Raw genomic sequence first — 67,266 nt, 5'->3', positions numbered from 1 at the left:
GCCCCATCTCTCTCTCTCTCCACCCCCCTCTAGCCAACATTGCCTGTTTCTCTCCCCCAACCCAGCCAGCACTGCCTGTTTGTCTCTTTCCTCCCATCCTTCACTATGAAGCATCAACCCATCTCTCATCCCCTCACCCCACAATCAATCCATCTCTCTCCCTCCACCCCCACCCCCACCCCCTTCACTCACTTGTTTGCTATACCCACTTATTTGGACTCTAGTCTTGCTTGTGCCCAAGAAGCATCCAGTTCAGTCAACTCATAGGTCTATCCTTACATCCAGCACCTGTAGGAAGGGAGCAATACAAGACAACTTGAATTTGTTCACTGACAATTCTGGTGGGCCCCTGTTTGCCTGAGTCTGTAGCAACAGCAACAACCAATAGGAACTGCCAGCTTAGCTTCCCTTCTCTGCCGCTGTCTTCCTCGACTCAGTGAGCAATGCACAGTGCCAGAATCCTATGTGGCAAGCAAGACAGGGAGGGGAAAGGTGCAGTTGGGGCTGGGGGAAGCCTGGCTTCCCGAAGCCTCTTATACAGAGTGCCTATGTAAGTAGCCATTATTTTATTTATTTATTTAGATTTTGCTCACACCTTTTTCAGTAGTAGCTCAAGGTGAGTTCCATTCAGGTACCCTGGATATTTCTCTGTCCCAGGAGGGCTCACAATCTAAGTTTGTACCTGAGGCAGTGGAGGGTTAAGTGACTTGCCCAAGATCACAAGGAGCAGCTGTGGGATTTGAACCAGCCATCTCTGGATTGCAAGATCAGTGCTCTAACCACTAGGCCACTCCTCCACTAGCAACATTCCGTGTAGAATCTCCAATAGTAGCAACATTCCATGTTCCACTGCACTAACCACTAGGCTACTCCTCCACTGCCAACATTCCATGTAGAAGCCTGCCCTTGCGGACGCGCAGGCTTCTGGTTCTGTGAGTCTGACGTCCTGCACGTACGTGCAGGACGTCAGACTCACAGAAACAGAAGCCTGCACGGGTTGCTGATCTGCAAGGGCAGGCTTCTACATGGAATGTTGCTAGTGGAATAGCAACATTAACATTCCATGCAGAATCTCAAATATTTATTTAGATTTTGCTCACACCTTTTTCAGTAGTAGCTCAAGGTGAGTTCCATTCAGGTACCCTGGATATTTCTCTGTCCCAGGAGGGCTCACAATCTAAGTTTGTACCTGAGGCAGTGGAGGGTTAAGTGACTTGCCCAAGATCACAAGGGGCAGTAGTGGGATTTAAACTAGCCACCTCTGGATTGCAAGACCAATGCTCTAACATCTAGGCTACTCCTCCAGTTAAGTAAACTGCTGAGGAAGGTCATTGTGAGGCATAAGATTACTTTAAAGGACCTACAGAGCTCTGGCTGTGACTAGGAAAAATGTTGACTATTCAACAATATCAAGATTACCTCATAAAAGTTTGCTGATATAGGAGGGTGGTCAGAAGGCACTGCTGAAGAAAAGCCACTCGGGGACACTGAATGTGTGTAGGAAGTGCTGTGGCCTAATGACACCAAAGTAGAGCTTTTTTTTTTTTCAGTCTTTTTATTTAACCTGACAGAACACCTAGCTTTCTACAATTTGCCATATACAGAGACAGGATTCTACTTTGTCCCAACAGAGCTAACTAAAATCCCAAGCATGGAACATACCCAAATCGTTACCCCAGCCCATAAAGTTTCTCTGCTCTGGTATTTGTCCCATACCTTGTTATAAATGTCAATATTCTTTCTGAAAGAATATGGAGAGGAGTGTGGTAGCCGTGTTAGTCCACTCTTAAGGTTATCAATAGAAATCAAACAAAATAAAACATGGAAAAGAAAATAAGATGATACCTTTTTTATTGGACATAACTTAATACATTTCTTGATTAGCTTTCGAAGGTTGCCCTTCTTCCTCAGATCGGAAAAAATAAGGGCAACCTTCGAAAGCTAATCAAGAAATGTATTAAGTTATGTCCAATAACAAAGGTATCATCTTATTTTCTTTTCCATGTTTTATTTTGTTTGATTTCTATTGCAAGAATATGGAATCTTCTCAATCAACACAATTTCATATGCCTGTTTTCTCCAGTGAGATCACTTGGGGACGCTTTCAGCAGCACGAAAAAAATGATTTTTGAACATTCATTCCTCTACATCTTCCAGAATCCCAACAACAGAGAAATAGAGTTTAAGGCAACTTCTTTTCTAACAGCCTTTGCAATCTCTATCAATTGCAGGCCCATTGTGTAAAAAATTGCACATTCAGGTTTACAGAATAGTGCCAGTTATGTGCCTAATTAAGGACTCCTTTTACTAAGCCGCAGTAAAAGGGGACCTGGGCTAGTGTCAGCACGTGTTTTTGATATGTGCTGAGTCCCCTTTTTACCGCTGTTTTTTTTTTTAAAGAAATGGCTGTGCGGCCATTTCATGGGGGGGGGGGGGGGGGGGGGGAGCACTTACTGCCACCCATTGAGGTGGTGGTAATGGTTCCTGTGCTAACCTGGCAGTAACTGGGCAACAGAGGAGTGGCCTAGTGGCTAGAGCACTGGTCTTGCAATCCAGGGGTGGCCAGTTCAAATCCCACTTCTGCTGTGTGTGATCTTGGGCAAGTTACTCAACCCTCCAATGCCTCAGGTACAAATTTAAGATTGTGATCCCTCCTGTGACAGATAAATATTCAAAGTACCTGAATGTAACTCATCTTGAGCTACTCCTGAAAAAGGTGTGAGCAAAATCCAAATAAATTATTTGAGATTCTGTTGCTACTGTCTGAGATTTTACATGGAATGTTGCTACTATTTGAGATTCTACATGGACTGCTCCTATAGTGGAGGAGTGGCCTAGTGGTTAGAGCACCAGTCTTGCCATACAGAGGTGGCTGGTTCAAATCCCACTTCTGCTGCTTGTGATCTTGGGCAAGTTACTCAACCCTCCAATGCCTCAGGTACAAATTTAAGATTGTGATCCCTCCTGTGACAGATAAATATTCAAAGTACCTGAATGTAACTCATCTTGAGCTACTCCTGAAAAAGGTGTGAGCAAAATCTAAATAAATAAACAAACATGTGGCACTGGCCAATTACTGCCAGATAAACACCAGCACTACAAAAATAGAAAATATTTTTATGCTGGGGGTGGGAAGTACCACTGGGCTGCTGCAGTAGCTCAGCAGCAGTTCCTGTTTGGTGCACGGTAAGCCCGTGATGGGCTTACCGCTACATGGTAAAAGGGCCCCCCAGAGAATTAGTGCATGCTAATTCCTTTAACGTGTGTTAATTCCATAATGTCGTTTGATGAATCCCACCACTGGTCTCTTATTTGTCATCTATCCTTCTTATCTAGCTAGTAAGCTCCATGAAGAAGGCACTATGTATCCATATAATGCCACAGAGGTCTTGCAGTGCTACATAAATATGTAACTGTCACAGATTAATGACAGATACAAAGTCACATAAGACCAGGACCACAAGGCAGTTTCATTGCTTGATGGCAGTACTCCACAGTCCATTGCACATGAGTACACCTGTGGAAAAAAAGAAAGACACATATGAATACAAGTGCAACAGGACAGGAATGAGGTACAATGACAAAGCCATATGCAATGCAGATCTCAGTGCTGGAATAACAGGGTAGTGCAGGTCAGGATTGAGGTGCATGAAGAGATCTGTATATGCGGGTCTCAGTACTGGAACACACAGAGTGGTTTAAGTCAGGACTGAGGTGCAGGAGCAGATCCATATATGTGAATCTCAGTACTGGAATACACAGGGTGGTTCAAGTCGGGACTGAGGTGCAGGAGCAGATCCATATATGTGAATCTCAGTACTGGAATACACAGGGTGGTTCAAGTCGGGACTGAGGTGCAGGAGCAGATCCATATATGTGAATCTCAGTACTGGAATACACAGGGTGGTTCAAGTCGGGACTGAGGTGCAGGAGCAGATCCATATATGTGAATCTCAGTACTGGAATACACAGGGTGGTTCAAGTCGGGACTGAGGTGCAGGAGCAGATCCATATATGTGAATCTCAGTACTGGAATACACAGGGTGGTTCAAGTCGGGACTGAGGTGCAGGAGCAGATCCATATATGTGAATCTCAGTACTGGAATACACAGGGTGGTTCAAGTCGGGACTGAGGTGCAGGAGCAGATCCATATATGTGAATCTCAGTACTGGAATACACAGGGTGGTTCAAGTCGGGACTGAGGTGCAGGAGCAGATCCATATATGTGAATCTCAGTACTGGAATACACAGGGTGGTTCAAGTCGGGACTGAGGTACATGAGGAGAACTGTGTATGCAAATCTCAGTATCAGAACACAGGGGAACATAGGACGTCTAGTTGATAAGAAGGTGCAGTGAAAGAATTATAGTGAGAGTCTCAGCAACACTGAAAAGTGCAGTGTGGCACCCTCCACCACGTAGTCACCAGGGCAGCCACCCTGTTTTCCCACCCTTTGTGATGGCCATGTGGTACCAGGAGACATAAGAATGAAAAAAAATGGAAAAATTAACTAAGTATGGAGATCTGACAATAGAAATGGCAAGACTCTGGAACAAGCCATGCTGAGGTTATCCCTGGACAAATTTCTACAAAACCTTGAAATTTCCAGATTTGACAACAGTGTACTTACAAAAAAACAGGTTAAGAACATAAGAACATAAGTGTTCCCATACTGGGACAGACTTAAGGTCCATTAAGCAGTGACATACCAAGGGGGGGGGGCGGTCCGCCCCGGGTGCACGCCGCTGGGGGGGTGCCGCGGCGCGCCTGTTGCCCTGTCTCAGTCTGAGTTCGCAATTCGCATGTGTTCACTGCTCCCTCTGAGTCTGCCCCGCAACAGGTCATTTCGCCGGGGGGGGGGGGGGGGGCGCATCGGCGATCCGCCCCAGGTGTCAGCTAGGGTCGGAACGCCACTGCCATTAAGTCCAGTATCCTGTTTCCAACAGTGGCCATTCCAGGTCACAAGTACCTGGCAAGATCCCAAAAACAATAACATAGATTTTATGTTGCTTATCCTAGAAATAAACAGTGGATTTTCCCCAAGTCCATCTTAATAATGGCTTATGGACTTTTAGGATGTTAGCCAAACCTTTTTTAAACCCTACTAAGCTAACTGCTTTTACCACATTCTCTGTCATTGAAATTGTGAGTTTAATTACATGTTAAGTGAAGAAATATCTTCTTCAATTTGTTTTAAATTTACTACTTAATAGCTTCATTACGTGCTCCCTAGTCCTAGTATTTTTGGAAAGACTAAACAAGCGATTCACGTCCACCCATTCCATTCAACTCATTATTTTATAGACCTCTATCATATCTCCCCTCAGCCATCTCTTCTCCAAGCTGAAAAGCCCTAGTCACTTATAGGGAAGTCGTCCTATCCCTTTTATCATTTTTGTCACCCTTCTCTGAACCTTTTCTAGTTCCACTATATCTTTTTTGAGATGCAGTGACCAGAATTGCATACAGTATTCGAGGTGCAGTCGCACCATGGAGCGATACAAAGGCATTATAATGTCCTCATTTTTGCTTTCCATTCCTTTCCTAATCTTAATATTCTATTTGCTTTCTTAGCTGCCACTGCACACTGAGCAGCGGGTTTCAAAGTATCATAAACGATGACACTTGGTTCTTTTCCTGGTTGGTGACTCCTAATGTGGAACCTTGCATCATGTAGTTATCGCTTGGGTTCCTCTTTCCCACGTGCATCGTTTTGCACTTACATTAAACGTCATCTGCCATTTGGATGCCCAGTCTCCCAGTCTCATAAGGTCCTCTTGCAATTTTTCACAATCCTCTTGCGATTTAACAACTTTGAATAACTTTGTGTCATCAGCAAATTTACCCCACTGTTTACTAAGCCAGGCAGCAATGCTGACAGCCCATTCAAAGTGAATGGGCTGTGTTGTCATTAGCGCATGGTTTAGTAAACGGGGGGGGGGGGGGGGTTAACTACCTCACTAGTTATTCCCATCTCTAGATCATGTATTTATTTTTATTTTATTTGTTTTATTTGTATCCCACAATTTCCCGCCTATTTGTAGGCTCAATGTGGCTTACATAGTACCGGAGAGGCCTTTGCAGGCTCCGGTGTGAACAAATACAGGGTGATGTTGTGGTAAGATCAAGTTCATGTGGCACAGCCACATTAGGGAATCGGAGAACAGAAGAGTTGTGTTATGTCCATTACATGCTTTAGTTTGGTTGTGTTGCAGAGATTAGGCATTTAAGTTGGATCGGTATGTTAAAAAGCAGCGGTCCCAGCACAGACCCCTGTGGAACCCTACAATCTACCCTTCTCCATTGAGAATACTGACCATTTAAGCTATATTTTGGGACAAAATCTGGATAATCTCTAAGCTTCTGTAGGTGAAGCTTAATTTCTCCAGTGATATCAGTTAAATCTCTGTGTTATGAACCATTTCTCTATATAAAACGCACCTCCAACGTTCTAATGAAGCCTCCACAACTCCCAACGTTCTAAATCTATGGTGGTGTAGATCGAAATTTGCCCATGAGGGTTTGCCCCGCCCTCGCGTCAAACGTGATGACGTCGAGGGCGGAGCGCTGATGAATCGCATCGCTACCAGCAAATTAAAATTAAGGGACCAATCTACACGACCCGTCCCTAAGCTACAAATGTGACGTCAATCGAATCGCGAATGCCCCACCCTCACGTCACAACGCGATGATGTCGAGGGCAGAGCCCCGAGACTCCAGACGAAGCGAGGGAGAGAAGCAGCCTGAATGTGGGAGCGAGGTAGCGAACAAGCCAGCCTAAACGTTGGAAGCAAGGACGGAAGGAAGGGAGGGAGGGAGGCAGAAAGGCAGGGAGGGAGGCAGGCAGCCTGAACGTCGGAGCCAGACAACCAGCCAGCCTGCCTGAACGTGGGGGGGAGCTTGAATGTGGCAGTGGGAGGGTGGGAGGGTCCCTGGACCCTGGAGGGAGGAGGGAAGACAAGGGGGAGGGGGAAGGGGGAGGGATGACAAGGGGGAGGGAGACGGAGAGGGGGCCCGTGCCGCACACTGTCATTCTTTCTCACACACACACACTCTCATTCTCACACACACACTCTCACACAGACAGCCTCACTCTGTGTCACACACTCGCACATTCACTCTGTCTCTCTAACACAATCACTCTCACACAACATTCTCTCAAACATACACACTAGGATGAAAACCATGCTAGTGCCCGTTTCATTGGTCTCAGAAACTGGCCTTTTTTTTTTTTACTAGTGTTTAATAATGGCAACAATAATCCCACAGGTACATCCAACCTGACTTCCATATAAATTCTTCCTGACAGGCTAGCGGAGCTGCCCTTTATCTGCATTTACCCAGTTCCCATCCAGAGCAAGTCTTTGGGAACCCTGCAGGGGTCACTGAGCAGAAGCACCTTCAAAGACAGTCAAATTCTGGCAACCGAAATAAAGTATAGAATCTAGAGCCTGGAGATGTGAGAGATGCTTACACCTTTCCTACCCTATTCTGCCATGAACCATCTCTCCATGTCGGGTCGCAGGCTTAAAAGCCCAAGCTGTCCCTTTAAAGGGCATAGGCTTGGCTCCCCTAGAGCATCATGACGCTTCTGGGCGTTGGGCTGGAGGCTGAATAAACAGAGAAAGCTGACGATCGATCGCTGCTTTCAGTAAGGAATTCCATCACACAGGAAGAAATCGCACTTTAGAGCGTTAAAAAGGGGGGGAGGAACAGAGCTTCAGACCTGCCAAAGGAGCACTTTAATCTCATCTTTCCAAGAAAGTTTACGCAAACTGTTTTACTTGGTAAGTCCAGTTTTAAGAATTCCAAATATCTGCATTTTTTAATCTGTTGTGCTTGAGTAGTGAGAGGCTGCCAAGGCAAAAAAAAAAACACAAAACAATCCACTAGGCTGAGGCCTGGGTACAAGTGCAATTAACTCCTGCTGTGCACTCCCTTTACTGAGAGGGATCCTGACCTGAATCATCTTGCAAATGACTCAATTCATTTGCTTCCCTAATTGGGTGAGTCAGAGTCATGGTCACACTTGGAGGGCGAGACTGTGAGGAAAGCCCAGAGCTGATGGGGCTAATGAAAGCCAAGAGGCAAAAGTCCTCTGCTCTGTCCTAAATTCTCCAGGGCAATGTCCAGCTATGTTATCATTTAAATGAAATCACTTAGATTTTTCTAATTTTATTTTACCATTTCTGTTTTGTATTTCCTTAATCACTATAAGGCATTACTTTGGAAACGCATGTAAAACTGTCATGTCAATCTAAATCATAGTTTTTACCAAGGGTAGCACAATGCCTACTTTTAGTCCGGCTGCTAAATAAATTTGTATTTGAAATGCCTGATGATTTTTGTCATAGTTGCCAGTGTATGTGGATGTTGTGGGTGGCTGAGCGTGACCAAACTCCCTTTATTGTGGCCAGAGAGCAATTCACTTGTGTTGAGTTTAGCACTCCCCCTTCCAGTTATTTTGAAAAGTCGGCTCCTATGCATTTTGTTATTTTCTGCTGGAATATGATGGTATTTTAGCTATTTTAACCTTCAACGCCTCTCTAGAGACAGTGCCCTTTGCAGAATCTTAATTCCTAAAGAGGTAGCTGAGGTCAAAAGACAGTTTTAAACTACAATTGGGCTATTCAGCATTTAGTGAATTGCTGTATCCCCCCTCCGCCCCCCCCCTCCCACCAAGCCCTTCAGTATAGCACTTGCACAAAAAGGGCTCAGTACACCACCTCTACAATGCATCCCACATAAACTGTCAGCTCAGTATTTCAGGGTTTTTACTGAAACTAGTAATTATATCATGAGCTACTGTATTATCTCAGTGGAGTGCTCCAGGGAATAGACTGGGATAGGAAGCCATGATAAAAAGTGCAGATGAGACAAAATTAAAACACAAGCCAGGCGGTGAGGAACTGCAGAAAGGCTTTGCCAGACTGGGGGACTGGGCATCCAGATGACGGATGACATTTAGGGGTCCGTTTACTAAGCCACTGTAGTGATTCCTGGCGCGGCAAATGCGGCAAAGCCAATTCAATTCCTCTGGCAAAATTTGCTGTGCAGGAATCACTACCATGGCTTAGTAAAAGGAGCCCTTAATGTGGGCAAGTTGAAATAATGCAGGTAGAGACAAGAATCCGGTGTGCAACGCTGTCTTTCACCCAGGAAAAGGAGTTGCTGTAGACAATTTATTTATTGCTATTTGATTATTCATACCATTGGTATGCCCTCAAAGTTAGTTACAAACAATAAGCTCTTTGAGCAGGGACTGTCTTTTCGTGTATGGTGTACAGCGCTGCGTATGCCTTGTAGCGCTATAGAAGTGATAAGTAGTAGTAGTAGTAATAATGTAGAAGCCTGCCCTTGCAGATGAGCAACGCGGCCGCGCAGGCTTCTGTTTCTGTGAGTCTGACGTCCTGCACGTACGTGCAGGACGTCAGACTCACAGAAACAGAAGCCTGCGCGGCAAGGGCAGGCTTCTACATGGAATGTTGCTAGTGGAGGAGTAGCCTAGTGGTTAATGCAGTGGAACGTGTGATGTTGTTACTATTTGAGATTCTGGAATGTTGCTATTACTTGAGATTCTACATGGAATGTTGCTACTATTGGAGATTCTGTTGCTACTATTTGAGATTTTACATGGAATGTTGCTATTCCACTAGCAACATTCCATATTTAGATTGTGAGCTCTTTGAGCAGAGACTGTCTTTTCGTGTATGGTGTACAGCGCTGCGTATGCCTTGTAGCGCTATAGAAGTGATAAGTAGTAGTAGTAGTAATGTAGAAGCCTGCCCTTGCAGATGAGCAACGCGGCCGCGCAGGCTTCTGTTTCTGTGAGTCTGACGTCCTGCACGTACGTGCAGGATGTCAGACTCACAGAAACAGAAGCCTGCGCGGCAAGGGCAGGCTTCTACATGGAATGTTGCTAGTGGAGGAGTAGCCTAGTGGTTAATGCAGTGGAACGTGTGATGATGTTACTATTTGAGATTCTGGAATGTTGCTATTACTTGAGATTCTACATGGAATGTTGCTACTATTGGAGATTCTGTTGCTACTATTTGAGATTTTACATGGAATGTTGCTATTCCACTAGCAACATTCCATATTTAGATTGTGAGCTCTTTGAGCAGAGACTGTCTTTTCGTGTATGGTGTACAGCACTGCGTATGCCTTGTAGCGCTATAGAAGTGATAAGTAGTAGTAAGCAAATAGATCTATCTATCTATAACTAGACAACATCGGTGAAACCCACCAAAACCTCTCTTCTTGAGCAATACTTGAAACAAAGAATTGTTGAGATCCTCAACGTAATTTGCGGCAGTGGTTAAAAAAAAAATAGAATGGTAGGAATTAAGAATGGCATGGAGAGAACAACAGAGAATATCATAATGCCTTTGTACTGTGTGCAGGTCTGGGTGCCACAAAAGTATAGTGGAATTAGAAATGGTACAGAGAAAGGTGACCAAAATATTAAAGGGGATGAAATGCCTCCATTATGAGGAAAGGCTAAAAAGGTCAAGGCAGTGGCGTAGCTAGGGGTGGGCCCAGGTGGGCCTAGGCCCACCCACTTTGGGCTCAGGCCCACCCAAACTTCTTGCACACTTGTTATCGGCTGGTGGGGATCCCCAACCCTCGCCAGCTGCAAGGGTCCTTCGATGGCAAGAACAGCTTCCTTTCCTGCTTGCTCCAGCCAACGGCTCTGTATACATGCTGCCATTGTGCTGGCCTCCCCTTGCCATACACACTCAGTTTTTACGCATGCGTGAAAACCAAGCATGCGCAAAGGGGTGGAGCAGCGGCAGCAGCGAACGGACAGTGTTGCCAGTTGAAGCAAGAAGGAAAGAGAGCTGTTCTTGCCACTGGAGGATCCCCACCAGTACAGGTATTTACTGTAAAATTGTGACTTGGCACCTGGGGGGGGGGGGGGGGGGATGTAGAGACTACAGTACATGTGCCCACCCAGGTCGCCCAGTCGCCCATCCAAAATTTAAGGTCTGGCTACGCCTCTGGGTCAAGGCTCTTCTGCTTGAATTAGAAGTGACTGAGAGGAAGATGAGTAGGTTGGAACCTGTGGAGGAGTAGCCTAATGGTTTAAAGCAGTAGGTCAGGCCAGTGTAATTTGGCTTAAGCAAAATCCTCTTCCTTCCTAACATGCAAATAAGGCGATCTTGTTTAACCGTTCAAATAGTACTAAGACTAGGGAACCTTCCAGGAAACTTAACAGCAGATTTACAAGCTATAGAATGAGTTGTGGTTAAGGCACTGAGCCCAGCTAGGTATAAAGGGCTTTGGACAAGTTCTTGGAGGAAAAGTCCATAAACAGTTAATCGGTAGATGTGGGACCCTTGGTCAGAACCAACATGGCATATCCTATGTTCATAGTTTTAAATTAAGACATCTGGGTTTTATTTCAAGGTAGAGACAGAGTGGAGGTGGTGTTCACAACACCCAGTGGAAGTCCCAGCCATGACTCGATGGTGATACTTACAGGTCAGACCAGCGTGTACCTGTGCTGGGTTCTTCAGAGAGCCAAATTCTGTGTGCACTAACTGAGAACTGTTCTAGTGAGTAGGTTAGAAGACTGGAGTGGAACCTTCCCCCCTTCCCCCCCCGAAGCTGCAAATGAAGGCTTCTTATGTTGTAGCCCCCATAGATGCTGGCACAGATTGAGCAGCCAGCTGAAAACAAAAACAAAAACACCCCCCCCCCCAAACAATAACAATAAAAAAAGCAGAGGCAACTCACAGGGTGCCAAGAGGGAAGACCAGAACATCATTCTGTGGTGACAGCTAGTGGCTGAATTTAGGCCCCATAATTGCAGGGTTCAGGACACCCTTTCCCAGGATTATGGCTGAAATGACTAGGCTGGTGGTGGTGGTGAGGAGGTATCAAATTTATTATTATTTTTTTAGATTTTGCTCACACCTTCTTCAGTAGTAGCTCAATGTGAGTTACACTCAGGTACAATGGATATTTCTCTGTCGCAGGAGGGCTCACAATCTAAGTTTGTACCTGAGGCAATGGAGGGTTAAGTGACTTGCCCAAGATCACAAGGAGCAGCAGTGGGGTTTGAACCGGCCACCTCTGGATTGCAAGACCAGTGTTCTAACCACTAGGCCACAAATAGGAGAAATAGCCTGCAGTCATTGCCAATGAATGACCAAGGCACTGTAAATCCCAAGAGAGTGGTTTTCGTTTGAACTGGAAGCCAAAAGGAGTTTGGGAAAACTTCAGGCCAAATTAAAAAATAAAACACATTTTACTGCTTATAGCATGTGAGTGAGTGTCAGGTGTTTATTGTGTTTCCACCTACTACATGGATGGGAGAGTTAGAGAAGTTATACAGTTCCAGGCAGTGGCGTAGCCAGGAGGCATTTTTTGGGTGTGCCAACAGGTTGGATGGATGGGCACTAGGGTTGTCAATTTTTTGAAAGAGAAAACCCGACCACCTGATGCACCCATGCCCTGCCTCATCCCATGCTCTATCCCTACACCGCTTCCAGTGCAGGCCACACTGAAGCTAAGGGAAGTCCAAGAGACTATACCCCTCAGTCCCTGTTGAGCCATGGTTCCCCAACACACATATGTTCCTCTGTATCAGTGCTTGTCAATTCTTTTGTGGCCACAACCCCATAACAGTGGCCAAATAAAACTGTGTAACTCCCTGGAGGTGCAGAATAATTATGTCCCTATGGAGAGCCTACTCAAGTCGTGACCCCATTTGGTGTCCCGACCCACAGTTTGGGAAACTCTGTCTTGTATGGTATTGAAGCCAAATACATTCTGCAACCACAGAACCCCCTGGCCCTCCCCCTCTCCCAGCAGTGGATGCAGAGCAGAGCTAGGACATTTCTCCATAAAACTAACAATACAAATAAATATTTGTCTCTAGTGTAATCTCAGTAACAGATATAGTGTAATGCAATACATGTTACTCAGAACCTAGATCAAATCTAACATGCCAGCACTAACTCCCAAAACAAGGATTCTACCTATGATATTTTAGGGCCCTAAATATTACAGTGAGGCCCTAAAATATCAATACACCTATTGGGAAAACTGAATAAATCAAAATGCCAAATTACTACAGAATGCTACATAGAAAATTTATACTAACAGAAAATCTTGGTCACACACACAGAGGAAAAATGCCAAATACAGAATAGGTGACCACAAAGATAAGCACAAATTACCATTTTTTCAGACTATAAGACGCACCGGACCATAAGACACACCTAGGTTTTAGAGGAGGAAAATAGGAAAAAAAATTTTGAAGCAAAAAGTGTGGCGGAGATCTGCCGGAGGACCTCAGGTTGTGCAACACTCTTGTATGGGGACAGCAGTTTTGCACAACCTGTGTGGCTCTGCAGTGGAATTTGTCCTTCCCTGCCATCCATGTCCAACGATTCTCCTCTTTCCCCTGCCCTCCCCTCCCCTCACGTCCAGCAATTCTCCTCCCCTCCCCATGTCCGGCGATTCGTTCAAACCCCCACCCACCTGCCTGTCTGCGCTCAGCTCCCCGACTTTCCGTTCGTGCAACCGTGCTCCCTGCCTTGAAATCTTTAATTTACATACCCGAAGTTGCGGCGAACCAGCAGTAAGTAAAAGCAGCAGGCAGGCAGGCTCGCCTCCTCGTCGCTTCCCATCCCTCTCGGCGCGTCCCGCCCTCGCAGAAAGGAAGTTACATCAGAGGAAGGCGGGACGCGCTAAGAGGGAAGGGAAGCAACGAGAAGGCGAGCCTGCCTGCTGCTTTTACTGCTAGTTCGCCACGACTTCGGGTAAATTAAAGATTTGAAATTTGCTCCCTGTTTTGAACACAGGTGCACGAACAGAAGGGAACAGGCAGGTGAGCCGGACCTCACAAAAAAAAGCACTGGGCGGAGTTGAGGCCCCTTTGAGTGCAAGGCCCTATGCGGTCGCAACGTTTGCCTCGGCCTAAGACCGGCCCTGGCCACCCCGCCCCCCCCCCGAAGGTGCGGTGAACCAGCAGTAAGTAAAAGCAGCAGGCAGGCAGGCTCGCCTCCTCGTCGCTTCCCATCCCTCTCAGCGCGTCCCGCCCTCGCAGAAAGGAAGTTACATCAGAGGAAGGCAGGACGCGCTAAGAGGGAAGGGAAGCAACGAGAAGGCGAGCCTGCCTGCTGCTTTTACTGCTAGTTCACCACGACTTCAGGTAAATTAAAGATTTGAAATTTGCTCCCTGTTTTGAACACAGGTGCACGAACAGAAGGGAACGGGCAGGTGAGCCGGACCTCACAAAAAAAAGCACTGGGCGGAGTTGAGGCCCCTTTGAGTGCGAGGCCCTATGCGGTCGCAACGCTCGCCTCGGCCTAAGACCGGCCCTGGCCGCCCCCCCCCCCCCCCCCCACAGCGAGCAGGTACCATACATTCGGACTATAAGACACACCCACATTTTCCTCTTAAACTTGGGGGGAAAAAAGTGCATCTTATAGTCTGAAGAATACGGTAAACTGAAATCCCAAGAAGTCAGACCCTTCATGTAGTACAACACCAGAGAAATAGAAAGATATGCATTTACTCCCATACTGTGCAAAAAAGAAAGCTGGCACATGCCAAGGATGGTGTTAGAGGTGTGCAATTAGGACAACTGCCCTTGGCCCCCTGGCCAGAGAAAGCCCCAAGCCTGCCGGAACATGAAGGAGGTGCGGCCTGGTAGTGGGCTTTGGGGTCCCTCCTAGATTTCTGCCCTGAGCCCCAGCCATATTTAACACCACATCTGGCAGGATGTACATTTCACATCTGGCGCATTCTAATCGCAAAATAGAAAATAATATTTTCTTTCTACTTTTTATTGTCTGGTCATTTTTTTTTTCAAATCATGTTCATTCCAGGCTCTGGTTTCTGCTTCCCTCTGTCTTCTCTTAACTCTCTCACTAGGGTCTCCTGTCCATTTGACATTTCTTCTCTCTCCATGCCCACCATCCATCTTCTATCTCTGTGTCCCTATCTTTCCCCATGTTCAGCATCTCCCTTCTCTGTGTCCCTATATTTCCTTGCTCACTGTCTCCCCTGTGTCCCATATCCCTACATCCATCATCACGACCCTATTCCTTTCCTCTCCCTCTATGCAGCATCATCCCTCTGTGTCCCTATGCCCCCCCATGTCTAGCATCTCCCCTCCATATAACCCTCTCCTATATCTGGCATTGACCCTCTGCGTCTATATACTATCCCAATGCAGCATCTCTGTGTCCCTGTCCTGTGCTCTCCCCCATGCCTATCATTTGTCCTCTGTTTTCTACATACATCTCTGTGTCCAGCTTCTCCCCTCTCTTCCTCCCCCACATCCAGAGGCAGCAAAACATCTTTTCAGTTGGAGGGGCCAAACAAACCAAACTCCTTAGTTGCTGATACTGTTTGGACAAAATATTGGTGGAACTATGGCCCACCCTATTCCATTGCATATGCCCACACCAATGTGTGTCTCTCCTTTCTGACCCACTCCGTGCAACTTCTCTCCCTTCCCTCCTTCCTCCGCCCATCCACCTGCCCTCCCTCCTTTTCTCACTTGTGCTGTAGGTTTAGTATTTGACTCCCTGTTCCTTTATCCCCTGGCTTTGGTATCTCTTTACTTTCCCTTCCCCTCACTCCTCCGTAACCTCTCCCACAGGTCCAGCACCTCTCTCCCTTCCAGCCAGTCAGCCGCCCCCTCCCATGAGTCCAACACCTCTCTCCCTTTTCTCCAGCCCTCCCCACAAGTCCAGCACTTCTTCTCGCTTCCCTCCAGCTCCCCCCATGGGTCCACCATCCAGTTAGCCAGCCAGCCCACCCTTCCCCCCTAAGAAGCAAGCACCTCTTTCCCTTCCAGCCAGCTCCCCTCCCCCAGGTCCAGCACCCCTCTCCCTTCCCTCCAACACTTTTCTCCCTACTTCTGCTGCAGTGCTTCTAACTTAGAGTATTGACGTGAAATATCTGGCAGCGATTCACACACATGGGCCAGCTCTGGGGTTCCCTCTGCTGTGTCCTGCCCTAAACAGGAAGTTGCATCAGAGAAGGTGGGGACATGGCAGAGGGAACCCCGGAGCCAGCCAGTGTGTGTGAATTGCTTCTGGGTAGCGCACGCCAATACTCTAAGTTGGAAGCACTGCGGCAGAAGCAGGGAGGAAAAAACAGAAGTGCGGGACAGGGGTGGGAGCAGAGGGAATGGAGCAAGGCAGCCAGGGATGCCATATCATTGTTTGATCGGGGACCTTGTGGTGCACCATTCTTGGGTGGGCCTTGGGTAAAAGTGGGTGGGCCTGGGCCTACTCATGTCCACCCATGTTTATGCTCCTGGTTCCAGGCTGGAGATTTTGGAACAGTCCTGAACTTCTGACTACCCCATCCTGGTGCATTAGGGGAGTCGCAGCACTAATTTTAATGGGCAGAATCAAGCACTTCAGATCCCACACTGCTTTGAGATGTAAGTTCAAAACCAGGGCTGGTCAAAAAGTCTCCAGTCTGCAATTGGGTAACTTGGCATCTCTGGAGAGTTTCCATTTAAAATGTTTTGTCTGTAAAGTTGGACTCCAGTTCCAAACTTTAAGTGCAAAAGGAACTCTTAAACATGGCGTTGAGAAATTGGGTTCACTTCAGACCAGTCTGAAATGCCTTGCAGTCAGAGCAAATAAAAAGCAGGACTTCCTTGCTTTTAATTAGGACAAGGCATCTCTGTAAAATGTTTTTGTCTGCTGCACCGAGGTCCTTAGTTCAACTTGAATACTCTGTTCAGGCACATAACCCCAGATCTAAAGACAAGATCAGCTGTTCTTTCCAGGTACACTTCTCCAGCCACCCAGCTCTCTGGTGAAAAATCTTGCAAGAAGTGTGGCCTCTTGGTGTTGTCCAGATTAAACTCTTATAATAAGGCGATATATTCAATAATTCATCCAGAATATCAAAGCCCACTTGGTCTATATTGTTTATCTCATGTTATTCAGCATAAGCAGTCGTTCCAATAATTTTATTTGGGGGGGGGGGGGGGTCCTTTTACGAGGCTGCAAAAAAAAGTGGCCTTAGCCTGCTCTTGTGTGGGTTTTTCCTACTCGCTAAAATAATTTTTACCACAGCAGTAAAATGGCCGATTTTCCATTTTTGTTATATTAATGGTCGTGCACTAATGTTGCCATTATGAAGCAGGCCATTAATAAGCACTTACTGACACCTACTTTGTAGGTGGTAAGGACTCGTGTGCTAATTCTGCACTTACCAGTTAGTTGGTAATGCAGCTGTGCTGATTAGCGCAGGAACATCCACTCTTTACCCGCAGACATACCCCCTCCAAGAAAATTTGTAAAATATTTTTAGTGCATGGTTAGTGTGTGCAGATTTGGAAATTACAGCAGGACCCCTGAGTGCGTCCCATGATATGCCATTTTAAGCTGCGGTATGCATGTGATAGTGCTTACCACCGTTTACTAATAGGGCCTTTTTAATTTTTTTTAAATTACAAATTAGTACATAAGTATTGCCATACTGGGACAGGCCAAGTACAAAACATTTTATGCTGCTTATCCCAGAAATAAGCAGTGGATTTTTCCCATCCATTTTAATCATGGTCTATGGACTTTTCCTTTAGGAAGCCACCCAAACCTTTTTTTTTAACCCCGCTAAGCTAACCGTCTTTATCACATTCTCTGGCAACGAATTCCAGACTTTAATTACACATTGAGTGAAGAAAAATTAAAAGAGAACTTAGATAAAATGTCAAAGAGATCTCTTTATACAGGAAGCAAATTATTCTAAAAAATAAGGAAAAACTGCCTGCAGGTGAACTAACAGAATTGCAGGTCTGCCTGGTTTAATGTAATGTGGACACTGAAGCACATGGCATCATTCTCTATTGAATGTTTGGAAAGTTAATTCCCCCTGTTTATTAAGGGCCAGATGCACTAAACTTAACGAGCCAGCAACGTGGTTTTTAAACTGCTTCTAGCCAGTCTAGCACGCAAGTAGTAAACCGGGACATGCACAAAAGGGTTCTTCGAGCCATTTTCCTGTTATGGTAGTAGCTAACGAAAACGGAATGCAAATGAGCTAATTACTATTATAATGTGAATGCGATGCAATGTACTACCGTTTCCAACCCCATGCACCGTGGAAAACTCTAACGGGAGGTCTGCACCTCTCATTGGGGCTGCTGTGAGCGCGACCCATGCAGAGGAGGATGCCCATCGCAAAAATCAGAAGAAAAAAAATGTCCAAAGTTCTCGTCAGCGACGTCCTTTCAAGTGCCTAACACTTGGACGTCCTTCACTCAAAAAAAAAAAAAAAGAACGTCCCTGACGAACACTTGGACGGTTTTTTTCTTCAGATTTTGCGATGGGCATCCTTCTCTTGAACGTGTTTTTCATACGTGCCCGAAAACCGTCAGAGAGAATCGGGGATCGGGATGTAAAAGGACGTCCAAATCAAAACTATTTGGACGTCCCTTTCAATTATGCCCCTCCAGGTTTCTCTTAGCCAATCACAGCGTATTTAGCTGACACCAGTAACAGCTAAACGCGCTATGACTGGCTGAGAGAGAGACCTGGAAAGGCATAATCGAAAGGGACGTCCAAATAGTTTTGATTTGGACGTCCTCGCACGTCCTGATCCCCGATTCCATCTGACGTGGTCATTTCGGGCACATAAGAAAAACACGTCCAAGAGAAGGGCACCCATCATAAAATCTGAATGGAAAAACGTCCAAAAGTGCTCGTCAGGGATGTCCTTCTTTTTTTTTTTTTAGTGATGGACATGTATGAAGCTGTCTTTGGCATGCGCAGAGTAGCCAGCATAACGCTTGACTGCCCTGCGCATGCTCAGCTGGCCGACTGGCTTCCCCTCCTTAGGAAGGAAATCGCATGCAAATGAGCTAACAGTGAGCAGTTCATTGGCATGCCATTTCCTTCATGCATGCCCGTTTTTTACCGATTCACTAAGGGATCGGTAAGGGAAGGGCTCTTTCCATAGAGTTAGTGCATCTGGCTGTAAGTCATGCTAGCGGCTGCTGTGTGCTAATGCAGACACAGCCCTTTCAGTTTAAATGGGCTATGTCGGCATTGCCGCACAGCTTAGTAAATGGGGGGAATGTTCAGATGCTCAAGCTTTAAACTGTTGTCACAGCCCCTGTTTACAAAGCCGTGCGGCAGTGTCGACACAGCCCATTCAAAGGGAATGGGCTGTGTCAGCATTACCACACCTACAGCCGCTAGCGTGGCTTTGTAAACAGGGGGGATGATGACAAATTAATTTTTTAAATATAAAATCATCTGTATTATAAATTAAATCAGTTGTCAAAATACAGCGTGAAACACAACATTTTATCCCCAATATACCCTCCCCCCTTGCCCACCCACCCCTGAAAGGGGACGTTTTTCTTAAAAAAATATTTTTCCTCAGAAAACTCTTTGGAAGTGTATCACTCTCCTTATTACATTTACGGCTGGTTTCAGTAAGTGGCACCCAAAATTCAGGGTTGGAAAGATCCATGCTAAACAAGTATTGTATAAAGGATGATCCATGCAGACTGGATTCATGTGCCTAACTTTAGGTGCCAGCATTTACGTCTGCTGAAACCTGGTGTAAATGCTGGTGCCTAACTTTTGGGATTTGGGGGTCCCCTTTTACTAAGCAGCGGTAAGCCCAATGAGGGGCTTACAGCTCACTAAACAGGATGTACCGCCGGGCTACTGCAGCAGCCCGGCAGTACTTCCCACCCCTAGTGTGCCTTCATACACAGTGATAACTCAGTTTTCATCGATAATCTGCCTGAAAACAATCAGCGAAAAATCCGAAACCGACGAAAACCGAGGCAATTATTTCCATATGAATCAACACTGGAAAGCAATGGAATTGTTTGGCTAGACGCACGGGCTGATGCTCACACGAGAAACGCCACACTGAGCAGGAGAACGCGTGGGTCACCCTTTGTTTTCGCAAAATTAGCAGCGAGGTCGCATGGGCACGCCGACGAAATCCGAGACAAATTTTTCGCGGAAAAAATCGACGAAAACCGAAACCGACGATAACCGGTCAACGAAAACCGAGGTATTACTGTATTAATTTTTGTAGCGCCAGAGTGTACCCGGTGGTAATTGGGCAGTTTTGTGTCTTGCCCGGTTACCGTCGGGTTAGAGCGGGAGGCCTTATCGCCACCTCAATGGGTGGCGTTAAGGGCTGCACTTGAAATGTCTGCATGGCAAGTGCTTTACTTGCTGCATGGCCATTTCCTAAAGGAAAGAGAGACTTCCCTTTTACCCGCTGCAGTAAAAGGGGGCCTCGGCGTGTGTGGAAAAACACGCACCAATACCAGCGCATGCCCCCTTTTGCCGCAGCTTGGTAAAGGGGGCCCTGGTTGCGGAAATGACAGTATTCTATAACAGCATGCTTAACTTGTAACATAGTAGATGACGACAGAAAAAGACCTGCACGGTCCACCCAGTCTGTCCAACAAGATAATCTCGCGTGCCATTTTTTGTGTATACCTTACCTTGATTTGTACCTGTCTTTTTCAGGGCACAGACTGTATAAGCCTGCCCAGCACTATCCCCACCTCCCAACCACCAGCCCTGCCTTCCACCACCGGCTAAGCTTCTGGGGATCCCTTCCTTCTGAGCAGGATTCCTTTATGTTTATCCCACGCATGTTTGAATTCCGTTACCATTTTCCTCTCCACCACCTCCCGCGGGAGGGCATTCCAAGCATCCACCACTCTCTCTGTGAAAAAATACTTTGTAAGAGCATCCCCTCTTTCTGTGGCCACACCTCTTTTGAGTTGCTCAGTAAAATTTAGGTGCTGATATTATGGAATATCTACTAGGGCTGATGCCAGGGCAAATGCAAATTAATTTGCAGGTGTGCACATCTGCCCTGCAGTGCTCAAATTTTGACCTGCAAATTTTGGCGACCTGTATAGAATCAGGGGGGAGGGGGGAGTTAATGATTTTCTAAAGTAAAAAAAAATTCTAAACATTTTGGAATAACAGTAACAACATTTTATGGATGTAAAAAATTTATTTTTGATTCCAAAAGAAATAAAGCTTACAAAACTAGGCTCCCTCCGTCATCGGATCTGAGGGGTTCAGGGTGCATACCCCAGCCCTAGCTTTTCACTTAATTTTTCGATTTTGCATCTCTGTACACACACGAATCCTGTGAGGTAATGCAAGGCCACACACGTGTGCAGCGAGTGACAAACTGACTTGTGGTGTTGAGTTCCCTCCCTGGCACTATTTGGTTTCCACACCAACAGCGCCGTAATCTAAAGGGGTCAAAGTCCAACGTCATCCAGAGGCAAGAGAATCCGAGTAAGGGGGGGGGGGGGGGGCCCGTGGCTTTCCTGTGCAATCGCCTTTTTCCTGAAGCTTATTTATAGAAGGTTAACTGTCTCTGTCCTTCACACCCACTCCACATACCCACACACACAGGGCACACCCAAGTGCTCAGACGTAATCAGGGCGTTGTTCCCCTTAAAGGCAAACTTTATAACTTCACGCTAGCCTATGATCTGGATTACTGGAGTTTGGACACACAGTCGGGCTGTTGGATCTGTACCCCTTTCTGGCTTTCCTTTTCGGGTTTGCTTACTCCATCTACATGATGATCCCCTAAAGGAGGAAGGTCTATTTGGACTGGACGAATTGCATTAAAGATAAGAAGAAAGTGAGACCCGGAGTCCTTCCTAAATTGCTGCTCGCGCGACACTTTTTCAGCAAGCGGAGCCTCGATTGTAACCGGTAAGGCTGCTTCCTTCGCAATTAAATTCTGCTGTGGGCAGAATCAGCCCTGATCTGTCTTCGGGGACACCAGAGAAGGAATCGAGGCGTTCATTGTGCGATCAAATCGAAATCATTGTTCTCCGTTTCACCCACTTGCTTTATAATATTGTGCACCCACTTGCTTTATAATATTGTGCACGTCAGTGAGCCCCCATACTTCATGCTGGCACACTCCCCAGATACTATCTCCTTGATACAGGATCTGATGCAGTCATGGATCATTTCTTATAATTAGATAGGCTAGTAGCTAGTTTATTCTGTAGTTAAGTATCCAAAGGCAGAGCCAGGGACACCCTTTTCTTGCAAGCATGTTGGAGTTTCCAGTTGCACTGCTCTTTGGGGCCTGCAAATTCCATCAAAACAGGGGTTGCCCCCATTTTGGGTACCTTCGGGGAATGCATAGGGCATTGTGGCTTTTTCTTAACAGAGGTTAAAAATCCGTCTCTAGATTACCTCTCTGGTTGGGCTGTGCTGCGTGCCCTGAGCTCTCTGAATGGTGATCGTTCTGCAGCTCGTATTTGCAGATAACGGTTTCTAGTTTTCCCCCGCCTTCTAGAGCAACAAGGCATGGAAACATTTTAACAGAACATATTTCCTAACGCTGGTTTTACGCTTTTCTTTTAATATAAGTCAGAATTCTGTCATGACAGCTGGCAAGCACGGGCTTTGCCCAAATTCATTTTTTGACAAACTATAAGAAATCCCTGAGAAAGCTGCGCATTATGAAACGGGATTCGCCACTTTCTGCCTCTAGCCAGTGTCACACCCTCAACATTTTCCAGATATAAAAAGTTGACTTAGAAGGACTAGTTTTCTTTCAGAATAGAATTTTCCCTAAATCCAGATAGAATAGATCTTAAGAGTTTCATGCTTCGAACTTTTTTCTTTCATTATTGCAAACACAGGCCCAAACACGATTCCACAATTGTTGAATAAATAAAATTTGCTGAGTAATTGTAATATCCTCCAGCGAAGACCAACGGGGTGTGACCAGTCAGCCACAGTACTACAACATATGTATGTATAATTGCCTTATTTCAAACTTGCAAACATGAACGTTACTGCTTGTATATACGTAAACATATAAAGCCACCTTATTTTTTTTAGATGTCTATATAGCAAACATCCGATGAAGATACAAAACGGTCTTTCTTGTGAAGTTAGGGAATGACTGATGACAAAATATAGTATTTAAGCTGATGAAAACGTATCTGGGTTTTTTTGGGGGGTACGACAGCGCCCTCTGCTGATAGAACAGCTGCCCCGTTACATATTTTCAGACACACCCACGTTCATAACATACGATCTAACTGAACCCAGGAACACGCCCGATACAGGCTGCAGGGAGAAGGACGAAAAAGTTACGTTCTCTCAGTTTTGCTGTTTTTCTCTTCTCTCCTAGATCTTTTGCAAACTGCATCGAAAATGCTTGTCTTGTTGCTGGGAATCGTTATCCTTCACGTTGCAGTGTTGGTGCTGCTCTTCGTCTCCACTATTGTTAGCGTAAGTAAAACAAAACATGTGAAAAAAAATATGCATGAAACTTTGGGGTTTACTTTTTTGATTTTTTTTTTTTTTTTTTTTGGAATGCAAGTCTCTGCCACTGATAGACTTAGCCGCAAGCACTCCGGTGTTAATAGTTTTACCATGTTTTTCTCTGTTGATTTTGACCGGATCTGAACAAAACAGGACAAATGCTATCGTTTTATTTATTAAAACCTTTCTCCGCCCTCCCCATGGCTGTCTTAGTTGTAATTCCCTTTTGATGGAGAGAATTCACTAGCTCAAAAGACCGCGAAAGACTGAAGTACAAGGCATCGCCTCCTGCTGCTAAATGTAAACATTAAACGCACAAATCTTTCTGTCAAAACGGATAGCTATATAGTTTAACATTCCAGAGTTCCCAGCACCTTATTTTTGTTACATTTGTACCCCGCGCTTTCCCACTCATGGCAGGCTCCATGCGGCTTACATATTGTATACAGGCGAAAGCAAAAGTACAGTTCTTTTGAAAGCGAACACCCTCCAAGGATCAGTCAGTAATTTGCCTTCAGTTTTCTCTCCAAAATTCACCCATGTAACCCGGAGGGGGCTGTGCTGCAGGATTTAGGCATAAGGAATATATTAAAACCTGCTGGTTTAGTTTTTAAGTGCCTTGTTTTCCGTAGCTGCAGGGCAGCGCTTCCACCTTCCTGCACCACCCACTGGGCACAGTACTGTTGAGGAGCCTGGTGGTCAGAGTTCAGGTTTTGAGTGTGAAGAAGGGCGCGTTCAGCCACTCTGTCCATCTCTCATAGCCTAACTGAGCCCCAGGGCAAAACCTTTAAAACAATGCGAGTTATCCAGTATAGAAATCTAGACCAAATGTGATTTAATTAATGTATTTGTTATGTTTCAGGAATGGCTAGTTGGCCAAAACTATTCAGCAGATCTGTGGCAGAACTGCACAGGGGCTGAGAACACCTGGCACTGCCTCCATTCCTCTACCAATGGTAAGAACGTGACTGTTTTAACTGTTTTTTTTTATTTTTTTTATTTTAAATCCTCTTTTTGTCTCCCTCACCATTTCTTTTCTTAATGTGAGAGAAGAACGGAACTACTAGCACCGGGGCAATCGTCTTTCCCCTAATCCTACCTCTCAAAGATTGTGCTCTGGGCAGGTTGGTTAATGGCTGGAGGTTATTTGTAAAAGAAGCTTGCCCCCTTCACATGACTGCCCTTTTGGTTACAAACAATGCAGCTATAAGGGTGTTTAAATATAGTGAGCGGTGTCTGGGCCCCAGGTCTCAGGTTTCTGAGAGGCCTGGGCTGTGAGGTGGGCATGGAATGAAGGAGAACTCTTTGCCAACTGACTGGTGCCCCCTGGTGGCAGCAGGGTGTCTCACCATCTCTCACATAACACTCTGGACGTGCCTCTTACTCTGAGGCCTGTGACTGGTTGCTTGTTCCTTCATCAGCAGCTGGCAGCCATGGAGCTGTTTATGTAGTGTAGGCGAGCTATTTTGGAACAGTCACTCGGGCTTGCTGAAAACCAGCCACAATCATGTTACGAAGCAGGGCTGGGTAACTGCAGCTTACATAGCAATGCATGCTGCTGTCCACCCAACTTTTTTCTTCGATCCACCAGTGTTCGACCAAATAATCACTACTACTACTATGTAGCATTTCTGCAGCGCTGCACAAACATAGAAGAAAGACAGTCCCTGCTCAAAGAGCTTACAATCTAGTAGCTCCAGCAGGCATCTGAGGAGCTCAATCCAACTGCCAGCATGTCCTCTTCTCTTTTTGGAGGGTGTTAATCGCTTTTGTCTTTCCCTTTTTACCGGGTCACCTCTTTACTGTCTCTAGAGGAGCAGACTGAGCGAACATGACTTGTTTATTTTTACTCTTGTTGAAGTGCACTGTTGGAAATGGCGTAAGAGTTTTGGCATTTCGGTGTGGATTTAGGAGCCTGCTTGTCTTTACTTGTAAATTTATAAAAGAAAATCTGGCTGTAGAGCATTTTTCAGGGACTGGCATTGAGTAATATTACATTGTCCGTCCTGTTCTGTGTAGATCTGACAGTCTTATGTTTAAATTGTTCTCAGATTGCTCTGGCTGTGTGCGTGGGTTTGAACGCTATCTTTGTTCAAAGTTTTTTTAGCACTGAAGCAGCTTCCTGAGATATATTTCCCACTAATGGGAGTGACTATTAAAGGAATAACACCGCCACGCTGAAGATTTCCTGGAACCGGTGCTCTGTCTGCCTCACTCTTTCTCTTGTTCATATTTCCTGGCAGTGAACTGAATTATAGAAACTTTAGGACCTTGTGCCGATAATGGAAAATTATTTGTAGCTCTCATCCACCATCTTTGGTATCATAAAATGCCTTCTATCCTAGCAAACCTTAAAAATGACTTTTTTAGAACGTTCACAATCGTAGCCTTACTAGGACAGGCCTTGCGAAGGAATTTTCAAAGCCATGTCTGTGCATAAAACCAATTCCAAAATGAGGCTTTTGAAAATTCCCCACCCTATTGGCTTAGAAAATGTATTCATGTAGTTCCACTGTGCCTCCTTGCACATTCTAGGAGGTAGGATTGGGGTGGAGTATGCCCGTACTTCTGGATTTTCAAAAGCATGTATCTAAGTGTCACTGTGAAGACTGTTTGCAAAATAATAGGGACGGATTTATGTACTTGTTTTCCTTTGCTTTCAAAGGGAAACATTTCCTTATAAAAACTGATAGAAGATATGCAGGTAAAATGTGCCTGTAAACTTTACTTATAGGTACAATTTTTGAAAGATGCCCCTTGTTCCACATGTAAGTCACACTGTGCATGTGAAGAAATCCTTCAAAGAACACAGTTTTACAGTTGAGCACAAATACTTTACTATCATGATCAACATTGTTAGTTGGGTAAAGTCCAGCAGAGGGAGACAAAGTAACTGGTTAATATTCAGCCTGCAGCAATCGGTGCTTTTTTAACACAGGCTACTGTGGACATATTTAGACCAGTCTCGGGCCATAGCTGGCTACTGGCGCTGAATGTCCAGGTTTTCAGTATCCATCAGACATTATCTGGGTACCACTGATATTCAGCTTGCCCAGATAGTTATTTGGGCACCTGTGCTGAATATCGTCTGTGCCTGGATAATTTCCAGTTCCACTTTTCTCTGGACCATCCAGGCACTACCAGAATTGTGCCACAATGATTATTTATACATTCAGTGGCATTCTCCAGTTTATATAACTGGAGAATGCCACTGAATATCTGCCCCAGACCTAATTGGGTACAACTGATCGGTTCTCTCAACCAGTTAACTCACACTGAGTATCAACCTCTAAGTTTGCAGCAAAGTGGAGATTTGAGAATTCCTGACTTCTAACCACATCCAGTCCACTTCCTGTTTAGGGTGTTATAGTGGCCTGAATAGGAATGTTAAAAATATATTTAGCAAAAAGAGGGGAAGGGGCTTATTTTTAAAAGGTAGGCATGGGAGAATCCAATAGTGGAGGGCATGGCAGAGAGGAGACTTAAAAACAGGACGAAAGCTGAACAGATACAGGACTCGGGCATCAGAGCTACCAATTTCCATACTGAAGGTTGTACTCCAATGAGGGCTTGTGTGGAGTATGAGTTTAGCCAGCATTTGGGTGAGGTGGTAGAGGGAGTGTCTTCAGAGCTACAGTTTTTGCCATACACACAAAGTGGTAGGAATTCAATTCCAAAGCGGAGCTTTTGGTGTGCCTTAAGGTTGTAATAAGCCAGGCCTGTTGTACAAAGGCAACAGTGTATTCTAAATTGGGGATTAGTGAGTTTCTGATTGTGTTACTCAAGATTAATCTGTTCTTTTGTTCTTTTGTATGTTTATTTCTGGTCCTTGAGCTTTCTTACATTCAAATACAACTTCTGGTCAGGCTGGATTTTTCAGTAAGAAACTGTTTGAGATTTCTGTTGCGGGTGGAAAAGGGTTTTCCTTTGCTGACAGGCTTAGACTGTACAGTTATTTAGGTTAATATCCTGCCTTCAAGGTGCAGAGTGGATCCTTCAATAGAGGCTTCCCAACATTTTGCTACAATTGTTCCAGTCCTGGCCGTGCAAATCCAGATTTGAAATTATACACGGGTCAAATGCTTGAATTAGGCAGAACCACAAGGCACACAAGCTTCTGTTTCTGAGAGAAATCAGAACTATGGGCCCATAGATGTAATGGAGAAAAACCAAGTCTGCCATAGGTGACCTGGTTCAAGTAGGAACCCTAAATCTGTCCCAACCCCAGTCACTTATGATGTACCATACGTTTCTTAATCACCCATCCAGAACATGCTCCAGGCAATTTACACAACCTATAATATAAATAAAATTAAAAAAGAAAAGAACATAAACATTGCCATACTGGGACAGACCAAAGGTTCATTAAATCCAATATCCTGTTTCCAACAGTGGCCAATCCAGGTCACAAGTACCTGGCAAGATCCCAGAACAGCAAAACAGATTTTGTGCTGCTTTATTCTAGAGTATGCAGTGGATTTACCCAAGTCCATCCTAATAATGGCTTATGGACTTTGCTTTTAGGAAGTTATCCAAACCTTTTTAAACCCTGCTAAGCTAACTGCTTTTACCACATTATCTGGCAATGAATTCCAGAGTTTAATCGCTCATTGACTGAAGAAATATTTTCACCAATTCATTTGCTACTCAGTAGGTTCTCTGCATGCCCCCTAGTCCTAGTATTTTTGGAAAGAGTAAACAAGTGATTCACATCTACCTGTTCTACTCCACTCAGTATTTTATAAACCTCTATCATATCTCCCCATAACCATCTTTTCTCCAAGCTGAAAAGCCCTAGCTGCTTTAGCGTTTCCTCATAGGGAAGTTTATCTCATCCTCTTTATCATTTTCATTGCCCTGATTTGTACCTTTTCTAATTCTACTATATCTTTTTTGAGATGTGGTGACCAGAACTGCACTTGGTATTCAGTGGAGCGATTCAAAGGCATTATAACATTTTCAGTTTTGTTCTCATTCCTTTCCTAATAATTCCTAACATTCTACTTGCTTTCTTAGCTGCTGCTGCACATTGAGCAGAGAGTTTCAATGTATCATCAATCGATTACACCTAGATCCTTTTCCTGGGTGGTGACTCCTAATGTGGAACCTTGCATCACGTAGCTATGGTTTGGGCTCCTCTTTCCCACATGCATCACTTTACACTTGCTCATATTAAGTTGTCTGCCATTTGGTTGCCCAGTGTCCCAGTCTCATAATGTCCTCTTGCGATTTAACAACTTTGAATAACTTTGTGTCATCATTAAATTTAATTACTTCACTAGTTATTCCCATATTTAAATCTAGCTCAGACCCCTGGGGAACCCCACTACCTTCCCTTCTCCATCGAGAATATGGACCATTTAACCCTACTCTGTTTTCTGTCTTTTAACCCGTTTTTAATCCACATTAGAACATTGCCTCCTATCCCATGACATTCTAATTTCCTCAGGAATCTTTCATGAGGTACTTTGTCAAATGCCTTTTGAAAATCCAGAATCACAATATCAACTGGTTCACCTTTATCCACATGCTTATTCACCCCGTCAAAAAAAATGTAGTAGATTGGTGAGGCAAGATTTTCCTAGACTAAATCCGTGTTGGCTTTGTCTCATTAATCCATGCTTATGTATATTCTCTATAATTTTGTTCTTTATAATAGTCTCTACTATTTTGCCTGGCACCAACATCAGGCGCACTGGTCTATAATTTCCCAGATCACCTCTGGAACCTTTTTAAAAAATCGGCATTACATTGTCCACCCTCTCCAGTCTTCCAGTACTATGCTTGATTTTAAAGATAAATTACATATTACTAACAATAGCTCTACAAGTTCATTTTTCAATTTGACAGTACTCTAGGATGTATACCATCCGGTCCAGACGATTTGTTACTCTTCAATTTGTCAAATTGCTCCATTACATCTTCCATGTTGACAGAGATTTGTTTCAGTTTCTCTGACTCGTTAGCATTGAATACCATTTCTGGCACTGGTATCTCTCTCATCTTCCTTGGTGAAAAGACTGAAACAAGTAATTAATGTAATATCTCCGCTATGGCATTGTCTTCCCTGATTGCCCCTTTTATCCCTCGGTCATCTAGCGGTCTTGCTGGCTTCTTGCTTCTAATATAGCAAAAAATGTTATTATTCTGTGTTTTTGCCTCCAACGCAGTCTTCAGTGTCTCTGCCTTCCTTATCAGCATTTTGCATTTGACTTGCCATTCCTTATGTTGTTTCTTATTATTTTCAGCCAGATCCGTCTTCCATTTTCTGAAGGATTTTCTTTTAGCTCTAATAGCTTCCTTCACCTCACTTTTTAACCGTGAACAGCTGTCGTTTGCCCTTCCTTCCTTCCTTTTTTTAATATACGGAATATATCTGGTCCGGTCTTCGAGAATAGTATTTTTGAACAGCATCTACGCCCAACTGTGAAATTTTGATATTTACATCTTCTCCTCCTGTTTTTATCTTTGACTGTTCTCATTTTATCATAGTCTTGTTTTTGAAAGTTAAATGCTAATGTATTGGATTTCCAGTGTGTACATACTCCATAACTGTTTTGCAATTTATTCTCCACCCCTTCATAGCCTAACCTAGAGCTCTGCACCTCGCAGATCCTCCGGTTGAAGACATTGTATTATCTCTGTATTGAAGATAGGTTCTAATTAGGTTGATGGTTGATCTTGGTGTGATTATTCTGATCAGGTGCCCATACTTACCGTATAACCCAAGAACAGAACTATAACCACGTAAACAAAACTCTTTTGCAAGGTAACAGTTTCACAATCTATTCTGTGCTGTGGTTAAACACTGGTTAATACTCAAGAGTATCGGCCTTTCCTTGGCATTGTTTTAGCACGAGCTTCACCAGTATGATTGATTTGCATTCCATGATTGTATGATTCAGTTTTCTTTCCGTCTCTTTTTTACCTTATACTAACAGTAAATATTGTTTCTGTTTGCCTACATTCATCTGTGTTAACTTCTCCCTCTGCATAAAAGCCTTCAAATATTATGTTCACCCTGATTGAACTCTTATTGAAGTGTACAGGCTACCTACCATGTTTGGAGGGACAGATGGGGTGGGGGAAGATCTTTGGGCTACTTTTTTCTGTAGCTTTAATTTCAACAGTTTAAGAAGCTAAAAATATATCATCTTGGGCATAGGGGATAATACTAACTTGAGTCCACTCCCAGTGAACTCTACAGCCAGTTTCTCACTGGAGCATAGCCACGGGTGGGCCTGGGTGAGCCACAATCCCTGATTATAGAATACATTTGCATTCCTTAGCTTAACAATGGAACACACTTGGCCACTGTCAATCTGCCGGCTTTGGCCCTGTTGGTTTCAGGGTAGTTATAGCCTGGTGGGGTACCCCATGGCCTGCAGCATCACTAGATTCAACTACTTTTTGCAGAAGTCTTCATTCCTCATCTTCCTTCAGGCTGTGTAACGTTTAGATAGCTTCTGCTTTCTTTCTTGAAAAGAGAGGTGGTTAGTATTGCTGATTTTAGCAGAACTGGGCCAAAACGTTCTAAAACCATACAAAGTAACCCATTGATTTGCAGAGAATACCTTGGGTGTAGTGTAGGAATGTCTCTTGTATTCACTGAAAGCAAGCGCGGCCCACACTGGCATTTTGCTAATGAATGGTGGCTTTCTCAAACAATACAGGAGTTATGGGGCAAAGGGCATTGTGCAAATGCCTGTATGGAAGCCACTTATGTAATAATATGATGGGAAGTGGGGCTGGGAGGGATTTTTGCTTAGCTTGTGTTATACCTGTGGTTAGATGTGCCCTTTCTTGGGAATTGGCGTTTTGATTGATCCGTCAGTAAATTTTATGATGGATAAATGTAAGGCCCAATTCATGAGCTGAGGATGACTCTTCTTGACTGAGATTAAGCATCCGTCTATAGGGCATCTACCCTTATTCCCACCCTCAGGTGGAGCCCAATTTGTGCTGCTTGAGGAGTGTGTGCAGCGGTCAATAGCTCATCTTACTATATCATCACCAGACAAAAAAAATCCTCCTTTCTGGTCAACACACCCCTTGTTACCTTGTCCTTACCCTGGGCCTGGCACTCCTCCTCCCCTCCCCCCCAATATGTATGTATATAATTATTAAAAATGAAGAAAGTCATGGTGCCTCTCAAGGGTGGAGTTTTCAGAAAATCCGTATTCAAGTGTTGCTTTCTTCCTTGTAGCACTTTGCGAAAGCTAGTATTAAATGCTGAGCTGTAGAATTCATAAGTAGTAATCATTTTTACCAGAGACTGATTTGAATGTAGCCCTGACAAAGACCGCAGCCTCAGAGTAATTCATGGATGTCTACAGCTGATTGGCTGGGAGATTTCCAGGCATGTAAAACAGAAACTGGCATGATCCACAGATTTTCTCCAATCCTGGGATCACTCTGTGCAACCTTTTCAGAAAATGATAGCCTTGAAACTGGTCTAAAATAAAAATAATGAATGAAACGCGAGTGTGGCTAGCTAGGGCATTCTAGTGTGCCAGGACAAGTGTAAAATTGAAGGGGCAGGAATGGCATAATGCTTCCTCTCTGGGAAAGAGGAGAGCTTCTGATTTGGCTCAATAGAAGTACTTTTTCAGCTTTTTTTTTTTTCTCCTTCTGAAAGATCCATATTGTATTGGGTTTATCTAAAGGATTGGAAGGGAACCTTCAGTGTGAAATTGATGGGTCCTTTTACTAAGCTGCAGTAATAGGGGCCTAGTCTAGCGGTGGTGGCCGTCTTTGCCACACTCCAGGGCCCCTTGTACCACAGCGGGTAAAAAGACCAATAAAAGAAATGGCCAGTTTGCACTTGCTGTGTAGCCATTTGGGGAGGGGGGGAGAGAATTTACCGCCACCCACTGAGGTGGCGGTAAGGACTCGCACAGTAACTGAGCAGTGTGCGATGCTGCCTGATTACCGCCGGGTGACCCCCTCTGGAAATATTTTTCAGATATTTCCGCTAGCGTCGGAAATGGCACTCGCTGGGGGTGGAACTACTGCCGGCACCTGCATTGGGTCGGCAGTAGTTCTGGGTTGCCATGTGGAAACCCTTTAGTAAAAGGGCCTCTATACTGCCACAGCTAGGCAAGCAAATTGAAAATGGGTTGCCTTTTTGACTACAGTGTTGAGTAATGGATAATCTTTTTGTGCAGTAGTGGTCATTAATGACCCATCAGGATCATCATTGGCTAGATATAACCTGGGCATTTGGGGGCCGGGCCCGTCGGATGACATAACGCTCAATTGAAGGCAATCAAAGAACGTATTGCCTTCAAAATCTGTACCTTGATCCGTAAAATTATTTATGGCGAAGCCCCCGGATACATGACAGACCTCATTGACCTACCAAGCAGAAAAGCATCTAAATCAACACGGACATACCTAAATCTGCACTACCCAAGCTGCAAAGGTCTTAAATACAAATCAACGTACGCATCCAGCTTTTCTTACATAAGCACACAACTGTGGAACGCACTACCAAAAGCCTTGAAAACAAAGTACGACCACCTAAACTTCCGGAAATTACTAAAGAGTAACCTGTTTGAAAAGGCATACCCCACCGACCCAACCTAAATGCCTGATCCCTGCAGCACAACAAAAGCAAGTACGTAATAGACATAACACAACTCTTCTGTTGACTGTTCCACATGAACATTTTACTACCACATCATCACTTTGTGTTTGTTCACACCGGAGTCTACGAACGCCTCTCTGGTACCATGTAAGCCACATTGAGCCTGCAAATAGGTGGGAAAATGTGGGATACAAATGTAACAAATTAACTGCACAGAAATCTACCTCCTTTACAGTAGTGTTCTGGAACGTTCAGGTCTAGCACCTCACACAGGTTGCCCATCCTGTCCATCTCTGCTGACAGCTGTGGACAGACACACTGTGAGGGTAATGTTATAAAGGAGCCACCTGGTTAAATAGGGCAAGTAGATGTGTTCAATTCTGGTTGCCATATCTCAAAACAAACAAAAAAAAAGATATATAGCGGAATTAATCAAACAAGAGCAACCAGAATGATAGAGGGAATGAAACTGCTCCCATATGAGGAAAGGCTGAAGAGGTTAGGGCCCTTCAGCTTGGAAAAGAGACATCTAAGGGGGGATATGATTGAGGTCTACAAAATCTTGGAGTGGTGTGGAACGGGTAGAGGTGAATCGTTTTTTTTTTTTTTTTTTTTTTTTTATTCAAAAAGTACAAAGACCAGGGGACACTCAATGAAATTGCATGAAAATAATTTTAAAACAAATAGGAGGAAATATTTTTTCACTCAAAGGCTAATTAAGCTCTGGAACTCTTTTCTGGAGGATGTGGTAATGGCGGTTAGATATCTGGGTTTAAAAAACTTGGAGGAAAAATCCATAGTCTGTTATTGAGACGTGATACGGGGGAAGCTGCTGCTTGCCCTGGGATTGGTAGTATGGAATGGTGGGTTTCTGGCAGGTACTTGTGACCTGGATTGGCCACTGCTGGAAGCAGGTTTCTGGGTTAGATGGACCATTGGTCTGACCCAGTATGGCTATTCTTATGTTCTTACATAGGTGCCATTTTATAAAAACAAGTAGGTGACTATATATATCTCTATAAAATAGTAGCGTGAGTGGCAGGAATCATGCCTTTACAGGTGCAGAAATTTGCACCAGCTTGCAAGCTGATCTGAATGTCCATACCTAGATTAATAATGTATTTAGGTAGATTTGCATAGTATTTCTATGTTTCAGGAGGGCTCACATATTTGTACTGAAATAAGCTTATTATTAGATTTTTGATGAGGTGTTTGTTGTGTTATGATGTATTGTCTCGTAATGATTTTATGTATGTTTTTAATGTAACCTGCTTTGGTTTAGGGCGGGATACGAAAAATAAGTAAATAAATAGATCTTATAATCCACGTGCTTACTTCTGTACTCTGTCTGCACATACCTACCAGCAAAGTACACACGATAAGTCATGGCATATACTTTTGCACTGGTCATTTTTTTTAATAAGAGGCCATTTATTTGCATATAGTAACATAGTAGATGACAGCAGAAAAAGACCTGCACGGTCCATCCAGTCTGCCCAACAAGATAAACTCATATGTGCTACTTTTTGTGTATACCCTACTTTGATTTGTGCCTGTGCTCTTCAGGGCACAGACCGTATAAGTCTACCTAGCACTATCCCCGCCTCCCAACCACCGGCTCTGGCACAGACCGTATAAGTCTGCCCAGCACTATCCCCGCCTCCCAACCACCAGCCCCGCCTCCCACCACATATATTTGAAAAAATGACTATAAAATGACCTTGACTGAGGGGCTCGAGTACATGGGGGACAGGGAAGAGAGAGAGGAATTTGGGGGCTTTTGCTGGGGAAGAAGCCATAAGGGAGGGGTGTAGGATGGGACACCTTTTCCTTTATACCAACACAAACGGCTTACTTCGACTACCTCTGGCAGACTATGGTTAAATTAGTGTCCTGGAACGTGGGAGGTATTTCCTCCCCGATTAAACGGAGTAAGATCTTGCAAATCTTGAACAGACAAAAAGTACACATAGCAATGCTGCAGGAGACGCACTTAACAGCAATGGAACATAAAAAGTTATGTAGATGGTGGGGGGGGGGGGGGGGAGAGATTATGCGGAGAGTCCAATGCTGAAAACCCACCTTTTCACCACTGCTTTTGGCTCGTAGCTACTACTCAATTGCCTCCCCTTGTTCCTTCTCACCCAGTACTCCCTCGCCCTTAATTGTCTTGTCTGTCTATTATTTTCAGATTGTAAGCTCTATTAAGCAGGGACTGTCTCTCTATGTTAGGTGTTCATCGCTGCGTGCGTCTGGTAGCACTATACAAATGTTAATAACAATAATAATAATAACAATTTGACATCATACATTTTATAATAGTAAGGACATCAGAATGGGTATTGCTTTGCTTCCAGTGAAGTCGCAGTATTAGTTCCCACTTATTTACTGATCTGCAATCCTTCTAAGGCCAGGTGTCTGTCCTTAATCTTCTCAAATTATAAATGTACTCAGTTGTAGTAATAAGGTCAAGAAGAGCCCATCCTCCTTCCATGCCTCAGAATCTTTGTGCTTGATTTTAAGCGAACAGAAGATGTGGAAAGAATCTCAATGCTTTCTGCAGCCCAGATCTAAAAGTTATTAAGCGCTCAGGCCACCATTGCCACTAGACAGACCAGGCATTTGCCTACAGTGGCAAAATTTGGGGGTGGCAGTGCGGCTTGCTGCTTCAGTGCAAGCAGGCCATTATAGCTTCGGGCCAGGAGGAGATAGGATGGCAGTGTTGCTTACCAGTTGGGTTAGCCTTCTCTGTACATTAAGGGGTAGTATTCAGGCTCCAGGCTGAACTGAGACTGGGTATTCAATGCCGGGCCATATCGGGGCACTGGCATTGAATATCTGGGTCACAGCAGCCACTTAAGAAGCTAACTACATACTGATCAATATTCAGACTGGTGTGCAGTGTTTGGTGCTTAAAGTTGACTTACTTTACTGGTTAGCAGACTGAATATTGCTGCTAACCGATTAAGAACTGGCGCCGCCCACGGACTTCCCCAGCATTAACTTGTCAGCACCGTCTACCCGGTTAACTGCCATTGAATATTGATGGCCAGGGCGCTGAGTGGCATTTAACTGGGCAGGAGCTGTGTATTTTAGGATAATCGCCATACCTATCGTATATCTATACCTCATTCCTATCATGCTGACATAGGACACCAACAAAATGGTTGAACAGGAAGGGAAATGGGACTTGATATACCGCCTTTCTGAGGTTTTTTGCAACTACATTCAAAGCGGTTTACATATATTCAGTTACTTATTTTGTACTAGGGGCAATGGAGGGTTAAGTGACTTGCCCAGAGTCACAAGGAGCTGCAGTGGGAATCAAACTCAGTTCCCAGGATCAACGTCCACTGCATTAACCACTAGGCTACTCCTCCACTCCAGGTCTAGATATACCTTACCTCTCATGGAGGTAAGGTATATCTAGACATGTCAAAAATGCATGAGACTTGAGGAACCCTTGCAGGTGAATAAATTAGATTTACATAAGGTATTGCTACACTGGGACAGACTAAAGGTCCATCAAGCCCAGCATCCCGTTTCCAACAGTGGCCAATCCAGATCACAAATACCTGGCAAGATCCCCTAACAGTATAATACATTTTATTTTATGCTGCTTATCCTAGAAAAAAGCAGTGGATTTTCCCCAAGTCCATTTTAATAATGGTCTATGTACTTTTCGTTTAGGAAGCCATCCAAACCTTTCTTAAACACCGCTAAGCAAGCTGCTTTTACTAGAGATGTGCATGGCTAAAGTTTTCCATTCATTTTTGGCTCTCTTCTGGTTTTCTTTGGATTTGTTTTCAGTTTGCTTCATAATCTATTAAAATATTTTAATTAACATCAAAACTCTTTAACTTGCAGAAATGGAGCGTATACGCATGAATTCCTACATTAATATGCTTTAAATCAATTTTGCATGCAGGGCTGCTGTTAGGCTGGGGCCCAGGACAGAAATTTGCAAGAGGGTCCCAAAACCTGCCAGCAGGCTGTGCTGCTTTCAGTTTTGGGCAGACTTGGGGCCCCTTCTATCATGGGGGGCCAAGGGCAAATGCCCCATAACACCGGCCCTGTTTGCATGCACTTAAAGCATTATAATGAACTGAATGTACTGATGAATTCACATCCCTAGTATCTGATTAAAAAGCTTACAGCAAACAGACAAGAGCTTGCTTGCTGGCTCCCTTCGGTATGTTAGACTCAGGCTACAAAATAACAACTTGATCTGGACTAAATCTACTTTTGCTGAACACATTCACCACAGTTCACAACACTCCTGACAGCTAGAGAGCTGCTGGTGTCTTCATTACTTTAAAATTGGAGATGCAGAACTCCATTCTTAAGAGTTCTACAAGCTGGTCTGTTCTTCAGGTTGCTGCTGCTATGCAAATGAGCCCTGGTTCTTACACTTAATGCATGTAAATCTGTTAGATGAATATTCAATGTGAGTTTCCTGGAAACTAGACCTGAAGGACTGGTGTTGTAAAGCCACCAGTAGGATTCCTGCAGTTCCCCAGTCTTCTGTTAGCCAGTGGCGTGGGGGAGGGGGGGATGCCAGTCTGAAGGGTGCACTTAAGGAGTATGGGGCAGCACTGAAAAGTGTTGATACTGGAGGAGGCAGGGATGTGTAGGACTTGAGCATGCAAATGACTCGGAGACCTCAAACTTACTTTTGATGTGGAGGGAGAGAAAGGTATGGTTTGGCCCCCCCCCCTCCCCGGGCACTGGAGACCTATGCCGTGCCTCTGATGATAGCAAGGGGCTGATACTGTAATCAGAAAGAAAGTCTCCAGCTGGAATAACATAGTAAATGACGGGAGATAAAGACGTGTATGGTCTATCCAGGGGCGTAGCCAGACTTTGGCGGGAGGGGGGTCCAGAGCCCGAAGTGAGGGGTGCAGGATGTCAGACTCACAGAAACAGAAGCCTGCCCTTGCAGATCAGCAACGTGGCCGCGCAGGCTTCTGTTTCTGTGAGTCTGACGCCTTTCTCAAGGTACAGACCGTAGAAGTCTGCCCAGCACTGTTCTTGTACTAAGTTTTGGAGCTAATGTCGAAGCCCCTTAAAATTTACACTCCAGCCCATCCCTAGGTGTGGTAGAGGTTTGGGAACTGGTGGCACTGCATCAGAACTCAGAAATACTGCTGCAAACTGGTTTGGCTTTCAAGATACTCCTAAGACATGTGTTGTCCATAAAGTAATAATCATTGTGGATATCCTGAAAGAAGTGAAACCCCCTCGACCTGCGGACAAAGTGAGTCTCTTGGCTCTGGGTGACTTTGACTGCTCAAGGCACATTGCTTCCCAAGTATCCTGTCATTCCGCATTATGGCACGTTGATGAGAGACAGCGGCTGGTTTATTTCCAGAATCGGGCATGCAAAAGCATTTTTTTTTAAAGTAAGCTTGCCAAAATTGTACACTGTCTGGATTAATTTCATAGACACTCTGGGAGGGGACATGAAGGGGGGGGGCGGGCAGTGACCTCCCAAATGCTGTATGTACTGGTGCTGAATTGACTCCCCTCCTTCTCTGCTCATATGACCTGTCTACTTCTTGCCTCCTTCAAACTAAGCACTCTATAAGAATTTGCTCTGTTTTTTCCATGTAAAACAGGGTTCTTGGTTTCGGTATATTTTAGGATGGCCACAAGAGCTTTTTATTTTGGAGATGCTAAACATAGGCCTGTATAAACTGGTTAAAGAAAGCTCTGCTGACAGTGTACTAGGCACTGTGTCAGAAATGCCAGGACTCCTCAAGCATGCTCAGTTCACATAAGAACTGAGCATGCTTTGGGGATACTGGAGTTGGCGGAAGCAGGCCGCCAACTTCCTCGTTTTACTGCAGCAGCTTGGAAGTTAATTTGACTGGTGGGGCTTTGGCATCCCAGCTAACAAAGTACCATTTTTAATGCACCTGGGGGGAGGGGAGGGGAAGGAATGTGTTGCAGGAGGATTGTGCTTGTCGCACGCGCAGAAGAGTTCAGCAGTAAGCTCAGCTCCTGGGCGCATGCACCTGATAAAACCCGAATGTGAAGCACATATCGGCGACTGTTTTCTGTGTCCTAAAAATAAGCATTTAAAAAATTTATTTTTTCTAGATGCTTATATTTAGATGCAAGTAACAGACGCCAATGTGTGCTTTAGGTTTGTTTGTTTTTTTAAGCATGGCTGTTTTAAATTTAGACGCAGGACAAGAACACCAGTGTGTGCTTCTTGTTCGGGTCTGCTTTCTCACAACCAGGGCTCAAGGGCTTGCATGGGCTTCCTTCTTATTCCAAAAGCAATCAAACCGGTAGATTTTGCAGAAAGAAGCATGAGAATCATGGGAAATCCTCTCTTCTAACACCCTAATGCCTGCTCGGACCTGGTGTTATTTATTTATTTACAGCGGCAAGGCACCTTTGTTTCGGGCCAATTACTGTAAAACACTATAAATCATTTTTCAGTAAGCCTTTTCTCGTGCACTAAGGGTTTTTTTTTACTAACGCCCCCTACTGTTTGTAGCGTGCTAATAATTAGGACGCGCTAAACGCTAGAGACACCCATATATTCCTATGGGCTCCTTTAGTGTTTAGTGCGTCCTAATCAGCGTGCTGTAAAAATGCTAGCACGCTTTAGTAAAAGAACCCCCTAAGTCCATCTTAGGGCTTAGTACAGTAAAAGGGTCCCTTAGATTGTAAGCCTAGTGTACATGGCGTGGAGGAGTGGCCTAGTGGTTAGAGCACCAGTCTTGACATCCAGAGGTTCCCAGTTCAAATCCCACTGCTGCTTCTTGTGTTTTGGGCAAGTCACTTAACCCTCCATTGTCTCAGGTATAAACTTGATTGTGAGCCCTCTAGGGACAGGGAAATACCCAGTATACTTGAATGTAACTCACCTTGAGCTACTACTGAAAAGGTGTGAGCTAAATCCCAATGGTAAATAAATTTCACATCGGAGTTTTACCCAAACCAAAATAGCAGACATCCACATGGGTTCCTGTTGGGAGATCCAAAGAAAAATAAGTCTGCTTTTTAGGAGATGTGGATATCTAGAAGCAAAAATTAAAAAATAAATAAAACAAATTGAGAAGGATATTTGGTGTTTGAGAGTGGAGAGGTTTCTTGGACGACGGTAGAAAGATTGTAGGGTACTGTATGAAGTACATTTTGCTGCCGATCATCCGGATGTCCAATTATCTACCCAACAGTACAGTACCTTCCTAGCCAATCCTCGTGATCCGTGCAGTCAGCTATAGGAAATGATGTGAACGGGAGTGTGTGTTGGGAGGGGGGGGGGGGGTGCAGCAGAGAAAACCTTGCCCTTTCCTTTTCCTCCTGACTCATACGCAGCAGAAAAAAGGTTGCCGGGATGTGGCAGAGAAAAATCTAGCTCTTTAAGTTTGTGGGGACGCGGCAGAGAAAAAAAAGCCTTGCTCTTCCATCTTGCTTGGACGCTGCAAGAAAAACCTTGCTCTTTAATCTTTCAGGGATGTGGCAGAGGAAAAAGCCTTGCAGTTTCAGCTTGCTTGGACACTGCAGATAAAATTCCCTTTCACTTAAAAATGGCAACAAAGCGAAAAAGGCATGTTTTATCATTAAAAGACAAAATTGATATCGTGGCGAAATTAAGAAAGGGAGTGTCGGGGAAAAATTTGGTAGAATATGGTACAGGAACATGTGACATAAAAAGACAAAGTGATGCTATTGTAAAGTACGTCTCTGTTTTTGAAAAAGAGGAAGGGAATTGAAACCATGAAAAGGTCACCTGTTGAAAAGGTAGATAAAGCTCTATATTTTTGGTTCCTGCAAAAAAGATTCTTGGACAACCCGATTTCTGGTCCGCTATTAGCCGAAAAGGCGATTGTTTTTTTCAATAAGCAGTTTCAAGGGGATTCAGACTTCAAAGCCGCTTCGAAATTTCAAGCACCGCCACGGAATAAGGCAAATCAAAATCCATGGCGAAAAACTTTCTGCGAATTTACCAGTAGCTAATGACTTTCTTGGTCAATTTAATGACCTTATCAAGACCGATGGCCCTGATTGTGTTTATAATGCAGACGAAATGGATCTGAATTGAAAATCGTTCGCCAGTAAATCGCTGGTTAGTCACAAGGAGCAGTCTGCTCCTGGATTCAAGTCATCTACAGAACATATCACACTGTTGGTTGGGGGAAACGCAACCAGTAGTCATAAGTTGGAGTTGTTGCTGCTTGGTAAATCTAAAAATCCTCGTGCGTTCAAAAACATACATAACCTGCTGCTGTTGTACAGAAGCCAAAAAAAAAAAAGCCTGGATGAGTTGCAAGGTTTTCCTTGACTGATATTTCACTTGCTTCATACCAGCGGTGAAAAGATTTCGGCTTTGTACAGTAAAAGATGGAGATGTCATTTTATTGTTGGACAATGCATCTTCACATCCTACAGCAGAAAGCCTAGAGTGAGAGGAAAGTAGATTCAAATGTGACATCTGTAATGCAGCCAATGGATCAAGGGGTTATCGTTTCATTGAAACGACTGGAAACAACTCCTACAAAAACTTTTGGCTAACATAAAATGTGGCATGATCCAATTCATAAAACAATTGAACATAAAAGATTGTTCGAACATGGTTGCTGATGCTTGGAATCAGGTTAAAAACGAAACCCTGAAAAATGCGTGGAACATAACTCTAAACAAATTAGAAAGACACAGAGAGGGAGAAGAAGAAGAAGGTGCCCTTGAAAATATTGCCAAAGACCTTCTACAGGTTCCTGGTTACTCTGATTCTGATGTTGAGAATGTCAGCGAATGGATATGCAGTGATGCAAATGATCCAGGGTATCGGATCATAACAGATGATGAAATCATGGAATCGGTACGGGACGAGGAACATGAATGAGAAACTGATGATCACCAGGTTAATGCTGATGTGGGACCGACACATACCCTTTAAATGTGCAGCAATGGCTTTGCTGGAAAAGCAGGAAGAAAGCAATGTGATCCAACTCCTTTGTCTTAAAAGACTACATGATCTTGCACCAGAAAAACAAAAATCGGCCTTGAAGCAATTAAGTACTTACTTTTTTAGTGTACAGTAGCATATACAGTACCTGTACATTAATTTTAAATACTGTACTTTATTACAGTGTGTTTCCCTTTTTATATAGAAATACTGTACTGTAGTTTTGTACTTTTTTCTGCCAGTGAAACTAATGTTCAACATACAATGCTATGACTGTTTTCTTGATTAAAAAAAAAAACGTAGGCATCAGCAAGTTCCAGAGCGTAACTATTCTTTGAGTGAAAAAGTATTTCCATGTAATTTCGTTGAGTGTCTCCTGGTCTTTTTACCTTTTGAAAGAATGAAAAATCGATTCACTCTTACTTATTCTATACTACTCAGGATTTTATAGACCTCAATCGTATCTCCCCTTAGCCATCTCTTTTCCAAGCTGAACAGCCCTAACCTCTTTAGCCTTTCCCATGCATACCTCTTACCCACCCCCACCCTGTTAGACTGTCAATGAAATGCTTGGATGTTTCACTTATAAATATACTGTCATCTACCACATTTGCTTATTTCCGATCTGACGAAGAAGGGCAACGTTCGAAAGCTAATCAAGAAATGTATTAAGTTTTGTCCAATAAAAAAGGTATCATCTTATTTTCTTTTCCATGTTTTATTTTGTTTGATTTCTATTGATAACTCGTACGGGAGGAGTTCCATCTTCTTTATCATTTTGGTAGCTGTTCTTTGAACCTTTCTAATTCCACTATATATTTTTTGAGATACGATGACCAGAATTGAATGCAATACTCAAGGTGAGGTAGCAACATGGAGCGATACAGAGGCATTACAATATTCTTGGTTTTATTTTGCATCCCTCTTCTAATAATTCCTAGCATCTTGTTTGCTTTTTTGGCCACCATCGCCACACACTGAGTAGATTACAACATACTGTCTACAGTGAAACCTAGGTCTTTTACTTGAGTGCTGACTCCTAAGGTGGACGCTAGCATCGGGTAATTATGATTTGGATTATTCTTCCCAATGTGCATCACTCTTTGCATTTGTCCACATTAAATTTAATCTGCCATTTGGATTCCCAGTCTTCTAGTTTTCCTAAGGTCTTCTGCTATTTTTCACAATCCGCATATGTTTTGACAACTTCGAATAGTTTTGTGTTATCTGCAAATTTAATCACCACACTCATCATTAAGTTTTTCAGATCATTTATAAATATGTTAAATAGCAGTGGTCCTGGTACAGATCCCTGTGGCACTCCACTATTCACCCTCTTCCATTGAAAGGGTCCCAAACCTGGTCCTGGAGGCACCCCAGCCAGTCAGGTTTTCAGGATATCCGCAATGAATATTCGGGAAAGAGAGTTGCATTCAGTGAAGGCAATGCATGCAAATCTCTCTCATGGATATTCATTATGGATATCCTGAAAACCTGTGTGGCTGGGGTGCCTCCAGGACTAGGTTTGAAACTACTGCCCTACCCTTTGTTTTCTGCCCAATAACGTGCTAGAACACATGTAGAGTAAACACGCATTTACACCAACTTTTGGAGCAGTCTGTAATGGTTTCCAAGTTTATTTAGAATTTACTATCTCGCCGTATGGCAGCCTTCATGCAAATGATAAACAAGACATAATGTAGACAAACAGATTTTGAGGAAGGGGTAGAACTACAAAAATGATTGGAAAGAAACATGAAGAGACACAAGGAAGGGGAAGCTCAGTAAAGTCCACAGAGTCCCTAGCCAAAATCAGAAAATAAATGTTCAGCTGAAAGCATCGTTAAAAAGATAAGTTTTAAGATGTACCCTAAACTTTGTTAGTGATCCTTGTAATCTTAGGGAGCCTGGAAGAGCATTCCAGAGTTGTGGTCCCTGAAATGAGAAAGAAGAGCGCCTAATATGTTAATGAATAATAACACGATAAGAGAGGATGATTAACTGGTTTTGTTGAGCTGACTTTAGAGTTGTCGAAGGACTGTAGGGGATAAGATCACTCGAGAGATATAATGGTTCTCCAATAGCTAGGATCTTGTAAACTAAAATTTAAAATTTTATGTTATATGGTGATTGAGTGGTAGCCAATGAGCATTTTTGAGGTGCCTTGTAACATGATCATATTTCCTCATATTAGTTATCAAGTGGATTGCAGTGTTCTGAATGAGTTGTAAACTCTTGGAGGAGTAGCCTAGTGGTTAGATCCTGAGTTCGATTCCCACTGCACTCCTTGTGACTCTGGGCAAGTCACTTAACCCTCCATTGCCCCTGGTACAAAATAAGTACCTGACTATGTGTAAACCGCTTTGAATGTGGTTGCAAAAACCTCAGAAAGGCGGTATATCAAGTCCCATTTCCCTTTCCTTTAACATGAATTCTACAGTATAATGAATTGCAGTAATCAAATTGTGAGATTCCTAATGAATGAACCAAAAGGTAGAGATCAAGGTGTGGATGGATCAAATAAGTCGAAGCTTGTAAAAACAGCTTCTAACAACTCGGGATATCTGAGGATTAAAGGAAAGATTGGAGTCAAGCAAAACACTCAGAATCCGTACTGTATCGGCTTGTGGTACTGGAATGTTGGAAAGGAGGACACGCTTGGGTGCTGAAATATTTATTTTATTAGGAAAAAAAGACAAATCTGGATTTTATGGGATTAAGAATCAAATTATGCTCTCTGAGCCAGTCAGTTGGTATTTAAGCACTACAGGGACTGGTTCTGGGGTTCTAATTTGTAAAGGCACAAAAGTCTCTATTGAGGTAATTCTGTTAAGTAGGTGCCAACATTTATGCAACAATTATATGCATAAATGCCTAGAACAATATGTGCCCACTTAAATAGTCACATATTTGCTATTTTGTAAATACTTGCTGAAATTTGCTTGCCAAACTTTGGGCACAATCCTGAGATGTACGAGCAACATAATTACTTAGTGAGCCAATTTAACACCAATATTTTCGTGGCACAAATGCACAGAGGCGAGTCTTTCAATTGAAAGAAAGATCTGGAATGAGGAACACATAGGATGAAGGTGAAAGGGTTCAGACTCGGGGAAGTAACCCAAGGAAATATTAATGAATGCATGGAAAGGCCTTCCAGTGCCCAATATTCAGTACTATTTAACTAGCCAGGGATGGCTCCTGGCTGGTTAATTAGTGTTTGAAATTGTATACGGCATAGTCGTCTCAGGGATCACTTGTGGTATATCAAGCATGGAAAATCAATAAATCAAAAATAACCATCTATCCACAAATATTCAGTGGGAGATAGCCGGTTATCTCCTACTGAATATTTGCAGTCAGTGCTTAGTGGCTAACCGACTACATTGCGCGACATAGCTGGCTATCTGTGAATATTCAGCACGTCGGCTACGTTTGGCGGTCAAATTGGGCCACTGAAATAGGCCTACCTTTGGCCGGATTAAACGTAGCTGGCCAGCACTGAATATTGACTTGGCCAGTTACGTTTAAATTGGCTCAAGCAAAAGGGCCTGTTGAGGGTTAATCTATCTCTGTCTATCTGTCCATCCATATACAGTGGTGGAAATAAGTATTTGATCCCTTGCTGATTTTGTAAGTTTGCCCACTGACAAAGACATGAGCAGCCCATAATTGAAGGGTAGGTTATTGGTAACAGTGAGAGATAGCACATCACAAATTAAATCCGGAAAATCACATTGTGGAAAGTATATGAATTTATTTGCATTCTGCAGAGGGAAATAAGTATTTAATCCCTCTGGCAAACAAGACCTAATACTTGGTGGCAAAACCCTTGTTGGCAAGCACAGCGGTCAGACGTCTTCTGTAGTTGATGATGAGGTTTGCACACATGTCAGGAGGAATTTTGGTCCACTCCTCTTTGCAGATCATCTCTAAATCATTAAGAGTTCTGGGCTGTCGCTTGGCAACTCGCAGCTTCAGCTCCCTCCATAAGTTTTCAATGGGATTAAGGTCTGGTGACTGGCTAGGCCACTCCATGACCCTAATGTGCTTCTTCCTGAGCCACTCCTTTATTGCCTTGGCTGTATGTTTTGGGTCATTGTCGTGCTGGAAGACCCAGCCACGACCCATTTTTAAGGCCCTGGCGGAGGGAAGGAGGTTGTCACTCAGAATTGTACGGTACATGGCCCCATCCATTCTCCCATTGATGCGGTGAAGTAGTCCTGTGCCCTTAGCAGAGAAACACCCCCAAAACATAACATTTCCACCTCCATGCTTGACAGTGGGGACGGTGTTCTTTGGGTCATAGGCAGCATTTCTCTTCCTCCAAACACGGCGAGTTGAGTTCATGCCAAAGAGCTCAATTTTTGTCTCATCTGACCACAGCACCTTCTCCCAATCACTCTCGGCATCATCCAGGTGTTCACTGGCAAACTTCAGACGGGCCGTCACATGTGCCTTCCGGAGCAGGGGGACCTTGCGGGCACTGCAGGATTGCAATCCGTTATGTCGTAATGTGTTACCAATGGTTTTCGTGGTGACAGTGGTCCCAGCTGCCTTGAGATCATTGACAAGTTCCCCCCTTGTAGTTGTAGGCTGATTTCTAACCTTCCTCATGATCAAGGATACCCCACGAGGTGAGATTTTGCGTGGAGCCCCAGATCTTTGTCGATTGACAGTCATTTTGTACTTCTTCCATTTTCTTACTATGGCACCAACAGTTGTCTCCTTCTCGCCCAGCGTCTTACTGATGGTTTTGTAGCCCATTCCAGCCTTGTGCAGGTGTATGATCTTGTCCCTGACATCCTTAGACAGCTCCTTGCTCTTGGCCATTTTGTAGAGGTTAGAGTCTGACTGATTCACTGAGTCTGTGGACAGGTGTCTTTCATACAGGTGACCATTGCCGACAGCTGTCTGTCATGCAGGTAACGAGTTGATTTGGAGCATCTACCTGGTCTGTAGGGGCCAGATCTCTTACTGGTTGGTGGGGGATCAAATACTTATTTCCCTCTGCAGAATGCAAATAAATTCATATACTTTCCACAATGTGATTTTCCGGATTTAATTTGTGATGTGCTATCTCTCACTGTTACCAATAACCTACCCTTCAATTATGGGCTGCTCATGTCTTTGTCAGTGGGCAAACTTACAAAATCAGCAAGGGATCAAATACTTATTTCCACCACTGTACCTGACTTTAGTAGTGTCGAGACTTGGCAACCTCGGCTCTTCCTTCCTTCCTTCCTTCCTTTGCTGTTGGGGTTGGGATCTGTGTCTGTAGACAATGCTCCCTCTAAATGCAAAAAAAAACAGATAGAAGCTGCTGTGGGTGAGGAGATAGAGATGAAATTTGAGAAGGAAGGGTGAAAGGGGGATTGAGAAGGAGACAGGATAGAGTGTGAAGAAGATAGGGAGTCTGGGAGGGAGAGGAATGGAGGGCAAGGAGGAGAGATTGACAAGGCAAGGGGGAAGGTAGGGAGGGAAGACTGCAAAAGAGTGGGATGCTGAGGACCTGAGTAAATGGGGAGAAAAAGTCAAAAAGCCCATATACTAAGGGACATAACCCCCCCTCCCCCCATACACACACTCAAACCTGTGCCTGATGGCTAGTGCCCATTATGTGATGGTATTCACGTAAGAGTCCAGTGGAGGTCCGCTGAGATCCCACAACAGATACAGATAGATACAGTGGGAAATAGACCAAGCAAACCAGAGACAGATGAGGAAACTTTAATGACTTGACTCTTTATCAATAAATTTTACTCAAGTCATTAAAGTTTCCTCATCTGTCTCTGGTTTGCTTGGTCTATTTCCCACTGTTGGCTTGTATCGGTATTCACTTAAGTACATGCAGTGTTAACACCATGTAAAAATATCTACTACAGTAAATACACTTGTGAGCATTGTATGTTTTGCTGGGGATATCTGCAACCGAATCATACATCCAGCATCTCTGAAACAGGTCCACAAATGCAAGGGCCACATTTCTATTTATAGTAGTGATGCAAAGCAATAGTTAAGTAAATTTGATGCATGAACTGTTGTTGGTGACTGCTATGAGGGCAGATGTTTCCAAAGCTTTGGTGGTAATGTTTCATTAATGCTGGCCTAGGCCTCTGGATTTCAGCCCATAAACATTTAGCCATATCCTGTTCCTGGCCTGGTATCAGGTTCTCCAGCTAATGAACACAGAATTTGCTGTGCAGTCAGCACAAATGGCAACACTTTTTTCATGCAATGAATGTTTGTTTTTTTTTCCCTCCCTTCCTTTACAGGATGGTTGCAGTCTGTCCAGGCTATGATGGTTTTGTCCATCATCTACAGTGTCATCTCTCTCTTCTTCTTCTTCTGCCAACTATTTACCCTCACCAAGGGGGGAAGATTTTACATCACTGGATTTTTCCAGATCCTTGCCGGTAAGTGAAGAGAAACAGTCGGCTGTTTTGATATGAAAAAGTTGCATGTGTGCTGGAACCCTCCATCACACTCAGGCTAGTCTAGCACTTAAATGAATCCTGGTTTCCACTAGTTTTTTTTTTTTTTGAGCTAAAATTGTTCCCAGATACGATACAGTAAAAGGTGCATATAAGACACGATGACCATTATCTTTCACTTTCTGGTTTTATGATGCGCGTGCTGTAAACATAGCAATAAAAAAACGGAAGAACACAGACCCTCGCGGGTTCACAGACAAGACAAACACAGTGAGGGTGACAACGATGTCCAATGTATTGAAGCTTTATTTACAGCATCCATTTCGTATTCATATTCCATTTTGACTTCCATTCATACTGTGTCAAGATATCTCTGAATCTATTTATGTTTTTATGTATTCATTTTTTATATGTACATATGCATTTTTCATTTTGTTTTTAGACTACTGAGGCAGGCCATTTTGGTTCGAAACACGACTTATGTCGAGTCTCGGATGTTGTAAATTTTCAATACATTGGACGTCATCTGCTGTTCAGTCATTTTGTCGCCCTCGCTGTGTTTGACTTACTTGCACATGCTGCAGCCTCCACCATGGGCAGTCATATTGGAGGAAAGCCCATTTGATAGAAAAGGGAGTCAGTTGTTGAAAGAGTTTAGCTGTACTAGGATCCTAATGTCACAGAGAACCTAATTTAGGCCAAATGTAGGCACAGCCGGGGGCAGGAAGAATAAGAGGAACTTGGTGCTCATTTTCAGATTTGGGCTCCTAAACTCGGGTACTCAGTCAGGCCTAATCTGGGTGAATGATTTTAAGAAAATATAAGCTAGAAACTTGGGGGTTTTTAAGCTTGGCAGAAATTTCACCTATATTTAGGAAAATGCACACAGCGCCATTTTAGGTCGTGGAAGTCCAAATTGAGACGTGCAGAGCAGTGCGTTTTTAAGTTTCACTAATATTTTAGAACAGAATCTGCTGATGTAGAGCCTGTTTTAGAATATGGAGAAACAGACGTTTATGCACTGGATGCAATGCAGCTTAAAACATCCATTTCAGCAAAATAAACCTATAATATTGCCGTTTTTCAAGCTGGCACATAACTAGTTATATTTGAAACATAACCGGTTATGTTCCCGTCACTTCCCCTTGCCAGTTTGGGTTTGGTGGCCCAAAAGTCGCTGGGAGCTTAGGGCACAATTCCCCATCCAATCGCTGCAGCTGTTTCCCAAGACCTAAACGTGCTTGGTAGCATGTGTAACTCCCAATGTTCATCTTTTTAAGTCTAAATGTCTGAATCTGCCATGACCTTGTCCTGCCCTAAACATGCCCCCTTGCCGTTTGCGTACACTCGGATTTGAGATGAGCATATCCCGGGTATAGGCTTTAGAAAATGGGGACTTAGTCATTTACGCAAGATAAACATTTGTGTCAGTTATTCATGTCTCAAAGGCAAGCTTGTAAATTGAGGGCATCTCTGTTTTTTTTTTGTTTTTTTTTAAGCTCAATAGCAAGCCCTAAAAATGGAGTACATGAGTCAGTTGTTGTGGCTGTGCAAACTGCACACCAGTAGACAGCTGATTGTAAAGAAAGGTTGTCGGAAATACAGGTGGCGAGATGTAATGTACCACTCGCTGACTAATCTGAGCATAATTAAAATGTTTAGCTACACCTTGTAGTTTTAGATCCAGGTTCTCCATGTCTTAGATGGCTCAGTACTGTGTTGAGTTATCGATGCTACTCTAAGATGGTTTTAGTGTAAACCAGTGGTTCCCAAACCTGGACTTGGAGGCACCCCAGCACCAGTCAGGTTTTCAGGATACCCACAATGGATATTCATGAGAGAGATTTGCATGCAGTGGAGGTGTTGTATGTAAATCTCTCTGTCATGAATATTCATTGTGTGTATCCTGAAAATCTGACCAGCTGGGGTTCCTCCAGGACCAGGTTTGGGAACCACCGGTGTAAACTGATGCTGTATAGTTGTGTAGAGGAGTGTGGTAGCCATGTTAGTCCACTCTTAAGGTTATCAATAGAAATCAAACAAAATAAAACATGGAAAAGAAAATAAGATGATACCTTTTTTTATTGGACATAACTTAATACATTTCTTGATTAGCTTTCGAAGGTTGCTCTTCTTCGTCAGATCGGAAATAAGCAAATGTGCTAGCTGTGGAATGCAGAGAGGTGTTTGTAAAGGGAATGGGCCTTGATGTAATGTGTGATTGGTAGGCAGTGAGGGAAGAACAAATACGCAAAAGGAACTATGGGTGGATTCTCCCCCCTCCCCACTACATTTGAGCCTTCCTGTTTTCATGTGCTTAACATTCTATTTTAGCAGATTTTTATTGTCCACCTTGAATGAAAAATGTGGGATTTTATTAATTTTCCATCATGTCGTGTGGTGGTTGAAGTCTGGTCAAATACTTTTAGCTTATTTTCCTTCATTTGAGCTGTCATCACACTTGGAGCATGCTGAAACCCCTCTTTGTGTCAAGTTACAGTTATAACAACAGCGGGGGGAGGGGGGGAATCCGCCATATCCCAAGATGGATAAGCTGTTAAACCGTTCAAAGCAGGTCCGTCTAAAAATCTGGACACAGATTAGTCAATATTCAGCTATTATGATCACTGTCCTAAGCTAAGCACCAGCACCATATGTAATTGTATATGGAGAAGCATTGAATATACATATAGGGGCCTTTTACTGAGCTCCATTATGCAGCTCTCACAGGCTGTACCGTGCAATAGCTGTAAGTTCAGACCTGTGCAAATGGCTACCACATACTAAACCAGCCAGTGTTGTAAAAATACACTAAGTGCTTAAAATGGAGAGGGATAGGTCGTGAGTAGAAAAGGAGCTAGAGGAGTGACTGCCAGTGACCAAGAACAGGTTGATGCCACACGCTAGCTATCATGACTGCTGATAGGATGGATACATTTAAGGTTGCCTTAAAAAAGTGGTGTTAAGTGTAGAGTGTAGTCATGCTACCATGCATGGCCGTGGCCCTGTAATAGATGATCACCAACGTCCTCCAGATATAGACCTGTTCCTTTGCCAGAACAAAGCCCCTCTTCTTTGTTCCCCAACCCCCTCCTGAGACTTACCTGGGGGAGTACCCACTAGATAAGCAGACGTGCCTGGTTAGCTAGTGGGTAGGGTGGGAGTGGTCCCCCTCTGTTCCTGCCCTATCTGGCTTCAGGTTTCAAAATGGCACGGAATGACACCAAGTGGTAGTCTCCCGTTAGTACCATGAGATTGCCTCTAGGAGCCATTTCAGCCATTTTGAAACTAGAAGCCAGACAGGACAAGAGTGGAGGAAGACTACTTCACTAGATAATCAGGAAATCTCCTAGGTAAGGAGTGGGGGAGGGTCATATTAAGAACAACGGGGAGGATCTTTGTGCCAGAGGAGGGTACAGTTCTTGTTGGGGAGTCTCTTTGGGGGGGGGGGTTGGGTTACACCACTTTGGCAGTTCTTTGTTTTGCTTAGCCCAGCATCATATTACATACACTGTGGGACCCTTTTACGGACATGCAATTAGTGAGAAGCTTGTGTGGTAATTGCAGGGGGCTTGCCCAACATTTACCCTGTTTGACAAATGCTGGCCACTTTCCCTGTTATTATGACAGGCTTAGCACTTGAAATGTTGGCGGCTGTGGATTTGGGCATCACTGTTGCAACAGTTCCGCCACTTTCTTTGCTGAGCTCACCTGCTGCTACCTGCCCAGGGGGGCACATTTTCACTTTGTAAAGAGAAAGTGATCACACAGTGAAACTGAACATTATATAAGTCAGATGGGTGGAGCAGTATATTAGGTATTAAGAGCTATTCAAGAGCCTCTGGTCCTTTCCCTCTGCACTAGGTAAGCTTGGCATTACATTTTGGCCCGAGGACAACATTTTCATGTCTGTGGAGTGACTCATTCTCAGCCTGGCATGGAGAATAAATTTAAAAAAAAATCAGATGACTTGTAAATGCCAAGTCACTGCCAGTGCAGAGGTGGAGGCTTTACAAGATGGATGTAGGATAGGCAATGGTGTGACTCACTTACCTGTATGATGACTCTGTTCCCTTTCCCCCTACAATTGCTGCCAGTGCTTTGAGTGAGCCTCCCACTATTGCTCAAAACCTACTGATTTAAAGCATTTGAGGGTTTTTTTTTCTCGTTACTCCCTATAAACGGCTTAACTTTCTGAGCTCCATAAAGAGAAAAAAATATCACTAATAATTTGCTATGTTGATAAAAGTGGAAAACAATTATCCAAACAGCAACATATTTTAAACATTAAATATATAAATACAATTTTAACAAGAATATGACCATTATCAGTAGTGTCTTGCTTCCATCCATGTCATTGGTGGAGAAGTACACAGAACATTTGGCAACCAAATACATGAGAACTATTTATTTATTTATTCATAGGAATTGACTAAGCAATCATTCAGGTCCAGGAAAATAAACCCTGTCAAGGCAGCACAGAAAACTAATATTAACATAAAACATTAAGAGCCAAAAAAAATCAAATCATAAGTATCGTAAAAGATTTTTTTAAATGCTATATTCATATGCATGCGAGAGGAATTAAAACAATCCATATCTAACATAAAGATCTACATGCCCAAAGGGCAGAAAACCCAGGCTGCATCTGCAGGGATTCCAGCTGGACTAAGTCAAGCCAGGAAACGCCTGTTTGAAAACCCAGCTTATACGTCTTTTTTTTTTTTTTTCTTTTTCTTTTTTTTTTGTAATTTAGGAAGAGAATTTTCATAATGAATAGCATTTCGTATAGAAGGGGCAAGGTATCCAAAGACAAATCCATAAGGTCTAAGTGACAGCAAAGGGAAAACAAGCTGTGAGACTTGGGACATCTACAGCTTCCTGTTAGTGAGATAAAGAATAAGGCATCTGCAAGATACATGGGCTAATTGGAGCTCAAGATGAGATGAGCTGACACTAATCTTAAACTTAATTCAATAAGGCAGCCATTGTTGGGCCATTAATAGGGAAGTAACGTGTCAAACTTATAGGCGCCCATAAGAAGCTTGACTTCAGTGTTGCGCACCAGTTGAAGCTGAAGAAGTAGAATTCCTGGAAGACCATTATAAAGACCATTTCAATAATCAAGCTTTGACATGATGACTGTCAGTACAAAAGTCAAGGTTTTCCCTCGACAAAATGTTTTCACTGCATGCATCCTTCATAATGTACAAGATGAAGGTTGGATGATGGAATGAACTTGAGGTTTGAAGGCCAGTGAGGAATTCACCACTAGACCTTGTGTACAGAAGATTTCAGGGAAAGAGGAGCTCCCAATATACTAAGACTTTATCCCGTTTAAAAATAACCTGCACAAAATCCCAAACAGAATTACAAATGGCATAAATATAATGGAATCCTGGGCATCAGCTTTCAAGCTTAGACTTAACAAGGACAAAACACAAGGCCTGATAATCGCATTGTCACACAATTCCGTCCACTTACCAAACATCTCCGCCATGGGCACTTCTAATATCAGACAAACTAAAGATACTAGAAATCAACATAGATTGTAACCTAACTTTCGACACACAAATCTCTACCACTACAAAGAAAATGTTCTACACCATGTGGAAACTGAAACACATTAGAAACTAGTTCCCAAGAGATGAACTCCGCACACTTGTCCAATCCATGGTCCTCGCCCATGCTGACTACTGCAATGGACTTTACGCTGGATGCAGGGAACAATCACTAAAGAGACTACAAACAGCACAAAACACAGCAGCAAGACTAATCTTCGGAAAAAAACAATTTGAAAGTGCCTGACCACTACTCCAAAACCTACACTGGCTACTAATCAAAGCACGAGTATCCTTCAAGATATGCACTCTAGTGTACAGAATACCAGTGAATTTTTTTCTAGTAAAAAAGATGCCGGTACTCAACTGCCAGATCACCCTTCAGGGTTGGGGTGATCACTGAGGGACCCACCCCACAATCGCCAGGCCTCCTGCAACCAGTCACAGCATCTATGACAAGGCAGGATTGGTGTGTAGAGCCTGAGCTCATTCATTAAAACTTGGGGACCATGTGTCAATTTTAGCAGACAATGGAAAAAGATGCCTGTACTCAGTACCCCCAAGTTTCCTCTCAAAAAAAGCCCTATACATGACAAACCCAATAGGTTCTTGCTCCCCTGATAGGTAGTTCTATCTCGCCCTTCAGTTCCACAAATGTCAAGGCCTGGCATACAAATCTTCATACTCTACTAACTTTAAATATATTTGCCCGAAGATATGGAATACTATACCAAAGGCCCTCAAATGCATGAACGACTTAACATTCCGAGAATACGTTAAGGTCCACTTCTTTAGAAAAATCTTGTCCAACGGACCTACACCCAGCACACCACGCTACCTGATCGCTAACTGAAACTGAACAAGACAAGCACCAACTTGCAAAGGCTTTATAACGTGTTTAACTGAAGAGACTTGTAAGCCACATTACCTGACCTTGATTTGTATCTGCCATTTTCAGGGCACAGACCGTACCTGATTTTCAAAATGTGGGGTATAAATGCATAAATAAATAAGACAAATAACTGGTGTAATAGGCTTTTTTAGAGAACCAAATTGCTGAGCCAAGACCTTGGATTTCATTTCTCTACCAAGTGGGTAGCATTTTCTACTTAGGCAGCAAATGCAGAATCAGTGTTTTCTTGCTCTAAGTGTAAAGCATCTTATTTTTTTTCCCACTTGGATGCATCCACCGTTTCTCTTCATACTGGGTACAGTTCTTGCATTTTCCCCCACTGCCTGTAGGTGCCTGTGGTATGGACTTTCACTGTTCAGTCTAGCCCACTATATGCTCTGGAGACAATCCTTCTCTCTTCTGCTATGCAAGTAGGAGGCTTTGTTTCTGAATGCTAAATGAAATGCGTATTTATATTGCAGTCCCACTCCTGAATTTCTTTTGAACAAAGGGCATGCTGTGAAAGGGAAATAATTCGGCAAATGATGCAGGCTGAATGTAGGTGGCCCTTGGCTGCTCAGACAGATTTCAGAAAGCTGCAATGACATGTGTACAGTGCAGCAGATAAGAGCAGAGCTATTGTTTTTAGCCATGAACAGTGCCTGCTTTGTGCAAGGACCTGAGTGCCAATGTTGACATTTTGTGGCAGAGACCTTGATGAAGCAGTTAAGAGATCATTGAAACTAAAGCACTGAGAGGAGGTGTGGTTAGTCATCAGTAGGCAGAGCTGGTCTTTGAGAGCTGCAGTCAGATCTGGTTAAGCCAACGAACCTGCAAGTAGGTTCTTATCCAAAAATACCTATGCAACCAGCTTTTCTTACCTAAGCACACAACTGTGGAACGCATTGCCAAAAGCAATAACAACTACGCTCAACCACCTAAATTTTCGGAAAGCACTAAAGACAGACCTGTTCAGAAGAGCATACCCCACCGACCCAACATAAAAATGCCTGTTCACCTGCGACACAATGCAACCAAAGACCGTAACGAACATTACCTGACTCTTCTTCCCCCTTTTCCTCTATAAGTTCCCCCAACTGTACCTACCATATATGTACCCCATTCTACTACAATATCACTTTGTATTCATTCATACCATGTATCTGTTCAGACCGTAATCGGTAACGCCGTTAACGGTTATATGTAAGCCACATTGAGCCTGCAAAAGGTGGGAAAATGTGGGATACAAATGTAACAAATAATAATAATATCCATCATACGTATGCATGAGAGAGATCTGCATGCACTGTCTCCTGGGAATGCAAATTTGTCTCATGCATGTTTATTTGTAGGTATCCTAAAAATCTGACTGGGTGTGTCCCAAGGACTGGGTTGAAAAGTACTGGCCTAGACCAGTGTTTCCCAAGTCCGGTCCTTGAGTACCCTTTGCCAGTCAGGTTTTTGGGATATCCACAATGAATGTACATGAGAGAGATTTGCGTATAATGGAGGCAATGTATGCAAATCTCTTTCATGCATATTCATTGTGGATATCCCGAAAACCTGACTGGCAAGGGGTACTCAAGGACCGGACTTGGGGAAACACTGGCCTAGACCACAGTGAGAAGATGGGTCAAATACATGTGAAGTGCTGCTGGTAAGGCAGTGAGGGCAGAACAAGTGGGCAAAAAGAACTGTAGATGAATATTTGAGCCTTCTTTTACTTATGTGTAGTTATGTGTTTGTTATTCTTTTTACTGTTGGCAGTGTTTTTTTCCACCTTGAATGAAGTTATGGGATTTTTTTTTTAACTCATTATTAATTTTCCATCAACTTGAATGATATGCATGTTATCGAGCTTCTTTCAGGTTGGTGAATGAAGGATGGGCAGATGAGAGAATTTCTAATGTGCAAGTCTAAATTCTCCCTTTGGTGAAAACTCTATGGCGTTAGGTTGGCCACTCAGTCTCTCTGTGCTTCTATTCAGTCCCCTGAGGTTGAATAAGAGCGATTAAGGCAATAATGTACAAAATAGGCAGGATAGAAATATTTAAATAAAATAAACAAATAAATGTCCCTCCTTCCATTTCCTCGCTGAAGTCTTTCGTGAAGTCCAGGTGGTTTGCTATTCATATCATGCTTCTTTAGAACTTATCCTGCAGGAGTAAGCCTACTGTCAGTCAGGGGTGTAGCTGCATGGGGGCATGGGCGCCCGTAGATTTGGCCCTGGCCCCCCTCCTGCTGCCAACCCTCCCCTGCCGCTGTCACCGTTGGGTACCTTTGCTGGCGGGGGTCCCCAACCCCCGCCAGCTGAAGTCTTCTGCTCCGGCGCGGCCGTGTTGCTGATCTGCAAGGTTTCTGTGAGTCTGACCCAGACTCACAGAAACAGAAGCCTTGCAGATCAGCAATGCGGCCACACCGGAGGACTTCGGCTGGTGGGGGTTGAGGAACCATGCATGTGAGCGCTTACCGACAGCTATTTTGTAGGTGGTAAGAGCCCATGTGCTAACGACTAGCATAGCTGTGCCCACTCTCCGCCCTCAACCAAGCCCACAGCGAGTGTGTACAACGTGCACTTGCAAAATCTACCATGGGGTGCCTGACGGTGGCTCATGCTAGTGCATTTTAACCTGCAGTAAGCATGTGTGTTTACTACCGTTTAGTAAAAGGGACCCCTTACTGAATGTCCCTAGAATGCTTTCATGCTATTTTGCTGGTTCCTGGCAACTTTCTCCTGCCCTTGTTGGGAGATAAATTGATCTTATCCATAGATTTTCCCATTAAAAAATGTCCCTTAAATCTGCAAGATGTGGTTACAGTTCCTTAGGATTAGTGCCCTAACTTCTCCTCCTCTTACTCTCTTCTTTAGGCGTATGTGTGATGACCGGCGCGGCGATTTTCACTGCGAGACATACAGAATGGCAGCAGCAGCCCCTGATGCCCTACTCCTACGGCTTTGCGTACATTCTAGCCTGGGTGGCGTTTCCACTCGCCCTTCTCAGCGGGATCATTTATGTCATCTTGAGGAAGCGCGAATAAGCAAGGGCGGGGGATGACAAAAGACCAAGGAATGCCACCACCTGAAAAGCCCAACAAAGGGAGCCCAAGATGACGGAGCGAAATAAACCAAACCAGAAAAAGATGACAAAAAAAAAGGGGGGGGGGGTTACTGTATTAATTGAAGATGTATATAGTATCTATGGTTTAAAAACCTATTTATAACACTTTTTACATATATGTACATAGTATTGTTTGCTTTTATGTTTGACCTTGAGCCTTGATTTCAAGCTTCAGAAAAGTTTAAAGAAGTGCCTAAGTAACTCTTTTCACTTACTATAGCTTTACATTCACTAAGGGGGCAATCTCTACGAAGGGCGCTGAACACAAATTGTATAGCAGCATCTGGGCAACCAGATTTTGTTCGAATAGTGCATAAGCTGACATTTGTGTGCCAACGTTTAAGGCATTAGCGCTTATCCCCATGTAAAAGTGCGTAAATGTTGCCCTATATAGCAGTGTTTCCCAAGTCTAGTCCTGGAGTACCCCTTGCCAGTCAGGTTTTCAGGATATCCACAATGAATATGCATGAACTTGATTTGCATGCACTGCCTCCATTATATGCAAATCTCTTTCATGCATATTCATTGTGGATATCCTGAAACCCTGACTGGCAAGAGGTACTCTAGGACCGGACTTGGGGAAACACTCGTTTATAGTGTACATTAAGTTACGTTCCTACAAGTGGGACCTGCCTAGCTCTGTGGCCCCGCCCCGCAACTGCGTGCTCTGTGGGTTGTGTGCTACACTTGTAGAATACCGCTTAGTCCCTACCGGCTTATACACACACGAATGTTGTGTTCACGTGCTAAAGTGCCAGTATTCTATAATCTGAGGATGGAAATGGCATTTACATTTAGGTGCTAAGATTATAGAATTTAGGGTGAAAGTGTATGTTTATTTGCTCTCAACCTGAATGACCGGTAGCCAAAAATAGACCTATACCAAAAACAACCAACAAGTACCTTCCTGATGCTCTTCAAAGTGTTTGTGTACAATCACAGTAAGCAAACTGCATTCTTCTGCTCGTGTATAAGTGAAGTTGCTTTAAAAAAAAAAAAAAAAAAAGGAATTATGGCTGAAATGTTTGCAATGTGTATCGCCTTTACGTGTAGATAAGAAAAAAAAGATGACCCTACTATGTGAAATGGTGCTATGTATTTTACCATTCCTTATACTGATAGCCATTTAACCTTCTTACTGGAAATGATAAAATCAAACTTAGTAATTTCACATCAAAGATAGAACGAAACAAAACTCAAGTAATCCTCTGTAATATACAATGGTCTAACTGAATTTGTGCCTAACAAAAGAATTAGTGATTTCCTAGTATAAATATATATATTTTTTAAAGCATAATTGAGTTTATTTGTGGTCAGCAGAACAAAATCTCCAGGAGTACTGGCAACAGACTGACCTTTGAACCCTTAGCAGCTCTGCTTTGTAGAATGACCAGCTGGATCCCGGGGAGGGGGGGGGGGGGGAGAGGAGAGGGTTCCCTCTCTGAAGTGGTCCAGGCTTGGTTGGATTCCATTGCATGAGAGGAGTTGTAGTCTTGCTTTTATTATGGAAATTGGAACTACAAGTCCCTGCATGCAGTGGAGTGAAAGCAGCCCTGGACCTACCCTTCTGGGAAAAATGAAATATGAAGGCAGCTGGTGTTCTACCTCCGCCCGTTCTCTCTGTGTTTGAAAGGTGGGTCTGGTAATGAAGTGTATTGGCACCAGACCATCTTAAACTCAGTGCCTTTCTGATGCTAAGACTTAAGGCCTTTTTTTTTTTTTTGCTTTTTTTTTATTTTATACCAACTGTGTGAACTAAGAAGCCGTGAAATAAAAATCAGAATAACATCACTGTCTGGTTTTCTCAATAAACTTAATAGAAACATGTAGGCAGATAAAGACCCCATGGCCTATACAGGCTGCCCATCTACTTTTCCTATCACTCCCTTAGGGGTCCTCACCAGGCTGCGGTAAAAATGGCCCTGCGGTAGCGGCAGGGACCGTTTTTTTGCCGCATGCCAGGGCCCTTTTTACCTCAGCGGGTAAAAGCACCTAAAAAGGCATGGCCATGTGGGAGGGTGAGCAGCTACAGTCACCCATTGAGGTGGCGGTAAGGGCTCCCGCAGTAAGCTGGTGGTAACTGGGCTGCCCAGTTACCGCCAGGTTAGCACCGTGCTAGAAATTATGGAATTATTTTCTGTAGTGCCGGAAATGGTTCAAGCTCAAGGTGGAACTACTTCTGGGCAGCTGCGTTGGGCCAACGGTAGTTCCAGGTTGCTGCATGGCAGTCTTTTAGTAAAAGGGCCTCTTAAGAGATTCTATGAACTTGTCCCAAGCTCTCTTGAATTGAGATACTGTTTTCATCTCCACCAGGTCAACTGGGAGGCCGTTCCACAAATTCACCACCCTTTCCATGGAGAAGTATTTCCTCAGGTTACTTCTGAGTCTTTCCCCTTTATCCTATGCCTCCTTATTCCAGAGTTTCCTTTCAATCAAAAGTCTCACCTCCTTGCCATTTATGCCACATAGGTATTTAAATACATAGTAACATAGTAGATGACGGCAGAAAAAGACCTGCACGGTCCATCCAGTCTGCCCAACAAGACAACTCATATATGCTACTTTTTGTGAATACCCTACTTTGATTTGTACCTGTGCTCTTCAGGGCACAGACCGTATAAGTCTGCCCAGCACTCTCCCCGCCTCCCAACCACCAGCCCTGCCTCCCACCACCGGCTCTGGCACAGACCGTATAAGTCTGCCCAGCACTATCCCTGCCTCCCACCACCGGCTCTGGCACAGACTGCATAAGTCTGCCCAGCACTATCCCCGCCTCCCAACCACCCGCCTCGCCTCCCAATCTCGACTATGTCTCTTTATCATATCTGTCCCTCCCGCCTTTCTTCCAAAGTATACATATTGAGATCTTTAAGCAGGGCCGTAGCCAGACAACAAGATTTTGGGTGGGCCTAGGCAAGAAGTGGGTGGGCAACTGCCACAAAAAAAAAAAAATCTCACCTGTCGGGGAAAACGCTTCTTTCCACCTTGGCAGGCTGCAGCAGGCATGCGCTGAAAACTGAGCATGCGCAGGTGCCAGTGTCGTGGAGAGTAGCGTTTTCATTACCATCAGGGGCATGTCTTCAGCTGGCCGAGCTTGGGATCCCCACCAGCTACCGCTAAAGGTGTGCTACTGTTGGGTGGGCCTGAGCCGGGGCGCATCCAGGCCCACCTGTTGCTACGCCACAAGTCTGTCCACATTTTATGGTGAAAATCACTGACCATTTTAGTAGTCATCCTCTACTTATTTAGCAAAGTCAGTTTAGATAATAGTGTAACCTTTAAATCTCTGTTAGGGTTTTATATAAATAGTGTATTAGAGGTTGCATTTTAGAGCTTGGCATAACATCAGTTTAGAGCACAGACACCAGCTGAGGGAAGCCTCTGTTTAGTTTTTAACACTGCTTTGGAGTACAGCTTAGTCACTGAATAAAATAGGAATCTCTTAATAAAAACTAGAAAGCAGTGCAGTCACACATTTGGAGTAGCCTAGTGGTGAGTGCACTGGACTCTGATCCTGGGGAAATGGGTTCGATTCCCATTGCAGCTCCTTGCGACTCTGGGCAAGTCACTTAACCCTCCATTGCCCCTAGTACATAATAAGTACCTGAATATATGTAAACTGCTTTGAATGTAGTTGCAAAAACCTCAGAAAGGCAGTAAAGAAGTACCCATTTCCCTTTCCCTATTTGAGATTCTACATGGAATGTTGCTACTATTGGGGATTCTAGATGGAATGTTGCTACTATTTGAGATTCTACATGGAATGTTGCTATTCCACTAGTAACATTCCATGTAGAAGCCTGCCCTTGCAGATGAGCAACGCGGCCGTGCAGGCTTCTGTTTCTGTGAGTCTGACGTCCTGCATGTACGTACGTGCAGGACGTCAGACTCACAGAAACAGAAGCCTGTGCGGCTGCGTTGCTGATCTGCAAGGGCAGGCTTCTACATGGATTGTTGCTAGTGGAGGAGTAGCCTAGTGGTGAGTGCACTGGACTCTGATCCTGGGGAACTGGGTTCAATTTCCACTGCAGCTCCTTGTGACTCTGGGCAAGTCATTTAACCCTCCATTGCCCCTGGTACAAAATAAGTATCTGAATATATGTAAACTGCTTTGAATGTAGTTGCAAAAACCTCAGAAAGGCAGTAAAGAAGTACCCATTTCCCTTTCCCTATTTGAGATTCTACATGGAATGTTGCTACTATTGGGGATTCTAGATGGAATGTTGCTATTCCACTAGTAACATTCCATGTAGAAGCCTGCCCTTGCAGATGAGCAACGTGGCCGTGCAGGCTTCTGTTTCTGTGAGTCTGACGTCCTGCACGTACGTACATGCAGGACGTCAGACTCACAGAAACAGAAGCCTGTGCGGCCGCGTTGCTGATCTGCAAGGGCAGGCTTCTACATGGATTGTTGCTAGTGGAGGAGTAGCCTAGTGGTGAGTGCACTGGACTCTGATCCTGGGGAACTGGGTTCAATTTCCACTGCAGCTCCTTGTGACTCTGGGCAAGTCATTTAACCCTCCATTGCCCCTGGTACAAAATAAGTATCTGAATATATGTAAACTGCTTTGAATGTAGTTGCAAAAACCTCAGAAAGGCAGTAAAGAAGTACCCATTTCCCTTTCCCTATTTGAGATTCTACATGGAATGTTGCTACTATTGGGGATTCTAGATGGAATGTTGCTATTCCACTAGTAACATTCCATGTAGAAGCCTGCCCTTGCAGATGAGCAACGTGGCCGTGCAGGCTTCTGTTTCTGTGAGTCTGACGTCCTGCATGTACGTACGTGCAGGACGTCAGACTCACAGAAACAGAAGCCTGTGCGGCCGCGTTGCTGATCTGCAAGGGCAGGCTTCTACATGGATTGTTGCTAGTGGAGGAGTAGCCTAGTGGTGAGTGCACTGGACTCTGATCCTGGGGAACTGGGTTCAATTCCCGCTGCAGCTCCTTGTGACTCTGGGCAAGTCATTTAACCCTCCATTGCCCCTGGTACAAAATAAGTAACTGAATATATGTAAACTGCTTTGAATGTAGTTGCAAAAACCTCAGAAAGGCAGTAAAGAAGTACCCATTCCCTTTATCTGTTTGAAATTATTTGCTAGAGAAAGTAACCTTACCAAGAAAAAGGAAAATGTTTCCAACTTCTGAGGATGTACTGGGGCTGCTGTGCACCTATAGACATTTTTTGGAGCCTAAAGAGGAGTAAATAGCATAACAAGTCAAATGCACACATATAGCTTAGGCGCAACCACAGATACCAGCCATTGAGCTGATGCAGGTGCTCACAGCTAAGTCATGAAACTACGTGCACAGATTATAGCACACTAAAAAACCTATGCATGTAAATGCCCCACACCCTGGCCAACTCCGCCCACCTACAAAGCACATGCCTTTGAATATTGGCATGTGCTTATAGGGAAAGGGAAATGGGACTTGATATACCGCCTTTCTGAGGTTTTTGCAACTACAATCAAAGCAGTTTACATATATTCAGGTACTTATTTTGTACCAGAGGCAATGGAGGGTTAAATGAACTGCCCAGAGTCACAAGGAGCTGCAGTGGGAATTGAACTCGGTTCCCCAAGATCAAAGTCCACTGCACTAACCACTAGGCTACTCGAGCAGTATGTCACCGGAAACTGCTCATTTATGCACAGATTTATTCCCATATGCACATAACTGATCAGAATACTGACATTTATCTGTATAGTTGCCATTTAAATCTAGGTGGCTGTCTACAAAATGAATTTTAGGCTTATTTATTCCTTACTAAAGTGTATGGACCAGCCACCTCCTAATAGGTGGAATAAATAAACCAAGGTTACGTTTAGAATGAGAAATGTGATCGTTTATTTGTACTCACCAAGCACAATACCTAGGAATAAATAAATCACCCAAGGCTGCAGCAGTTTGCTCTTTATTAGATACATTATTTCTTATCAAGTATTCGTGCGATTAGCAGATCAGTGATATCTCACTGGGAATACAGAACACTGCTACACAAAACCCCTTAATGTTATGTGGCTCATGGACTGCTGAAAATGATTTTTCTGTATAATCCTGAGGGAAATAGAAGAAAAAGCAGCTACAGCATGCACATATGTTGTATCTTGCCACCAGGGACATAGCCAGAAAACCAATTTTGGGTGGACCAGGGTGGGTGGGGGGAGGGCAAGCATTTCCTTTCAGCCCTTCTCTCCCCCCACCCTATTGTCCTCAGTCAAATGCATGCTTCTGGCCTGGTAGGCAGTGGTATGTCCACAAGGGGCCTTGGGTGTCTAGCCCCCCCCCCCCCCAACTTTGGGCTCAGGTCCCCTACAAAATTGCAGCACCAGATGAATGGCTACTGGGGATGCCCAAGCTCTGGCAGCCAAAGAGATTCGCTAGCTGAGCCTCCGCCTGTGCTACCTCAGCAGAGAGGAAGCCAGCAGGGTGTTTCAGTCAGTCAGTTCATGATGGAAGCACCCTGCTGGCTTCCTCAATGCTGAAGCTGCATGGGTGGAGGCTTGGCCAGTTCGGCTGGAAGGGCTTGGGCATCCCCGCTAGCCATTCATCTGGTGCTGCAATTTTGGAGGGGACCTGTGCCCAAAGTTGGGGGAGGCCAGACCCCCAAGGCCCCCTGTGGTTATGCCACTGCCTGATACCAGGCCAGAAGCATGCATTTGAGGACAATATGGATCAGTACCAGAACCCATCAGTTGCCGTTACATTTTCTGCAACTTATTTTTTTTAATCTTTCTGCTATTACTATTTTATGCAGTAATTTATATCCAACATACTGGCAAGGCAAGATGTTCTTCAGTTGTCAAAGTAACACATAGAGCTACCTGTATCGGCTGTGCTTCTTTCTTTCTAGCATCACCACAGGAGGGGAGTGACTGGGTTATGGAGCAGGGTGGCTGCTCCTTGTTCTGCTCTATCTATTCTAACCTCATCCCTCCCCTCCTTTTCCCTGCAGTAAGACCAGACAAAGAATAATTGCTTCCTGTGTGACTGGCCCATTGAGGTCTTCTGCCCTGCCTGCTATGCCACTACCAATGAGAGGAGACGGTGGATTGGAAGCAATTTTTGTGCCCTGTGCAAAAGCACCATTCACAAAGCGCTGGGTGTGAACCTGTTCTGCAGGCTGTCTGGGAGGAAAGGTGTTGGCACAGAAAGGAGAATGTTGTTCTTTGCTGCCTGTGTTCAAGCCACTGGCAAATGGAGTTGTCAGGGAAAAAACAAGTATGCTCATGCACAATGAAGCCCCTGGTGCTACCCCCAAAATTAGCGCACTGGCTGATTCTTTACCTAGTGGAAGAGCCAGCCCTGCATAAGAAAAAGGTGTAGAGATATGAAAATGTAATCTGCATGTGTTATTTCCTGCTCCCACTGCCTCAAGACTGCCTACATCATACCAGTCTTAATAGCAAGTGTATTGCAGACCTCCAATGCATACATTTTACTAAGGCGCACTACCGTTTTTTTTAGCGCGTGCTAACCGTGTAGATGCCCATAGGAGTATTATGGGCATCTACATAGCGCGTGCTAAAAATACTAGCGCGCCTGTAGCGTGGCTTAGTAAACAAGGCCCTTAGGGAGGTAAGGACTGGACAGCTTTCAACCAGCCAGTTAGGACAGGTAAATAGGTACAGTAATACCTCGGTTTTCGTTGACTTCGGTTATCGTCGGTTTTTTCGCGAAACATTTCTCTCGGATTTCGTCGGCGTGCCCATGTGACCTCGCTGCTAATTTTGCTTCTCATGTGAGCATCACCCTGCGCGTCTAGCCAAACAATTCCATTGCTTTCCAGTGTTTTTATTCATATGGAAATAATGGCCTTGGTTTTCGTCGGTTTCGGATTTCGCCGATTGTTTTCGGACGGATTATCTATGAAAACCGAGGTATCACTGTACTTGCCTGAGTAGCTGACTTTTGAAAGTTACCCCTAACAAGAGAATGGCAGTGATAGCTCCTTCTGTGATATATAAGTCTTAGCAGCAATAGCATAGCCAGACAGCCAAGTTTGGGTGGGTCTGAGCCCAAAGTGGATGGGCACAACATTTTCTCTGTCTTGTCCTAACCCCACCTCAAAATATAAATACTTCAATGAGGATCTTACAGCACTGTCAGCTGAAGACTTCCTCTGAAGGTGGCCAGAATTCCCTTTTACCAAGCTTGGCAGGCAGCAGCAATGTCCCTAAGCCACTGATACCAAACCCCTATGCATGCTTGGTTGTTGATGGCTCAAGGATGTTGTCACTAACTGCAGAGCTTGGTAGAAGAAAGTTCTGGCTGCCTTTGGAGGAGGTCCTCTGCTGGGGATGCTTGGAGATCCCCACCAGCAATACAGCAAGGGTCAGGACCAGTGTTAGACATGCCATGGCCCAGGTCAGAAAATAAAGGACGGTTCCCTCCCCAATCACCTCTCCTCCCTGCCTCCCTTCTGATTTCCCTACCTACCATTACGATCACACTGACAGACCCTTATCAAATACAGAACAGAAAAGCCCAGAACAACAGATTATGGAAGAGATGGTTTACACCGTTCAAAGTGTAGAGTGAGGAATAACCTCTGTACAATCTCAAACCATAACGGACTAGTGGGGGAAAGGACCTCAGATGACTATGGTACCCTTGCAGATGCCAAATAATATAATGTCACAGCATCCGAACCACAGTTCACAGCTTTTTTTCCATCAGTCATAAAATCCCCCCAACCAAACCAGTGGGCAATTTTTTATGAAAAAAAGTTACAAATGGTGCAAACAAATTTCATCAACAAAAATATATGGTGACATTTGTGTAACCCAATCAAAAGGGAACTAAAAGCTGAACTTAGCTTATTTGGTAGTCTCCCAGTGATCCCAATGGGGACCCGTTTCACGGTGCGGCTTCCTCAGAGGACTGAATACTGCAATATAGTCTTTTGTGTTACTGCCTGTTCAACTACTGAAACACAAAATGAAATTGTCACATTAGAAAGGGAAAAGGCAATTACAAAAGAAAAAAAACAGAGGATAACCAAAAATTACAAGACAAGGAACTTCTTCAACTGAATACCTCAACCGTGGCGGCGCTTAATCCTGGTCATTGAGAAAGACAAAAATGGCAGCCGTTTATTGTGAATGCCAGCGCCTGCGCAAAAAGATCCAACAGCATGAATCAAGTTGTGTCCGTTTCCCACCATGATGTCATCAAAAAGGAACATGATGGTACCAGGGCGCCACTAAACTGGAAGTAGTTGATAAAGACCCTCCTGTGATGAAAAAGACGGATTCAGCCGGTATATCCAGCGCTGTTTCCATTGAAATAATTTTCTGTCTGGTTTACAGCAATAGAACGAGCTGGAAATGGTTACTCGTAGCCGATTGTGAAGTTCTGAAAGTAGAAAATCTCCATACAGAAAGACATGTCTCATCCACTGGAAACTTTGTAAATGCTGTAAAAATGCTGTGCCAGAAAAGCATTGGGAT

General features: G+C 44.0%; 1 protein-coding gene across 3 annotated transcripts; it reads left to right on the top strand.

Annotated features, from left to right (window-relative positions):
* The first annotated feature begins 7,641 nt into the window (after positions 1-7,641).
* Positions 7,642-57,880, top strand: PMP22 (peripheral myelin protein 22). Of its 3 annotated transcripts, none has more exons than XM_030206187.1 (5): positions 7,642-7,788; positions 23,156-23,256; positions 24,152-24,245; positions 48,080-48,220; positions 57,561-57,880. In XM_030206187.1, the coding sequence occupies exons 2-5, from the start codon at positions 23,179-23,181 to the stop codon at positions 57,728-57,730; spliced, it is 483 nt and encodes a 160-aa protein (XP_030062047.1). In that variant the 5' UTR covers positions 7,642-7,788; positions 23,156-23,178; the 3' UTR covers positions 57,731-57,880. The 3 variants fall into 3 exon arrangements, with proteins under 3 accessions (XP_030062047.1, XP_030062046.1, XP_030062048.1); XM_030206186.1 differs by lacking the exon at positions 7,642-7,788 and adding an exon at positions 21,372-21,711; XM_030206188.1 differs by lacking the exon at positions 7,642-7,788 and having other exon boundaries at positions 23,066-23,256.
* The last annotated feature ends 9,386 nt before the right edge of the window (positions 57,881-67,266 follow it).

Source organism: Microcaecilia unicolor, chromosome 6 (genome assembly GCF_901765095.1).
Source record: "Microcaecilia unicolor chromosome 6, aMicUni1.1, whole genome shotgun sequence".
In the NCBI taxonomy this organism is placed as follows: Eukaryota; Metazoa; Chordata; class Amphibia; order Gymnophiona; family Siphonopidae; genus Microcaecilia; species Microcaecilia unicolor.
Note: the sequence above shows the minus strand (reverse complement) of the source record. Positions and strands in the feature narration are given on the sequence as shown.

What these genes read in the sequence shown, in the direction of transcription:
- PMP22 (XM_030206187.1), top strand. Translation starts at nt 23,179, where the DNA reads ATGCTTGTCTTGTTGCTGGGAATCGTTATCCTTCACGTTGCAGTGTTG. An exon ending in TCGTCTCCACTATTGTTAGC is followed by an intron (nt 23,257 to 24,151) that starts GTAAGTAAAACA and finishes GTTATGTTTCAG; the next exon opens with GAATGGCTAGTTGGCCAAAA. An exon ending in CCTCCATTCCTCTACCAATG is followed by an intron (nt 24,246 to 48,079) that starts GTAAGAACGTGA and finishes CTTCCTTTACAG; the next exon opens with GATGGTTGCAGTCTGTCCAG.